The 72,089-nt window shown below is 35.9% G+C and overlaps 4 protein-coding genes, 2 non-coding genes and 1 pseudogene across 6 annotated transcripts; 6 read left to right on the forward strand and 1 right to left on the reverse strand.

The window, feature by feature from the left end:
- Positions 1-7,128: 7,128 nt before the first annotated feature.
- Positions 7,129-7,235, forward strand: LOC131173730 (small nucleolar RNA R71). Its single transcript, XR_009144044.1, has one exon. It is a non-coding gene; the product is annotated as a small nucleolar RNA R71 (small nucleolar RNA).
- Positions 7,236-12,029: 4,794 nt separating this feature from the next.
- LOC131172880 (squalene monooxygenase SE1-like) lies at positions 12,030-22,893 on the forward strand. Its single transcript, XM_058134415.1, has 8 exons — positions 12,030-12,115; positions 12,921-13,115; positions 21,020-21,103; positions 21,247-21,415; positions 21,562-21,780; positions 22,001-22,276; positions 22,437-22,715; positions 22,813-22,893. The coding sequence occupies exons 1-8, from the start codon at positions 12,030-12,032 to the stop codon at positions 22,891-22,893; spliced, it is 1,389 nt and encodes a 462-aa protein (XP_057990398.1).
- Positions 22,894-27,125: 4,232 nt separating this feature from the next.
- Positions 27,126-29,783, forward strand: LOC131173135 (squalene monooxygenase SE1-like). The gene is made up of 8 exons (XM_058134987.1): positions 27,126-27,356; positions 27,565-27,676; positions 27,811-27,985; positions 28,130-28,298; positions 28,426-28,644; positions 28,847-29,122; positions 29,283-29,579; positions 29,685-29,783. Exons 1-8 carry the CDS (start codon positions 27,126-27,128, stop codon positions 29,781-29,783), a joined length of 1,578 nt encoding a protein of 525 aa, XP_057990970.1.
- A 3,780-nt stretch (positions 29,784-33,563) lies between these two features.
- Positions 33,564-36,116, forward strand: LOC131168982 (squalene monooxygenase SE1-like). The gene is made up of 8 exons (XM_058134995.1): positions 33,564-33,800; positions 33,914-34,025; positions 34,152-34,326; positions 34,470-34,638; positions 34,785-35,003; positions 35,224-35,499; positions 35,660-35,938; positions 36,036-36,116. The coding sequence occupies exons 1-8, from the start codon at positions 33,570-33,572 to the stop codon at positions 36,114-36,116; spliced, it is 1,542 nt and encodes a 513-aa protein (XP_057990978.1). The 5' UTR covers positions 33,564-33,569.
- A 4,227-nt stretch (positions 36,117-40,343) lies between these two features.
- On the forward strand, positions 40,344-58,623 carry LOC131173351 (squalene monooxygenase SE1-like). The gene is made up of 8 exons (XM_058135639.1): positions 40,344-40,574; positions 40,726-40,837; positions 40,972-41,146; positions 41,291-41,451; positions 41,585-41,805; positions 42,008-42,283; positions 58,123-58,419; positions 58,525-58,623. Exons 1-8 carry the CDS (start codon positions 40,344-40,346, stop codon positions 58,621-58,623), a joined length of 1,572 nt encoding a protein of 523 aa, XP_057991622.1.
- LOC131173575 (small nucleolar RNA R71) lies at positions 44,706-44,813 on the reverse strand. Its single transcript, XR_009143891.1, has one exon. It is a non-coding gene; the product is annotated as a small nucleolar RNA R71 (small nucleolar RNA).
- A 3,764-nt stretch (positions 58,624-62,387) lies between the features above and the next one.
- Positions 62,388-66,214, forward strand: LOC131173140 (squalene monooxygenase SE1-like; annotated as a pseudogene).
- The last annotated feature ends 5,875 nt before the right edge of the window (positions 66,215-72,089 follow it).

Genomic DNA, 72,089 nt, shown 5'->3' on the forward strand with positions numbered 1-72,089 from the left:
CATGCACCACAAGAGAAACAAATCCCCAGCACCCACAATACTGTTACTGTGTCCCCTTCCTAAAACAGTGTAAGTAATGAACCTATGGAGGTATTTTGATACATGGTCAACTATCCTAGAGGCTTTTGCAGTCCTCTGTGTATAATAACCCCCAAAAGGTGCAATATCCTTCCAGAATTGAACAGGGTCATAAACAGTTTGCTGCCACTCAATGTTTTTATATCCTGAATCCTGAAAACCAAAAATTGCATTCATAGCAGCCATGTCTAATTCCCTATCAATTCCAGCACATCGAAAATATATCATATCTTTATGTTCAGGCACTGTTGGTTTGAAACTCAACCTTAGGGAACTCAAAAATTCGAGGGTTAGATCCTTGTACACTGGTTCCCTAATTTTAGCAAAGTCAGTCCAGCTAACAGCATTCAAATAGGCAAATACAGAGTCATAAATGCCTAATTCTTTCAAAATCTGCTCATCCATATACTTGTTTGCCAAAATAGTTTTAGAAACTAATTTCTCATAGGCCTTTTTCATATCCATATCCCTAAAAGCCCAAGGTAATGGAGAAATTACCTCCTCTATAGTATCTGCAGATGACGCAGGTGCTGGAGTTTGCAAGGAAGACTGAGATACTGGTGTTTGGGTCACTGGTGCTGGAGTTTGTGAGGAAGACCTGGTCCTTTTGCTAACTGGTTCAGAGGACGGCTGAGGTGGAGAATTCAGGTCGAAAGGAACAGAGGGTACTCGTTTCCGTTTTCCGACAGGGGTTTTCTTAAGTTTACTTGCAGCTTTTTTTGTTTTGCCTTGGGTTCTCGTTTGAGTAGGCACAGGTTCAGGCGCTGGTTCTGGGGAATGGGTGTCGGGAATTGGTGTTTCATTTTATGGCTTGGATTGCGGCGAGAGGGGAGTCGGCGGAATGAAAGGTGGTATTTGGCTTGGGGGTGGTGGCGGTGACTGAGGTGGTGGCGATTGAGGTAATGGCGGCGTTTGTGGTGGCGGTGACTGAGGGAGCGGCGGACTGGGGCTGGGGTTAGGGTTTGTGGGTAATGAGGATGGAATACCCATTTTTGATTTGACAGAATGTCGAAGTCCACTGAGTTTGGGTTTGTGGGAAGACCACATTTTAGTTCTTATCATTTTAATGAAAAGGAAGAAACCTTTCGGCTTCCTGTAAAAATTGCCGAAAGAAATGGCGTGAGAAAGGAGTCGATGAGGTTATCGGGAGTGTGGGTGAAGCTTTTGGAAAATTGGCGGAAGTGCTGGGCCTTTTAAAATGTGGGGTAGACATGTGGTATTCTGGGCCATGCTTAGGGTTAGGCATAAGGTTCAGCAGAATTTGCTTAAGACTCTGCTTGACAAGCAATGTCATCAGCAAGTTTCGGCAGGTTTTGGGAAAAATCGTGGTTTTGCTTACCAAAATCAGTCCAAGAGCTATGGAATGCTATTGTGACCCTCAGCAATTACCAAATACACACAAACACCATAAAATTGAGGGATTTAAGTTCATAATCTCTTAAAACTCATCAAACACCATATATTTTCATTTACCTCATGCAAGCATTTTTTTCAATTTAGGCATCTATTTTAACTACCTTTGTACACATTTAATGAAATGGTCTCCTTTCTTTACTTATACCAAAAGCACATTTTCAGCAGCATTTTGGACAAGTTCCAATCAATCAAGAATTGCAGAAAAGATGTAGAAATTGACCTTTTTAACAAAGATGAACAAAGAGCGTATACAAGAACCAAAATCTGCGAATTCAAAATTAGCAGCAATTCCAAACAAAAGCATGCAAATTCCTATCAGACTATAAAATTATATATTCACTAAAAGGTGAAACTTAACAAACATTATTTTTGCACTTCAATAAAGCTCTCATCACCTAAATATCAAAATTGATCCTCATGCAAGTTGTATTTCACAGAATTTACACAAAACACAAAATCAAACATGTGCTATCAAGTAGATTGCAATATCAGCAATTTAGCACAAGTTTAAAGGTGTTACTGTTCACAGGCACTGCATAAAGTGCAGAATTTTGCTTATACTTGCTTCCCTTCAATTCTTTGTTTTTGCCACAAGTGGAAACTTGCCCCATCTTCATGAATGACCTACAAAAGATAAACAAATGTCACTTTTGAGATTAATGGGGTGAAAACTGAAATGAAATTAAATGGAAATTAATTACTATAAAAGGATACGCTTGGGTTGCCTCCCAAGAAGCGCTTGTTTAAGGTCTTAAGCTTGACCTTCCACTCCAATTCTCCTAAGTATCCCTGACTAGAGAACCAAGCCATGAAACCTCTATAAACTTTTGCGTGGGTTCTCCAACAATATAGTGTTTTAATCTCTGCCCATTAACTTTGAAAGTCCCTGAGGTCTCATTGCCTAACTCAACAGCTCCATAGGGGTATACTTTTATAACAGTGTAGGGCCCTGACCATCTTGACTTCAATTTTCCTGGAAATAACCTTAACCTAGAGTTATATAGGAGAACAACATCACCTTCTTGAAATTCTTTCCTCCTAATATGCTTATCATGCCATCTCTTAGTTCTTTCCTTGTAAAGCTTGGCATTTTCATAAGCATCCAATCTAAGCTCCTCAAGTTCATTTAGTTGCAGCATTCTTTTTTCTCCTGCAGTTTTTAAGTCAAAGTTCAGTGTCCTTATGGCCCAATATGCTCTATGCTCCAACTCCAAAGGTAAATGACAAGCTTTCCCATAAACCAATCTAAATGGGGTAGTTCCGATAGGGGTTTTAAAAGCTGTTCTATAGGCCCAAAGAGCATCATCTAACTTTAGTGACCAATCTTTCCTTGAACAATTCACTGTTTTCTCAAGAATTCTTTTCAGCTCTCTATTGGAGATCTCCACTTGACCACTAGTTTGTGGATGGTAGGGTGTTGCAACCTTATGCTTCACTCCATATTTTTGCAATAATCTTTCAAATTGATGGTTGCAAAAATGAGAACCTCCATCACTTATAATGGCACGTGGAGTTCCAAATCTTGTAAAAATAAACTTTTTAAGGAATTTAATCACAACTCTTACATCATTAGTTGGAGATGGTATAGCTTCAACCCATTTGCTCACATAATCTACTCCAACTAAAATGTATTTGTGTCCCAAGGACGATGGAAAAGGTCCCATGAAATCAATGCCCCACACATCAAATAATTCCACTTCCAATATATTTTGGAGGGGCATTTCATCTCTCTTTGAGATATTACCCATCCTTTGACACCTATCACATGCATTTACAAACTTCCTCACATCCTTAAACATGTGTGGCCAAAAGAACCCTGCTTGAAGAACTTTTTCTGCAGTCTTTGTCACACTCATATGACCCCCATAAAGTGAAGAATGGCAATCTTTGATAACATTCCCTATCTCCTCATCAGCTAAACATCTTCTAATCAGCCCATCTCCACATCTCTTGAACAAAAATGGTTCCTCCCAATCATAATCCTTCACATCAAAAAGAAATTTCTTCTTTTCTTTGCCATGTTAAATCAGTGGAAGGATTCCACACACTAGATAGTTCACAAAATCTGCATACCAAGGTGTTTTTGCATTCATGATTACTAACAGTTGCTCATCAGGAAAATAATCATCTATTGGGGGCTCTTTTCCCAAATTGTCTCCTTGTTCTTGCCTCAATCTAGATAGATGATCCGCTACCACATTTTCTACTCCTTTCTTATCTTTAATTTCCAAGTCAAACTCTTGAAGGAGTAACACCCACCTTATCAATCTAGGTTTAGCCTCTTTTTTCTGAAGGAGATACTTGATAGCTGCATGATCTGTGTATACTATGACCTTAGATCCCACAAGATAGGACCTGAATTTGTCTACTGCAAATACTACTGCCAAAAACTCTTTCTCTGTAGTAGAGTAATTTATTTGAGCATCATCTAAGGTCCTACTTGCATAGTATATTGCATACACTTTCTTATCTTTCCTTTGTCCCAAAACAGCCCCAATGGCATAATCACTAGCATCGCACATTAACTCAAAAGGTAATGACCAATCGGGTGGCTGCATAATAGGAGCAGATATCAAAGCTTCCTTTATCCTGCAAAAAGCATTCATACAATTAGTATCAAAATTAAATTCCACATCTTTACTCAATAAATTGGTAAGAGGTTTAGAAATCTTAGAGAAATCCTTGATAAATCTCCTATAAAATCCAGCATGCCCCAAGAAACTCCTCACTCCCTTCACAGATGTTGGGGGTGGCATTTTCTCAATAATTTCTACCTTTGCTTTGTCCACCTCAATACCCCTGTTTGACACAAGATGTCCCAAAACAATTCCTTCTTGCACCATAAAATGGCACTTTTCCCAATTCAAAACTAAATTGAACTCTTCACATCTCTGCAAAACCTTAGACAAATTAGATAAGCATTCATCAAAAGATTTACCATACGTAAAAATCATCCATGAACACTTCCATAATATCCTCAATCATGTCGGAAAATATGGACATCATACATCGTTGAAATGTAGGGGCATTACATAGTCCAAATGGCATCCTTTGGTATGCAAAGGTACCATAAGGACATGTGAAGGTAGTTTTATCTGATCATGCAGGTGAATAGGGATCTGAAAGAACCGAATAGCCATCCAAATAGCAAAAATAAGAATGATGAGCTAGTCTCTCAAGCATTTGATCTATAAATGGTAATGGAAAATGGTCCTTTCTAGTTGCCTTATTCAATTTTCTATAGTCTATACACATTCTCCATCGATTCTGATTCTTGTAGGTATTAGTTCATCATTTTCATTTTCACTACTGTGATGCCCCTTTTCTTAGGTACAACATGAATCGACTTACCCAATTCTTTGTAAACAGGGTAAATGATACCTGCATCAAGCAATTTCAAGATCTCCTTTTTCACAACCTCTTTCATGTTTGGATTCAATCTCCTTTGTGATTCTCGAGAGGCTTTATGGTCATTTTCCAACAAAATTCTATGCATGCACACAGAAGGATGTATTCCTTTAATATCATCAATGGTATAACCAATTATCCTTCTATGCTTCCTAAGAACTCTCAATAATTTTTCAACTTCACAATCAGTCAATTTAGCACTAACAATCACAGGATATGTAGAATTTTGACCTAGAAAAGCATACCTGAGATTTGTTGGAAGAGGTTTCAACTCTACCTTTGGTGTTTCACTTTTCTCAAGCTTTGATGATGAAGTTGTTTCTTGCTTCAAGTCCCCAATTTTTTCAATATCAACCATAGGCAATGGTGGATTTCCTTCCAAAATTGTAGCATATTCTGCAGCTTCCTCAATCTCATCCCCTTTTTGATGTTATGAACCAAACAAGCTTCTAAGGGATCTTTAGGATGTTGCTTTTAAGCACTTCTCTAACCTCTTCATCTATCACATCAACTCTCAAGCATGAGTTTGAATCATCTTTCTTTTCATTGCTTGAAACAAATTAAATTCAACTTTCTCTTCCCAACTTCTAATGTAAGTCTCCCATTTTTACATCAATCACACCTCAGAAAGAGTAGCAAGGAAAGGTCTACCAAGAATAATAGGAATGTGTACATCCTCCTCCATCTCCAATACCACAAAATCCACTGGTATGAAAAATTTTCTAACTTTCAGAGGAACATTCTCAACTACCCCAATTGGAAATTTAATAGACCTATCTGCTAATCAGTAGTGATATGGTAGTAGACTTCATTTCTCCAATCTTCATTTTCTCATAGATAGACAATGGCATCAGACTAACACTGGCTCCAAGATCGCATAAAGCCTTATCTATACCGATATCCCCAATGTGACATGGTATGGAGAAACTTCCAGATCCTTCGTTTGGGTGGAAGCTTATTTTGCAAAATAGCACTGCTTTCTTCCGTGAGAGCTATAGTCTCAAATTCCTCCAATTTCTTCTTGTTAGATAAAATTTCCTTCAAAAATTTGGCATATGAAGGCATTTGTGCTAAGGCATCAGTGAAAGGAATAGTCACATGCAAAGACTTCAATACCTCCAAAAACTTCCCACATTGTTTATCCAATTTCGCTTCAAAACCTTTGTGGGAATGGTAAGGGTGGCATGTAGGCTTTAGGTGCAACATATTTAGGTTCTTCCTCTTTGCTCTCCCTCTCCTTACTTCCTTTTTCTTCCACTGAATTTTCTTTCTCAGCTTCAATTCTAACTTCAACTTCAGTTTGTTCATCTCCTTCTCTGCTTTTCTTTTCTTCAACTTCCTCTTCAATCTTTTTATCTCCATTCTTCAATATTTTTCCACTTCTCAATGTAATAGCCTTGCAATGCTCCCTTGAATTTTCTGGTTGGCTAGGAAGCTTCCCAAATGCTTTGTTACTTGAAGAGCTAGCTTGTTGAGCTATTTGATTCTCTAACATCTTGTTGTGTGTTGCCATTTGATCCACTTTAGATGCTAATTGAGAAATCATTTCTTGTTGACTTTGATGGCTCACAAGTAGAGTTTCAATTATAGATTCCAATCTAGTCTGTCTTGTCTAGTTGTGCTTGTTGTGGTAGAGGTGGAGCAGTGCATTTTGAGGTTTAGAAATTCCAGGAGGGGGGCCTCTATTCTGCTGAAAATTCTGATTTTGTTGATATCCAGAAGGTTGCTGAAAATTCTGATTTTGCCCTCGTCTACCTCCCCAAGAGAAATTGGGGTGGTTTCTTCATGCTGGATCATAAGTCGCAGAAAATGGGTTACCACCTGCCTTTGATTGTAGTTCCCACATAATCCACTTGCTCACTTGAAAATCTTGATTAAGTGCAGAAAAATCTGTGCACAATTGACATTTGCGGCTCCAACTTCTCTTGAATTACTAGAACCTCCTATGAAGAATCTACTTTCATGCTCAGCTTGTCCATCTTCCTTGTCAAAGCATCAAACTTAGCATTAATCATATTCATGGCATCAAGCTCAAACATACCAGCTGGTTTCTTGATCTCATTCCTCTCACAACTCCATTGGTAGTTGTTATAAGCAATTTTATCAAGAGCGGAAAAGCTTCATCTTGATTTCTCCATAAGGTCACCTCCATAAGATGCATCAATTGTACTTCTAATAGCTGGTGAAACTCCATTGTAAAAGTGTTGAACAAGCATCCACTTAGGAATCCCATGATGTGGACATCTCCTTTGCAAATCCTTGTACCTCTCCCATGCTTCATACAAGCTCTCATCATCTCTAGGTTTAAAAGAAGTCAGCTCATTTCTCAGCTTAGCTGTCTTGCTTGGTGGAAAATATTGAGCCAAAAATGCTTGAGAAAGTTCATCCCATGTTGTGATAGAACCCGGTGGCAAAGAATGTAACCACTCTCTAGCTCGGTCCTTCAGAGAAAAAGGAAATAATCTGAGTCGAATTGCATCATCAGAAACTCCATTTATCTTCAACATATCACTGATCTCAAGAAAGTGTGCTAGATGCACATGTGGACTTTCACTTGGATTTCCTCCAAATTGTGCTTGTTGTACCATTTGACAGAGTGCAGGCTTCAGTTCAAAATTATTGGCTTCTACTCTTGGTCTTGTGATACTTGGCATGAAATCTCCAATGTTAGGATAGGCATGATCCTTCACAGAGCGGTTGTTATTGTTATTGTTGTTGTTGTTAGCCATTTCTTCTTGTAATTCCTCTTGCTCTTGTGCTCTTTCTTGTTGTTGTTGAGCCTTAATTTCAGCTTTTCTCCTCTTAGATTCTGCTCTTAAAGCTTTTGCTGTCTTCTCTATTTCTGGGTCAAAGAATAAATTGATTTCTTCACTTTTTGTCCTTCTCATAAAATAAAGCACCTGAAAAACAAAAATAAACAAATTCTCAAAGTAAAATGGTAAAAAGAAATAAAATAAAATGCCCAAATTAACCAAACAAACAATTGTTTAATATCAAACAAAAAATCAAATCCCCGGCAATGGCGCCAAAAACTTGATGTGACTTATCCGCAAGTATACGGGTCGTCTCAAGTAATAAAGTGATGAATCAAGTATCGTTCCCACGAGGATTTGCTGTTTGATTACTAAACTATGAATGAAGCGATTATTTGGGCTAATGATTAATGAATAAATGGTAAATGTAAATGAGCAAGGTAAATTGATTAATCCAATTGAAATGGGTAAAGAGCAAACAAATAAATTCTAATTCTAGTTCGCAATTAAACTAAAATTAACAATGGGTAATTTAAGCAAAAGTCTAATTATGGTAAAAGTGATTCCAGAGTTGGGGGTTTATGCATAAATTAGTTGGGATTTGTCTTGGGCATTCCAATTTTTAGGGAAAAATAGAGTTTGAAGGAAATTGATTCTAAATCCCTTTGATATCTTTTTCAAGCAAATCAAAGTGTATTCTAAAATAACCAAACCTACTTTCGTATGTATTTGATTACTTTAAAACCCATTAAGTTTTGTAACCAATAATTAATTCCTCTTAAAGTCCTAGTTTATTTCTAAATCTAGGTGATTTTAAGTTCCAATCCATGATTACCCATCAATGACTTTCACCTTTCGGTCCTTCAATCAAAGATTAACACAATACCCAATGGGTACCAACATTAGGCAAGTAAATCAAGCACACAAGGAAGGAATCAAAACTCATATTCATATAAAATAAGGAAATACCTAGTCCAAATCCACAAATTAATCTAAGACATATTTCCCAACTCTGAAATCTAAAGAAATTACTCACTCATGATGCTATTTACAAGAAATATTGATGGAAGAATATAGAAAAACATGATAAAAGGACTGAAATGGGAAAACCTAGGTGGAAGAACCAAGGTCTCTGGTTTCTGGAGCTCCAAACTCGTGCAGCAGCTCCTCTTCCTAGAGAGAATGGCGTCTTCTCTCCCTCTTTCTATATAATTTTCTTTCCTTTTTGTTTTTCCTCCCCTTCCTCTTGTGGCAAAAATAAGGAAATGATGAATTTATATGGTCCCTAAAAGTTGCCCTAAAAGTAAATAAAAGACAAGGAGTGGATAGGAAATGAGGTGTAAAATTATCCATGTAACACCCCAAAATTTTATTAATTATGAGTATTTTGATATTTTAATTTTATTTAAATTTTAGGAATTTTTTTGAGATTTTTCGGATTTTAAAAATCGGGTTCGATTTTCCGAAAATATAAACTTTGATGATTTTTTAAAAATTAATTTAAAGACCACGTGGCAAAACTAAAAATATATTTGGAGTCTACGTATTTTTCTGAGTTTTATGGAATTTTTTCGGAATTTTTAGACCTCGTTTTCGGTCCCGAGGCAGAGTAAAAATTCAAAATTTTGTATTTCGAATCGAACCGGCCGAATCGAACCGGACCGGATCGGACCGGTCGAATCGGACCGGCCATTTTCCTTCTTCCTTTTTCTTCTCCCGCGCGCGTCGTCCCTCTCTCTTTTCTCTCGCTTTCTCTCCGCTCTAGCCGCCACCGCACCGCAGCCTCACCCACAATGGCCACACGCCCGAATGGCCGGAAAATCACGCTTGAAATGCCCCCCTGCGCGCGCCGCGCCGCTTCGACTTCCCCGGCCAAATCCGGCCGATCCGGCCACCAATTGGACCGGGTCTTGTGTCCAAAATCATCTACTCGGCGAGAGCTTTCCATAGACACCAAGAACGCCGAAATCCATCGAGCGGATTGTCCGATTTTAGCTCGGGAAGATTTTAGCCCATTTCAACTTTCGGGCTAGATTTCTCGAAAACCGTGAATCCCACGAGAAAACCGAGGCCACCAGCACGCTCCATTCGTCGAGAGCTTCGCAACGACATAAATTTCGAATTTTTCCGACACCGTTTTTCGGTGGGTCCCACGGAACTTCGCAGTGTATTTTCAAGCATTAAATGAGCTTAGAAAATTCTGAAAAACTTATGTACTAACCCCCGTGTTATGGGCTTCGTGTAGGTATTCTCGATTCGCGGAAATTCGACAGTTGATCGAGTCTTCTGCAAATTTCGGGCCAGACAGACCCGTTACCGGAAAAGTCTCCGAATTGGGCCGAGGTTTTGGCTAGCCCCCCATTGTCAGACGCCCCGAGTGCGTTCCCGAAGTCGGAATCGGCAAAGGTAAACCCGAACCTTGTTTTTACGTAATTTTCTAGTGCTTAAATAGGATTAAAAATCCATAAAATATTCGTGGTAGCTTAGAAAATTACGATTCTTTTTGCAATAGCTTAGTAATATTGCTAAGGACCGCGGGGCAAAGTTTTATAATTTTTAGAGCTTGTTTGGGCAGTTTTTGCAAAAATGATCAATAATAAGGACTAAATTGAAATTTTGCGTATTGTGATGGATGATTGATTTGATGGGCCCAGGAGGGGCTGTGTGATATGATTGAACTGTTGATGTATGGATTGCAGTATAGAAGTGCGTTTTTAGCCCTTTGCAGTTGGGTAGGTCCTAGGTATAGGGAGACTCACGGATTTTCTTCACGACTTAGGACGTACTTGATATTTTTCTTTGTTTGTATTGAGTCAAATTTATTAAATAGATGTAATGTAATTGTCAGGTGAGCCGGGACAGCCTTCTTCCTCCGCCCAGCCGCCACAGTAATTTGTCGTCAAGTTTGTGAGTAAAATATTAATTTGAATCGTAATTTCGATATTATTATATGTTCGAGATGCCCATGCATCACTTATATGCATATATTTATGTAGTTAAACTCTAGGCACGATTTATGTTGCATTCATAGCATTAATGTGCCATGAGTGTTGTTGTGGTAATTTGGAGCAGCGGTGTGCGTGCGTTGGCGTGCGTGTGATGTGGTGTGGACTATGGATAGGACGGGTAGTCACGGCTTGAGTTCTTCGGCGGGACCCGTTCCTTCGAGGGGTAGTCACGGCTTGAGTTCTTCTGGGACCCTCGATTTGGTTTATTAAGCGAAAGTCCGCTTGAGTTCTTCACGCACGAGTTAGATTTAAGAGAGTCAGATAGGGATCGGCTCCCAATATATTATGATTGATGCTACAGGTGCGTGAGTGCTCCAAATTACCTTTTGATGCTATGATGTGAATATGATGTTGATGTTGCATTTCACTCTACAGGTGCATTAGTTCTGAGATAGTTATAGAGATTATGGTTAAAATTGATATTTTACTCTCGAGTCGAACACTCACTCTGTTCAAAAATTTTTACAGCCGCAGGAGGATATTTTATTCAGGTTAACTCGCTTTTATACTTCGCAGTTGTTTATCGATATTTGTGTAATTTTATTTACTCCTAGAATTTCGCATGTGTTAGCGTGAATTATTTGAATTTGGTCCGTAATATTATTATCATGTTGGACTGTAAACTTAATATTTTAAGTCTGTTTTGATGGATTGGATGAGGAGCCGAGCTCCCATTTATTATTATGTTGATGAGTATGTGGAGGGTGAGCCGAGCTCCCAATGGATTGTTTATTGTGTTTACAGTCGGGTGAGTCAAAACTCCCATTGGTAAGTCCATTTTATGGCGGACTGTCCGCTTGTTTTCTTGAAAATTGGGCCCAAATGGGCCTCGGCATTGGGTAAATGAACAGTTAGGCTTACTACGGCCTCGGGGCTTTAGGTCGCCTGTGTCCTAGTGCCGGTCCGCCCATAGGTTGGGTCGTGACAAATGTGGTATCGAGCTTAGGCTCAGTTCTTAGGGAATGTTGTCTAAAGTGTTGGGAAGAGTCTACTAGGAGTCACATGCGGAAATATAGGGTCCACATTCGTCTTGCATTGTCATCTTTGCTTCTAGTTTCGCTCCATATGTTATGTATAAATATGAGTCTATAGAGTCATGTAATGTGCGATTTTGAATTTTGTGGGCTATTGTTGCTGAATTTCGGAAAATGCGTAGAAGCGTGAGAGCCGCCATCGCACGAGCGGATGTGCTGACGAGGTGTCGACAAGATGAGGCGCCGCCCCAGGAGGCGGGGTAGGAGGCCTAGAGCCGCTCAAGTAGAAGAGCAGCTACCCACGTCGAGAACGATCTTTCATGGCACAGGTCCTATGGACCCCATGGCGCTACTCTAGTCTGCAGAGAACCATCGACATGATGGCGCGAGATATGGTCCACCCTCCACAGCAGCGATCCACCGCACTAAGAGAGGAATCTTACAAAGCAGATCATAAATTTCAAGAAGTTAGTGCACGGTACCTATGGCGTGTCGACGATGCATATCGGTTTTGGATTCTGCAGACAGCGAGAAGTCTGATTGGCCTGATAGAAGATTGATAGAGTGTATGCGGACGTCATGGGGCCCATGCCTAGGCAATGGATGAATGACTACGTGTTACCGGATGGAGGGTTTGACATGGGCTCGGTTGTGGAACTTTTATCAATCGGTTTGTGCGTAAAGCTTGAGATCGTCGAAGCGGTGGGCCTTTGAGGCATTAAGACAGAATGGCGGTGCAGTAGATGAATATGCTCTGCAATTTACGGAATTGAGCAGATATGCCCCTACAAAGCATATCTCTGAGACTATGAAGGTGAAAAGATTTCTATAGGGGCTTGACAGGAGATATGCAAACCTGGCCATGATGTCTGATCAGTCTTTTGATGTGGTGGTTGATCGAGCTAGACAGATTGAGATCAGTTATGCTGTAGATGACAGTGGAAGAGCAAAGAAAAACAGAGCAGAGGGTTCCTCAGGTGTCCCTTCCATGGGTACTCCGGATAGTGGTGGCCCGAGTAATTACAGAGGAAAGAGTAGGAACAAGAAAAGTGGTTTTAGACACAAACCACGAGGATTGCACTGTGGTACGGATCCAAAGATTGGTCATAGTTCTGGTACACAGCCTGGTCCTGCTCAGATCCTCCTTGGCACCTTGTGCACAGTGTGGAAGAGGACATTCAGGACCTTGTTTGATGGGATCAGGAGTATGCTTCAGGTGTGGCCAACCAGGTCACTTTGCTAGAGACTGCCCCGTTTTCAGTGAGCCACAGATGGGGTCACAGGTTCATTGCGAATGTTCCTCGGCGATTGTATCCGGCGCTTCCAACATGGCAGTGGGCCGATGCAACAGGCCGAGGACAAGGGGGACGTGGATTTGGAGGCGGTCGAGAGGTAGAAGCCGATCGTGGTTACGCCACTCGGGTAGGGGTCAAGCTCGGGTGTTCACTGACCCACCAGATGCTCAAGCTTCAAATGCGGTTGTGGCGTGTATTCTTCCAGTCATTCTTATGAGGCTCGTGTTTTGATAGATCCGGGTGCTACGCACTCATTTGTCTCCCCTGTGTTTGCCATGAGGTTGGGTAGAAACCCTACAACTTTAGAGTGCCCTTTGTCGGTAGCTACCCCACTTAGTGATAACATAGATGTAGATATGGTTTTTTCGGGTAGCCCAGTGGTAGTGGATGGAAAGATCCTCCCAGCAGACTTGGTTCCTCTACCAGTAATGGATTTCGATGTAATCCTGGGGATGGATTGGTTGGCAACTCATTTTGCCACCTTAGACTGCAGGAACAAAAAGGTGTATTTCCACATACCTGGTGTGGAAGAGTTTAGCTTTGATGGTGACAGGAGCGTGGCTCCGTATAATTTGGTGTCAGCAATTAGTGCTAGAAAAATGTTGAGGCGTGGATGCCAAGGGTATTTGGCATTGGTGAGAGATACATCTGTAGAAGATGTCAGCATGGAAAATGTTCCTGTTGTCAGAGAATTCATGGATGTCTTCCCTGAAGAGCTTCCAGGGTTGCCACCAGAAAGGGGAATAGAGTTCTGCATTGATGTTATTCCGGGTACAAACCCCATATCGATGCCACCTTACAGGATGGCACCAGCAGAATTGAAAGAGCTGAAGGAGCAACTACAGGAGCTTTTGGACAAGGGTTTTATACGTCCGAGCACTTCACCCTGGGGTGCTCCTGTTCTATTTGTGAGAAAGAAGGATGGGTCATTGAGGTTATGTATCGACTACAGACAGCTGAACAAGGTCACTGTGAAGAACAAGTATCCACTTCCTCGGATCGATGATCTGTTTGATCAGCTCCAAGGAGCTAGATTCTTTTCCAAGATAAACCTGCGATCAGGCTACCATCAGTTGAGAATCAGGAATGAGGACGTGTCCAAAACGGCTTTCAGGACAAGATATGGTCATTATGAGTTCCTGGTGATGTCTTTTGGACTCACTAATGCACCAAAGACCTTCATGGACTTGATGAGCAGGTGTTCAAGCCATTTTTGGACCGCTTTGTCATCGTATTCATAGATGACATTCTGGTATACTCTCGGACCGAGGAAGAACACGTGTGGCACTTGAGGATGGTGTTGCGCATTGAGGAGCACGGATATACGCCAAATTTTCGAAATGTGAATTTTGGCTAGAAAGCATCTCATTCTTGGGACACGTGGTTTCTAGAGACGGTATTCAAGTGGATCCCAAGAAAGTTGAAGCTGTAACTGATTGGCTTAGGCCTACAACAGTCACTGAGGTGCGAAGTTTTCTGGGTTTAGCTGGCTACTATAGACGTTTTATACAAGATTTCTCCAGGATAGCGGCTCCCTTAACTAAGTTGACTAGGAAGAATGTTCCATTCATTTGGACAGATGACTGTGAGGTGAGTTTCCAGAAGCTCAAGGAGTGTCTAACCACTGCTCCTGTGTTGACACTACCTGTGAATGGTGAAGGATACACCGTGTATTGTGACGCCTCCAGAGTTGGCCTAGGGTGTGTTTTGATGCAGAATGGAAAGGTAGTGGCCTATGCTTCAAGGCAGCTGAAGAGGCATGAGCAGAACTACCCCACACATGATTTGGAAATGGCGGCTGTAATCTTTGCACTGAAAATCTGGAGACACTACCTGTATGACGAAGTGTGCGAGATATACACCGACCACAAGAGTTTAAAGTACATCTTCCAACAGAGGGACTTGAACTTGAGACAGAGGAGATGGATGGAGCTTCTGAAAGACTATGATTGCACCATCCAGTACCACCCTGGGAAGGCCAATGTTGTAGCAGATGCCTTGAGCAGAAAATCTTCTGGCAGTTTGGCGCACATTTCAGTAGAGAAGAGACCATTGATTTAGGAGGTACATGAGTTGATGGATCAAGGTTTAATCCTAGATCTTTCAGATGAGGGGGTATTGTTGGCTCACTTTTCAGTGAGGCCAGACTTGAGGGACAGAGTTAGAGTTTCCCAGCACAGAGACCAACAATTGATGAAGATCATAGAAAGAGTAAAGAAAGGTGAAGGTGGTGAGTTTGGATTTGCCAATGATGGTGCCCTAGTACAAGGTTCTAGGATATGTGTGCCCGATGTGGACAACCTCAGGAATGAAATCATGCGAGAGGCACACTATACACTGTACAGTGTCCACCCAGGTTCCACCAAGATGTACCATGATGTGAAAGATAGCTATTGGTGGAATGGCATGAAGAGAGACATTGCAGACTTTGTGTCCAAGTGCTTGACTTGTCAGAAGGTGAAGTTTGAACACCAGAGACCGTCAGGGAAGCTGCAAGAGCTCCCTATCCCAGAATGGAAGTGGGAAATGATCACTATGGATTTTGTGACTGGGTTGCCTCGTACCACGCGAGGATATGATTCGATATGGGTAATTGTAGACCGCTTGACCAAATCAGCTCACTTCTTACCTGTGAAGACTACATATTCTGTGGCACAGTATGCCCGGCTCTACATTCGAGAAATAGTCAGATTGCATGGAGTTCCGGCTTCCATAATATCTGACAGAGGGCCCCAGTTCACTTCTCGATTTTGGAGAAAGTTGCAGGAAGCACTTGGCACACAGTTGAACTTCAGTACGGCTTTCCACCCTCGCATGCATGGACAAATTGAAAGGACAATCCAAACACTGGAAGACATGCTTCGCATGAGTGTCTTGGATTTTGGAGGTCAATGGGATGAGCAGCTAGCTTTGGTGGAGTTTGCCTATAACAACAGTTATCACTCCAGCATAGGGATGGCACCCTATGAGGCACTATATGGAAGAAAGTGTAGGTCTCCTCTGTGTTGGACAGAAATGGGGGAAGCAAGGGTGCATGATGTAGACCTAGTGCAGTACACTTCAGAGGTAGTTCCTTTAATCAGGAACGATCGAGGACAACTTTCAAGAGATGTAAGAGTTATGCAGACCCCAGACGGAGGGATGTGGAGTTTGCAGTGGGCGACTATGTATTCCTGAAGGTATCTCCAATGAAGGGAGTCATGAGATTCGGAAAGAAGGGCAAGTTGGCACCTCGGTATATCGGACCTTTTGAGGTTACTGATAGAGTTGGAGCAGTTGCCTACCGGTTGGAGCTACCACCCAACCTTTCTCACGTTCACCCCGTGTTTCACATCTCCATGCTCAGGAAATACATTCCTGATCCTTCTCATGTACTGCAGCCGGATGTGATAGAGCTAAAAGAAAATTTGACATTTGAGGAGCAGCCTGTAGCCATAGTGGACTACCAAGTGAGACAGCTAAGATCCAAACAGATCCCTATGGTTAAGGTTTTGTGGAGGAGTCAGTCAGTGGAAGAGTGCACCTGGGAGTCAGAACGGGACATGCGTAGCAAGTACCCCTATTTGTTCAATGTATAGTCATGTGCTTTATTCTGCCTTGTGTAAAATTCGAGGACGAATTTTCTGTAAGGGGGGAAGAATGTAACACCCCAAAATTTTATTAATTATGAGTATTTTGATATTTTAATTTTATTTAAATTTTAGGAATTTTTTTGAGATTTTTCGGATTTTAAAAATCGGGTTCGATTTTCCGAAAATATAAACTTTGATGATTTTTAAAAATTAATTTAAAGACCACGTGGCAAAACTAAAAATATATTTGGAGTCTACGTATTTTTCTGAGTTTTATGGAATTTTTTTCGGAATTTTTGGACCTCGTTTTCGGTCCCGAGGCAGAGTAAAAATTCAAAATTTTGTATTTCGAATCGAACCGGCCGAATCTTAAATGGAATTTCCTAGTGGGAGTTATGGCCAAATGAACACACGGGTATCAAATGGCATTCTGGGTTCAACTTAACATTTTCCAGATTTCAATTCCTAATTTTGGCTAATATTTTCCCTAGGATGCAATGGTTTCTAGAGCTTGGTCAAAACATAAAAATTGTTGTGCTATGTCTTATAAAACTTTTGGCACTAGTTTCACTCAATTTGCAGCTTTGGAGACCAAGTTATGGCATTTTTGCCAAAATTGGTCAAGCATACCAAAGGAACAGTATTTTGGACAATTTTTGGGTTGGCAGTTTTAGTGACTCAACTTATGCTAACAGTTTGATTTGGTTAAAAGCAAAACTGGGTTAAGTGGTCTTCATGAAAAATGTAGCCCTATGTCTAAACTTTCTATGGTTAAAATTTTAGGTCATTTGGACCAGTATAGAGAGAGTTATGACCAAATGAACACGTACTGTTCATTTGGTCATTTTCTGGGTTTGCAGTTTCAGTGACCCAACTTGTGCTAACAATTTGAATTGGTTAAAGGCAAAACTGGGTTAAGTGGTCTTCATGAAAAGTGTAGCCCTATGTCTAAACTTTCCATGGTTAAAATTTTAGGTCATTTGGACCAGTATAGAGAGAGTTATGACCAAATGAACACGTACTGTTCATTTGGTCATTTTCTGGGTTGGCAGTTTCAGTGACCCAACTTGTGCTAACAATTTGAATTGGTTAAAGGCAAAACTGGGTTAAGTGGTCTTCATGAAAAGTGTAGCCCTATGTCTAAACTTTCCATGGTTAAAATTTTAGGTCATTTGGACCAGTATAGAGAGTTATGACCAAATGAACACGTACTGTTCATTTGGTCATTTTCTGGGTTGCAGGAAATCCGAATTTGGGCAGTATTTAGGTCAAGTTTTGGACAGAATTTGGGCATGGTTTCTTCATGGAAAATGGGCTATTTTGGGTCTAGTTTCACCTCCAATTGGCCTCATACCAATTGGGGTCACACAATTTTATTTATGGCCTAAAATGTACACTGCCCTCAACAAACACAACCTGCAGAAAATTGACACTTCCAAAACTCAATCTCCTCCAACTTCCTTACTTCAATTTGTATGCAATACACTTCTATAAGCAACAATCTCATCCCAATAGATCAATTTCAACATTTTACACAAAGTCCTCAACATTTACACAAACCCTATTTTTCAAAGTTTCAAATTTACACAAACACTACACAATCAAACACCCAAACATTTCAACTAATTACACATTCTCATAGAACCATTTTTCATCACTTAAAAGCAATAAATTTCAAGTTCCATGGCTGCCAAAAATTCAAGGGTTCTTTCCTCTAGATTTTCTTTTTGTTTTAATGGTATTTATGCTTAGCTAAACATGCTTTTCATGTTTAATAAAGAGAAGAAGAGGGATTAGTGCACTAACCTTTTTGGGTGTCTTACCAAACTTCAATTTCTCTTCTTCAAATGGGTATCTAAAGCTTCCTTAGGGTGTAGGGAGTATTTTTTGTAAAGGGAGCTATGAGTTTTGGTGTGTGGAAGCTTGGAAAATCAAGCTTGAAAGCTTGACAAAAATGGTGGAGAGGGAGCACAAGGGTGGACGGCAAGAGAGAGGGAGAGTGGGAAGAAGATGGAGAGAAAAGTAGGTGGGTTTTGTCTCGTGTGCTTTATATATTTATTTTTTTATTGTACTTAATTTTATTTTAAATTTTCATAAGCTTATTTTTCTTTTCTTTAAATGCCATAAGTCTTTTTATTTTCCTTTCTTTTCTTTTCTTTCCTTTTCTTTTCTTGCTCTTTCCATTTTCCAAATTCAAATTCATATAATTAATTTATGTTAATTATTCTATTTCCAAATTTTAATTTGACATTTAAGTCAAAATTTACCTCTAGGGGTAAAATGACTAAAATGCCTTTCATGGTGCTCATCGGATTATTTTTATTTTTTTATACCAATTAATAAATTCTCTAAATTTTATTTTATTTCTCAAAATTTTTCCTATATATTTTTTTTAATATTTATTTCATTAATTTATGCCTCCTCACTATAGTTTAAGTGTAGTTCCAAACATCCTGACTGTCCGAATAGACATTAGTCGTCGGAACAGTAAAATGTATGGACTACCTACGGTGAGGGCGTTACACCTATGAGATTGGAAAACTATTCATTCATTCATTCAATTCCATCATTCCATATAGAGACACTTTGACTATTGATTGTTCTAGAATTCCTTTTGAGCATGACTCTCTCTTTTGATTGGTTGGTTTGGGGATTTTGAATGATAATTGACTTGATGGCTAAGCGGTGAAAGCTTGGATAAGCATTAGAATCTCTGCATTTTGAAGGATGGGTATATGGATTGTTGGTATGGCTAAAGGTGTGTTAAGTTACTTTAATAGGTGATTTTCATAGCTCTTTGGATAAGGCACCCCTAAAAATTTTACATCACATTCTAAAGTTTGCTTGAGGACAAGCAAAAGCTTGAGTTTGGGGGTATTTGATGCATACATTTTGCATAGTCATTTAGGTCTAATTTCATAGCTATTTTATTCTATTATTAGTTATTTTTAGCTAATTTCATTAGTTAATTAGTTAGTTTTCCATAATTGTCGATTTTGGATTAATTTGTAATTTTTACTTTGTTTTGTAGGAAAAATGGTGTTTTTGAAGGACTGAAGAGAAATTTTGCCTTTGAAGAGTGACTTTTACAGCCAAAGATGTCAAAAACAAGTTTTCAAGCTGAAATATGCATTGACCAAATTGTGCATAACTTGCCGCATAAGCTATGCAGATCTGCATAAGGAGAAAAATCATTGTTCTAATACCTGCCGAAATGTGCATAAGGAGACTGCATAGCTTATGCACATTCACGCCTCCCTTATGCACTCTCACGGAATTGTGCATAACCTATGCACCAAGTCATGCAGTTTCGCATAAGTGAACCAGAACCAGCCGAAAACTGCATAAGGGACTGCATAACTTATGCAGTCCACTTATGCAGTCCCATAAAGAGTTCATTAATGAGCTGGCAGAAGATTCCCTCAGATAATTCCTCCTAGAACACACATTTTAGGGCTCCATGTCAGAAAAATGCTATAAATAGTCTCATTCCCATTTTTAGAGGGGGGAGACAAGGAGCAGAAAAGGAAAGGAGAAGGGAGGCAGAATTTGAAGAGTCACTTTCACCTTCCACACCATTTTCAATCAAGATTTGCAGATTTCTTTCTTCCCTTATATTTTTCTACACTTCTAGTGTTTAATTTCTTATTCCTTAGCTTAGGTTAAATCTTTATTTCCATTTAAACTCAATATATCTTGTAAGCATTATGGATAGTGAGTAGTTTCATTTTGATTCTGGAGTAAGGGTTGTAATATTTGAGATATTTTGTGGATTTTGATTGGGTAATCCATATTTTGTGGTCTTGATGAGTTTTATTCATTTCTTGTATGCTTAATGACATGCTTAGTGTAGAATTCCATTAAGTAATGTTCTTAATCCATGGTTGAAGCACCGAAAGGATAAGGCCTTGTGATAGATAATCAAGAAATTGGACTTAATTAACTTAGACTAGAAATAGGCTAAGGATTAAGAGGATTCACAGATTAATTAAAGAAATTAATGGGTCTTAATTAATTCTAAGTCCACGAAAGTAGGATTAGATTGATTAAGGCACTCTTTGTCTCACTCGAAAGGGAATTTAAAGGATTTAAGAATTAATCTCCTTAAAACTCATTAGTTTCACAAGATTGGATAACCAATTTAAAATCCCAAAATAGCTCGAATATGAAATCCCGAACTCTGGAATCGCCTTTTTACCATTGTTAATTTCTAATCGAATTTAATTACTTGCCATTTTGAATATTGCCATATTTGAACTTGCTTATTTCAATTTGATGCAATTTTAGTTTAATTAATACATTGTTGAATAGAATATTAATTTTGCACATTTAGATTTCATACTCCTTTACCCATTAATTCATTACTTTAATTTCAAAAATACTTCGATTTAGTCAACTTTTATATCAAAAATTCAATCATTAACTCAACTCCTCGTGGGAACGATATCTTTACTGTATTACTTGTACGACCCGTGCACTTGCGATTGGGCCACATCAATCATATCCCTTGCAAAGATCAGATCCAGATGTGGCTGGAAGAAGTTTTCACAACGGGCGTTTCATTCAGAAAATGCGTGAAAAAGCTGCAACTTTACCCAAGTAATAATCTTCATTTACCCCGAAGTTACTTCTTTCACTTTGCTATGCCTTTCATGTTCAAAATCTTTTAATTCGTGCTGCATAATTAATAGCATCATTTTATTGCCTTTAATAGTTAATATGTTCCCTGATTTTCTTTGTAGTGTAAGACTGGAGGAAGGGACAGTAACATCCCTACTAGAAGTAAAGGGGACAATCAAGGGCGTGCAATACAAAACTAAAATTGGTCAACAACTTACCGCTTCTGCTCCACTTACAATAGTATGCGATGGTTGTTTTTCAAATTTGCGACGGTCTCTCTGTAATCCTAAGGTAATGATTATGTTTCAACCTGGAAACGAAAACTTCTATGAATCCAGTTGGCTTCTCTATGAACGTCACTGATAGATGCGAAATTGGGTAGCTGTTTTCTTTTTCATGAGTTTGAAGTGAAATTTGGAAACTTTGGGTTTTTACAGGTTGATATCCCCTCCTGTTTTGTGGCATTGATCTTAGAGAATTGCGAGCTTCCATACCCAAATCACGGACATGTTATTCTGGCAGACCCTTCACCAATCTTGTTCTATCGTATTAGTAGCTCTGAAATTCGATGCTTGGTTGACATACCTGGCCAAAATCTACCATCCATTTCAAATGGTGAAATGGCCAAACACTTGAAAACTGTGGTGGCTCCCCAGGTATTCTTAGTTTTCTGGGCATGCTAATTTTTATTTTTATTTTATTTTATTTATTCATTTATTTATTTTTTTTTAATTTTTCTTTTTCGCATTTTGGCTTTGATACTTGTAGTTTGTAGTGCTAAGGGGGATTATAGAAATGACTCGATTTAATAAGCATTGGACCGTCATTTATCTTTGAATCTTTAGACTAATCTAAGAACTTTTATATATGTTTCAGATTCCCCAAGAGCTACGTGATGCATTTGTTTTTGCAATTAACAAAGAAAACATAAGAACGATGCCTAATAGGAGCATGCCTGCTGCTCCTCATCCCACTCCAGGTGCTCTTTTGTTAGGGGATGCATTTAACATGAGACATCCTTTAACAGGAGGAGGAATGACTGTTGCCCTATCTGATATAGTCGTATTAAGGAATCTTCTAAGGCCTTTGCATGATCTGAGCGATGCATTTTCCCTTTGCAAGTATCTTGAATCCTTCTACACACTACGCAAAGTGAGTAAATGATTTTCACTTAGTTGCATATGAGAACTAAATTTATAATTTCTAGATTTAAATTCTTTAGAATCTAGTTTGGATAAACAATATGGTGGTATACTTGCCACAACAATGAAACTAAAATTGGTGCTAACCCTATACATCCATTTCATTTCAGCCTGTGGCATCTACTATAAATACTCTGGCTGGAGCCTTATACAAAGTATTCAGTGCATCAACTGATCCTGCAAGGAATGAAATGCGTCAAGCATGTTTTGACTATTTTAGCCTTGGAGGTGTATTTTCAAATGGACCTATCGCTTTACTCTCTGGACTAAATCCTCGTCCGTTGAATTTGGTTCTCCATTTTTTTGCTGTGGCTATCTTTGGTGTTGGCCGCTTAATAGTTCCATTTCCATCAATTCCACGCTTTTTGATTGGGGCTAGAATGATCTCGGTGTGTATAGCTAACAATAATTTCAATGACTTCATAATTATATTTTAAATGACTTCAAAGATCTTATCTCTATCACATTTCTTTTACTTTTTTGCAGGTTGCATCAAGAATCATTTTTCCCATCATAAAGGCAGAAGGAGTTCGACAAATGTTCTTCCCTATAACCCTAACACATTGAAGATCTCAAGTTGTTTGAGAATAGGAAATGCAAAGATTTAAAATCGGTGAAAGTTGGTGGCAGTTCATTTTTTCTTTAGATAAGTTAACGATTTAGGAGATGAGCTGAGCAGTGTAAATTTTATTTTAGATTCCTAACAAATTATCTTTGGTTAGAAACGAAAGTTTCACATGTAATTTAACCACACTTTTCTTGAAATATTTTTAATTATTTGTGCGTGCTCCTCTATTGTTTCCAAAATTTGGAATGTCACCATGTATTGTGTTGGTTTGTGTTTCCATAAGACAGTGTTCCTTGATCCGTGTTTCACCATGGCACATACAACAAGTATGGGTATGAGATATGCTAATTTTTATAATTCGCGACATAGTAGACGATGGACTTAGTTGATGCACCATATATGCTAAAACATATCACTCAATGCACATGAATCATGTGCGTGTAAAATCACGTAATTCAAATCTACCTAATTTATAAAATTTAAACTACATCACATGCATATAAAATTCAAATAATAAAAGCAAATGGAATTATTAATAACTCAAATTTGCTTTGATTTAAATTTTAATTTATTGTAATAAATCTTATTTCATAGACTAATGATTAGAAAAAAATAATAAGTATCCCATCTTTCATAAAATTTGATAATTTAAGCATTTCGATACATCGACATGTGGCAAGTAGAAAACAAAATCAAGTACTTTAAATTGTCAACAAATCCAGTCAAAACGAGTTGTCGTATAAAAGTATGAACACCGGACTCAAAAATTCCACTTGCCCAATCATCAAACGACTTGTCATTTACAAATCAACGTCAGTTCACTTTAATTGATATTGCCCTCCATGAACGGTATATAGTACCGTGACAACGACAAAATGCTTGGTCATGGTACAGTGACAAAGACAAAATAATAGGATTTTGTTTTTGTTTATATTTTTTTCCCTCTTTTGGGTATTGTTCTATCAATTGTGTCATATTCATGGATTTGTCTTTGCTTGATAAGCTTTTATGGGGTTTTAGCATTTTTTAGTTTGCTGCAAATGCAATATGTTACATTGCTCAAGATTTCTTGATAAAAAATAAGTCAGGAGTTGGTCATTCGAGATCCCACATGGATGGTTATTGACAGCATGTATGTGTGATATAAATCTTAGCAGGCCTTGATTAAATTACTATGATTTTGTCAAATAATGTGTGCTTCTATCCTATGTCTATATTCATTGTAAAGTTGTCAAAAAGAATGGAGAAATTTTTCAAATCAGTCAATTAGGTAAGAAATTTTACAATACCAGGACGAACCAAAAAGCATATTTTCAAAGTTCAGGTTTTCAACCCATTGATTCATGCAATTTTTTTTTAATTTTTCATTTATTGTTATTTTCATATGAAAATTATCAAAGACATTTGTCCAAAAAAAAAAATTATGGAAAAAATATTTTTGGACTCCTTACAATATTCTTATTTTTCTAACTTGAAAATTTTATTTGTATTGCGGAAATAAATTGGGCATTAAAAAATGTGATTTTATTGTATTTTACTTCTAAAGGCAACCAAAAATTATAAAAAAAAAAAAATTATTTTTGAGTTTCTCATAATATTTTTATTTTTCTAACGTAATTCTTTTTATTTATTTGTGAAGCATGAATAATTTGAGCATAAAAAATATTATTGTTTTTCATGCAAAAAAAATTTGATATGAAAAAAATAAAAATATTATTGGAAAAATCAAAAATAAATTTTTTATAATTTTATGATCTATAAAATTATTTTTTCATGATTTTAAAAGTAATACACAATAAAAAAAATAATCTTTTTTAATGCTCAGTTTATTCCTGCATTAAAAATAAAAACTCTCATGAAAGAAAAATTAAGAATATTTTAAAGAGTTGAAAAGTATTTTTTCATAATTTTCTAATTTGTAGAAATATTTTTAATGAATTTTACATAAAAAAAAAACAACAAATGCTAAATAAAATAAAAAAATTGCATGAGGAAGACATATTGTTTTTCGCCAGTCATGTTGGCGAAGATTTTGTAACCCATTGTTCCCCACTTTGAATGGCGAACAATGGGTTGAAAACCCTGCTTTAAAAAGCATCTTTCTCTCCATCGTAGTTTTGCAAACTTTTTTCCCCAATACTCTAGTTTGATAAAAGTCTCTGTGGTTTGCTGGTGCTAGTGGAGGGCTGTTACTTCGGGATCCCACATTGTTGCGGATAGCGCGTGTTCCCTCAGTATCCCAAATCAGTTGCAGACAATGTGCGTATGCCTTCCCTATTGCAAAAAAGAAAATTAAAAAAAAAAAAAGTCAGGAGTTTGAAGGTTGTTTGATAATTTAGGCTGCAGTGTGTCCAATTGTAAATTCCCTGCAAGAAGAGGAATGATTAACAACATAACAAATACAAAGAGATTTTGTATATTGATATAGTATGGATAAAAATCCGATCCAAATGGAAAGTAATCGAGATCTTAAAATCCGGATTAGATTAGAACATGAGGTGTTCGGTTAGGACATAATATGTTCATATAAAACATGAGGTGTTCGGTCAGGACATGAAATGTTCGATTAGAACACAAGGTGCTCGGTCTGGAACTACATTCAGATAAGACAGGGTGTTTGGACAATGAGCAAGAAGTTCGGATGAAATATAGGATGCTCAAACAAAATAGGGTGTTCGGTTAGAAGTTCGATGCATCCTGATAGGATGTGCTAAGTTCCTACCGGGAATCTCGCTACACCGTTAGTCACCGCTGCCATTTTTTCCCCACGCCGTTCATAGAGATTCTATGCCAGCTAGAACCAATAATTCCTCCCCCATCTCCTGTAGACTTCGAAACATCCTTCCCAGCCACCATTCTCTACAATAAATTTAGGCTTTAACAGGTTAAAAATTTAAAAACAAATTATTAATAAGAATTATCCGTAAGCATAAAGTGATACATAAACCCCACAACCTAAAGTTTTTAACAATACTTTCATACTAATTTACAACATTATTATGCATAATGTCGTTATATGCTGTCATGACATCTAAATACATTGTCTTGATGTTATTTATTGCTTTGTACAAAATGATGTTAATTTTACAATACAATTAGACAAAGCATATCAACTTTATGATATATTTCTGCTAGTCCTATATTAGACTCTTCAATTGAAAGTTGAAAGACAAATGGAAAAACCAGTGCTTTGCTTCAACTACATTAGTCATACTCCATTGATTGATTTAATAAGTTCAAACTACATGTTAATTGATTATTATATGAGAGTACAAGCGTGAGTCCTAACTCAGCTAACGTTTCTAGGACATTGATTCATGTTGATTTCATCATTAAATATACATATTGTGTCATAATTTCATGATAGATTAGGTATTGGTAAGAGTTTCTCAAAGTGTAGATATGTTAGTCGCAACGATTCACATTTCCCTCACTGCACACCCAGCTGAGTTCCATATTCTTGCACATCACAGTTGCATAATTTTAAGAAGTGCATGCAGGGATGCAAAAATAATTTCGTGCAAGCATGCCTGTTTAACCTTTGAATGGAAATAGAAGTGCAAACACAGGATGATTTTTCTTTTTCAATTTTATTTTTGAAATAACTAAATATAATTTACTTGTACAACTTATTATTAAAACTCGGATCCCATTTGTATCCAACAAGAAAAGGAAATCCTTTTTCAAGAATTGCATTTCATTTTTATTTATGGATTTAACCATGAATTATTCAAACAACCTATTGTCAGCTAAGTAGATATGGACAGAGAAACACTCTTGAAAATTGACCGGCCTTCCATTTTCATCATCCTATATCTCCAACTCAATAGTTTATTAAATCCAAAGAGATGTGGACAGATTCCATATATAGATTGGAGAGTCAAGTCCAACAAGGGAGTACATTAATAATCTTCTCTTATTTGCTCCTCATATTTTTCTTGATCTTGACAACACTTTTAACGTTACTTGAAAATTTGTATTCATCTGTTCAACTCCCAAATTTTACAAGCTATGTTTGACCACTTCGCCAATTTAATTAGTCCTACTTTTGGAGAGTTTTTTTTATTTTTTGTGCAATCTTTTGACCAACTGAACCTATAAGGGGCACCAACATTTGCTTCATGTACAGCACAGCCTGCAAGTTCAAAACTCAAGCACTCACCACCCGTAAAACAGAGAAAAAGTCCCTTTCTTTTTACGCTTCAACATTGGTTTTGCTCAATCCTTGGCAATGGAATATCAATATATAATTGGAGGAATTCTAGCTTTTATTTTGGGGTTTGTACTGTGGCATAGGTCGACAGGAATGAAGAAAACTAAGGAATCAAGGGAAAATATCAGAGATGAAGTTGTGAAGAGCTCAGAACAAGTGTTATGCCAGTCGGAGAATGCCACGAATACTGATATTATTATAGTTGGAGCAGGTGTTGCTGGGTCAGCTCTTGCTTACACTCTTGGCAAGGTGAATCTAATCTTCTCTCCCTACTTTAGATGGCAATGTATAACAGGATAAAAATTCACAAAATTAGCGACCCATCAGGCAGATATTAACATTTAAACCAAGTTTACAGTAAATAATAATAATAATAATAATAATAATAATAATAATAATAATAATAATAATAATAATAATAATAATAATAATCTCTTTTCCTTCCTTCAATTTGCAGGATGGACGGAGAGTGCATGTGATTGAAAGAGACCTCACTCTGCCTGACAGAATTGTTGGAGAACTTCTGCAACCTGGGGGTTACCTAAAATTAATTGAGTTGGGCCTTGAAGGTGAGTACGATATTATTATTATTATTATAATCTTTTATGGATTGTTGAATCAGTGTGAATTCCATCAATCTTTCCGTCTTGGTCATCTGTCATTCAACTTTTGCTCTAATTCTTAACATGCATGCTTGTTGCAGATTGTGTAGAAGAAATCGATGCTCAACAGGTATTTGGATATGCTCTTTACAAAAATGGGAAAAGTACTAAACTATCATACCCCTTGCAAAACTTCGATCAAGATGTGGCTGGAAGAAGTTTTCACAACGGACGTTTCATTCAAAGAATGCGTGAAAAAGCTGCATCTTTACCTAAGTAATAATCTTCTTTCTCCCCCAGTTACTTCCTTCACTTTGCCATGCCTTTCATGTTCCAAATTATTGAATTCATGCTGCATAATTAAGAACATCACTTTATTACTTTCAACAGCTCATATATGTTCCCTTATTTTCATTGTAGTGTAAGACTGGAGGAAGGGACAGTAACATCCCTACTTGAAGTGGAGGGGACAGTCAAGGGTGTGCAGTACAAAACTAAAATTGGTCAAGAACTTACTACTTATGCTCCGCTCACAATAGTATGCGATGGATGCTTCTCAAATTTGCGACGCTCTCTCTGCAATCCTAAGGTAAAGATTATGTTTCAACTAGGAAACAAAAACTTCTTTCTGAACTTCGTTGATAGATTCCTAAATGTGTAGGCGTTTTCTATTTCATGAGTTTTAAGTGAAATTTGGAAACTTTGTGTTTATACAGGTTGATATCCCCTCTTGTTTTGTGGCATTGATCCTAGAGAATTGTGAACTTCCATACCCAAATCACGGACATGTTATTCTGGCAGACCCTTCACCAATCTTGTTCTATCGTATTAGTAGCTCTGAAATTCGATGCTTGGTTGACATACCTGGCCAAAAACTACCTTCCATTTCAAATGGCGAAATGGCCAACTATTTGAAAACTGTGGTGGCTCCCCAGGTATTCAAAGTTCTCTAGGCATGCTAATGCATTTTTTTTTTCATTTTGGCATTGATACGTATAGATAATAGTGCTAAGGAGCTCATAAAAATAACTCGATTTATGATGCTTTGAACTTTTTAATATGAAATTTGACGTGCATTTGACAAGTCATTTATCTTTTAATCTTTAGGATAATCAAGAGCTTTTATATGTGTTTCAGACTCCCCAAGAGCTACGTGATGCATTTGATTTTGCAATTAACAAAGGAAACATAAGAACAATGCCTAATAGAAGCATGCCTGCTGCTCCTTATCCCACTCCTGGTGCTCTTCTGTTAGGGGATGCATTTAACATGAGACACCCTTTAACAGGAGGAGGAATGACAGTTGCGCTATCTGATATTGTTGTATTGAGGAATCTTCTGAGGCCTTTCCATGATCTAAGCAATGTATATTCCCTTTGCAAGTATCTTGAGTCTTTCTACACTCTACGCAAGGTGATTAAATGATTTTTCACAAGTTACATATGAGCATTGTTTTTATAATTCCTAGACTTAAATTATTTAGGACTAGTTTGGATAAACAATAGGGCAGTACTCTTGGCCACAACGGTGAGATTAAAATTGGTGCTAACCCTTCATATCCACTTCCATTCAGCCTGTGGCATCTACCATAAATACTTTGGCTGGAGCCTTGTACAAGGTTTTTAGTGCATCAACTGATCCTGCAAGAAATGAAATGCGTGAAGCGTGTTTTGACTATTTGACTCTTGGTGGTGTATTTTCGAATGGACCTATTGCTTTACTCTCTGGTCTAAATCCTCGTCCATTGAAATTGGTTCTCCATTTCTTTGCGGTGGCTATCTATGGCATCAGCCGCTTAATAGTTCCATTTCCTTCAATTCCACGCATGTGGATTGGAGCACGCATGTGGATTGGAGCTAGAATGATCTCGGTGTGTATTGCCAATAGTACTTTCGATGATTTCCTATATTTAAAATGACTTCCATTAATATATACTTAAAGTTCTAATTTCTATCATATTCTTTTCTTTCTTTAGGTTGCATTAAGAATCATTTTCCCTATCATAAAGGCAGAAGGAGTTCGACAAATGTTCTTCCCTACAATGCTCACGCATTACAGATCTCAGGTTGTTTGAGAACAAGAAATGCAAAGATTTGAAATCAAATAAAGTTGGTAGCAGTGCATCTTGCTTTTGGAGATAACCTAAGGATTTAGGAGATCAACTACGCTACGTAAATTTTTATATTGGATTCCTAACATATTTTCTTTGGCTGGAGCACATATAAATGTAATTACTTCATATTTTACTAATGAATTTTAGTTTAGTGATTTTATACTCATCTTTAGGACTATCAGATCTCGAGTCCAGTTGCAATCAGAGTCAAATACAAAAGAAAAATCCTCATTTTTTGAAATATTGTAAATTATTTGTGCTTTCAAAATTTATTGGACTGTACTAGTTTATTACGTAATTATTCCATGCATATTTGAATGGATCAACCTACTTGGAACTTGTATACATTTGAATATTATTAGCTTTTTGGACTCGTGATTTAATTTTTTTACATATTTTTCTATTAAAACTTATATATATATATATATATATATATATATAATATAGTGTTATCATAGTATCACAAATATTACGTTTAATTATTTAAATTGAAATATTAATTTTAATGTCATTTAAATTAATTATATAAATAAAAATATTATCAATTTAAGAAATGTTATTTTTTACTCGATCATATTTTTCTGAAAACTATTTGTCATATTATTAGCATATAATATTAGCTTAATTATAAACTTGAATGTAATATAATAAAAAAAAATATATAATAATAAGTTTTAAAAATATAAACAGGTGAAGATGTTTAAAAATTAAAATAAATTAATGATAATTGCAAATATTCTCAATAAATTAAATTCGTTTAAATTCTATTATTTTATCTTTTAAAAAAATAAGTTAGTTTTGAATATGTTTTATTTTATTTTTAATATTTTAAAATAATGTCAATTTACGTAATAAGATTGCATAGCTGGACTAATGCAAAAGAAAATTATTTATAAAATGTATTTTTATTAATTTAGCGCATTACTATAATAAAATTTTCATTTTCATTAAAATGATATATTGAAATTTTTTATTGTCATATTATTTAGTATAAACAACTTTAAAACCTATTTATTTTGTTATTTATTTAATATATTTAACAAGTATTTTATTTTTTAAAATTGTAGATTATATTATATATTTATAAGTACATTATTAATTAAAATGCAAATATAAATTTAATCATGCATTTTTTATTATTTCATAACAATATGAGAATACTTTAAAGTATTCAATTTTTTTTCTTTTTTCCAAATATGTAGCTACAACGTAAGTGGAATCTTCTTTTTTTTCTTTTTCTTTTTTTTTTTTGCAAATTATGAAATAATGATGAATATTAAATGTAAGTATTTTTTTAAATAGGATTCATAATAAAATTTTAATTTATATTAATTAATATTTTAGTAGATAATATAAATTTATAAGGATATTTTAGTCAATTTAAAAGTTTGCCCCCTCATTTGTCCTTTCATTCATATATTTATATATCTATGTATATATTATAGATTAATTGTATTTTTTATTTTCCATGTATTAGTTTCTTATTTTAGTTAATTTCTTTTTATAAAGTTTTATATTTATTTGAAATTAAGTAGAAATAGGACTAAGAATTTTAAATTTATATAAATATTAAAATTAATTTAAACAATAAAAATATATAATATAATTAATTTGAAAAATGAATGGCATTTTTGGCAAATCCTTACACCACTTAGTTTTAAAAACTCCAAACAAGTTTTACATGCCTAAATGTTTGTCTAGGCTTGGAATTTGTACACAATTCAAAATTTAATTTCATCATTAATTGTTACGAGATGTATAATGCGATCAAAACACAACAAGCATGGTCTATTTGACATTGTTGCTATTGCCGCTGTTGAGAAATATTTTTTTTTTAAACATATGAGTTAAAGAGTGCTAAAAATAATCTATTAAATTTGATAAGTTTTAGTAATTATGACACAATAATAACAAAATAGTTGTTTTCAAATTTTTTTTCAACATCTAAAGTAGTTTTTCTTTTTTTTTTCTTAAATTTTTTTCGCTTTAGGTTGCGTTAGGAATCATTTTCCTTATCGTAAAGGCAGAAGACAATTGTTCTTCCCCACAATCCTCGCGAATTCCTAATCTCAAGTTGTTTGAGAACAAGAAATGCAAAGATTTGAAATCAAAGAAAGTTGGTAGCGGTGCATCTTGTTTTTGGAGATAACCTAACGATTTAGGAGATGAACTAAGCCATGTGAATTTCATATTAGATTGCTAACAGATTTTCTTTGGCTAGAACACATGTAAATGTATTTACCCTATATTTTATCAACGAGTTCTATCTCAATGATCTTGTACTCATCTTTAACACTGTGAACTCTTGAGTTCGAGTTGCAGTTGGAGTCAAATGCAAAAGAAGATCCACGTTTTTTGGAATATTATAAATTGTTTGTGCTATGTGAATGGGTCAACCTCTATGAACTTGTATACATTTGAATATAACTCAAATTTTAATTCTTTTAGGGGAGAGAGTCAATCAGACTTCCAACACTTTCCTTATAATTAGACTAATTAAACATGCCCTTACGGATGATAGTAAAATGAGTCAATAGCCCTGATTCTCCAAATTCAACTCAATTCACAATGTTCACTAAACCATTAATTTACATTCATTGTATCAAATACTTGAATACAAAATAAGGTTTGCAAGCCATACACCACTTAGTTTTAGAAACTCCAAATTAGTTTGGATGCCAAAATGTTTGTCTAGACTGGGAATTTGTACACAATTCAAAATTTAATTACATCATTAATTGTTGCAAGGTCTACAATACAACCATAATACAACATTAAGGGCCTGTCTGACATTGCCGCCATAGCTGCTGTTGAGAAAAATATTTTTTAAATATATTAGTTAATGAGTATTAAAAATGATCTAAAATCAAATTATTAGATCACTAAAATAACAAAATAATTTTTTCAAACTATTTTTTTCAACAGCATCTAAAATGATTTTGGCCTCAAATCGCAATGATTTCCTATTATTTAGAAACCACGCCATGAATATTGTTGATATTGACACAATGATTGGCAAGGAATTGGTACTTTATTTCAAAAAAAAAAAAAAAACAAAAAAAAAGAAACTCTTGGGTTCTTTGGGCTGTCTTACGCTAGCATTTCTCTTATGGCACATTCAGCCGAGTTTCATGTTCGTGTACATTACAGATTAATTTCATTGCTAACCTCCTCCAGCTGCATATCTCCAGAACGTTCCACTCTCTCTTTATTCTCTTTATTTCAGCTCTTCCCTCTTTTTTCTGCAATGCGCTCTAGCTTAGTTGTTTTGGGCCTGGATCCATAGCTTCTGGACTCCTTCCTATACTGCTATCAGATATTAACAAAGAAACACTCTTGAAATTGACTGGCCTTCCATTATCATCATCCCATAACTCCAAGTCAAATAGTCAATAGTTTAATATACTTCTTCTGCTAGAGTCCAACAAAGAAGTAGTTTAATAATCTTCACTTATTTTTCTTGATCTTGACAACACTTTTGACCTTACCTGAAATTTTCTATTCATCTGTTCAACTCCCAAATTTTACAAGCTATATTTGACCACTTGACCGATTTAATTAGTCCTACTTTTGGAGAGTTATTTTGTGTACAATCTTTTGACCAACTGAACCTATAAGAGGCGCCAACAATGGCTTCATGTACAACCTAGCCTGCAAGTTGAAGACTCAAGTACTCATCACCACTAAAACAGAGAAAAAGTCCCCTTCTTTTTACATTTCAACGTTGGTTTTGCTCAATCCTTGGCAATGGAATATCAATATGTAATAGGAGGAATTCTAGCTTCTGTTTTGGGGTTTGTACTGTTGAATAGATCAAGAGGAATGAAGAAAACTAAAGAAGCAAAGGAAAATATGAGGGATGAAGTTGTGAAGAGCTCAGAACAAGTGTTATGCCAGTCGGAAAATGCCACTAATGCTGATATTATTATAGTTGGAGCAGGTGTTGCTGGGTCTGCTCTTGCTTACACTCTTGGCAAGGTGAATCTAATCTTCTCCCTCTACTTTAGATGGCAATTTATAATAAGACGAATGCTCACAAAACTAGCTACCCCATCCGGCAGTTTAACCTCTTTTCCTTCCTTCAATTGCAGGATGGACGGAGAGTGCATGTGATTGAAAGGGACCTGACTCTGCCTGACAGAATTGTTGGAGAACTTCTGCAACCTGGGGGTTACCTGAAATTAATTGAGTTGGGCCTTGAAGGTGAATAAGAAATTTCTATAATCTTTTATGGATTGTTGAATCCGTATGAATTCCATCAGTCCTTCTGTCTGAGTCTACTATTATTGAACTTTTTCTCTAATTCTTAACATGTATGCTTGGTTGCAGATTGTGTAGAAGAAATTGATGCTCAACATGTATTTGGATATGCTCTTTACAAAAATGGGAGAAGTACTAAACTATCATATCCCTTGCAAAGATCAGATCCAGATGTGGCTGGAAGAAGTTTTCACAACGGACGTTTCATTCAAAAAATGCGTGAAAAAGCTGCAACTTTACCCAAGTAATAATCTTCATTTACCCCGGAGTTACTTCTTTCACTTTGCTATGCCCTTCATGTTCAAAATCTTTTAATTCGTGCTGCATAATTAATAGCATCATTTTATTGCCTTTAATAGTTAATATGTTCCCTGATTTTCTTTGTAGTGTAAGACTGGAGGAAGGGACAGTAACATCCCTACTAGAAGTAAAGGGGACAATCAAGGGCGTGCAATACAAAACTAAAATTGGTCAACAACTTACCGCTTGTGCTCCACTTACAATAGTATGCGATGGTTGTTTTTCAAATTTGCGACGGTCTCTCTGTAATCCTAAGGTAATGATTATGTTTCAACCTGGAAACGAAAACTTCTATGAATCCAATTGGCTTCTCTATGAACGTCACTGATAGATGCGAAATTGGGTAGCTGTTTTCTTTTTCATGAGTTTGAAGTGAAGTTTGGAAACTTTGGGTTTTTACAGGTTGATATCCCCTCCTGTTTTGTGGCATTGATCTTAGAGAATTGCGAGCTTCCATACCCAAATCACGGACATGTTATTCTGGCAGACCCTTCACCAATCTTGTTCTATCGTATTAGTAGCTCTGAAATTCGATGCTTGGTTGACATACCTGGCCAAAATCTACCATACATTTCAAATGGTGAAATGGCCAAATACTTGAAAACTGTGGTGGCTCCCCAGGTATTCTTAGTTTTCTGGGCATGCTAATTTTTATTTTTATTTTATTTTATTTATTCATTTATTTATTTTTTTTTAATTTTTCTTTTTCGCATTTTGGCTTTGATACTTGTAGTTTGTAGTGCTAAGGGGGATTATAGAAATGACACGATTTAGTAAGCATTGGACCGTCATTTATCTTTGAATCTTTAGACTAATCTAAGAACTTTTATATATGTTTCAGATTCCCCAAGAGCTACGTGATGCATTTGTTTTTGCAATTAACAAAGAAAACATAAGAACTATGCCTAATAGAAGCATGCCTGCTGCTCCTCATCCCACTCCAGGTGCTCTTTTGTTAGGGGATGCATTTAACATGAGACATCCTTTAACAGGAGGAGGAATGACTGTTGCCCTATCTGATATAGTCGTATTAAGGAATCTTCTAAGGCCTTTGCATGATCTGAGCGATGCATTTTCCCTTTGCAAGTATCTTGAATCCTTCTACACACTACGCAAAGTGAGTAAATGATTTTCACTTAGTTGCATATGAGAACTAAATTTATAATTTCTAGATTTAAATTCTTTAGAATCTAGTTTGGATAAACAATATGGTGGTATACTTGCCACAACAATGAAACTAAAATTGGTGCTAACCCTATATATCCATTTCATTTCAGCCTGTGGCATCTACTATAAATACTCTGGCTGGAGCCTTATACAAAGTATTCAGTGCATCAACTGATCCTGCAAGGAATGAAATGCGTCAAGCATGTTTTGACTATTTGAGCCTTGGAGGTGTATTTTCAAATGGACCTATCGCTTTACTCTCTGGACTAAATCCTCGTCCGTTGAATTTGGTTCTCCATTTTTTTGCTGTGGCTATCTTTGGTGTTGGCCGCTTAATAGTTCCATTTCCATCAATTCCACGCTTTTTGATTGGGGCTAGAATGATCTCGGTGCGTATAGCTAACAATAATTTCAATGACTTCATAATTATATTTTAAATGACTTCAAAGTTCTTATCTCTATCACATTTCTTTTACTTGTTTTCAGGTTGCATCAAGAATAATTTTTCCCATCATAAAGGCAGAAGGAGTTCGACAAATGTTCTTCCCTATAACCCTAACACATTGAAGATCTCAAGTTGTTTGAGAATAGGAAATGCAAAGATTTAAAATCGGTGAAAGTTGGTGGCAGTTCATTTTTTCTTTAGATAAGTTAACGATTTAGGAGATGAGCTGAGCAGTGTAAATTTTATTTTAGATTCCTAACAAATTATCTTTGGTTAGAAACGAAAGTTTCACATGTAATTTAACCACACTTTTCTTGAAATATTTTTAATTATTTGTGCGTGCTCCTCTATTGTTTCCAAAATTTGGAATGTCACCATGTATTGTGTTGGTTTGTGTTTCCATAAGACAGTGTTCCTTGATCCGTGTTTCACCATGGCACATACAACAAGTATGGGTATGAGATATGCTAATTTTTATAATTCGCGACATAGTAGACGATGGACTTAGTTGATGCACCATATATGCTAAAACATATCACTCAATGCACATGAATCATGTGCGTGTAAAATCACGTAATTCAAATCTACCTAATTTATAAAATTTAAACTACATCACATGCATATAAAATTCAAATAATAAAAGCAAATGGAATTATTAATAACTCAAATTTGCTTTGATTTAAATTTTAATTTATTGTAATAAATCTTATTTCATAGACTAATGATTAGAAAAAAATAATAAGTATCCCATCTTTCATAAAATTTGATAATTTAAGCATTTCGATACATCGACATGTGGCAAGTAGAAAACAAAATCAAGTACTTTAAATTGTCAACAAATCCAGTCAAAACGAGTTGTCGTATAAAAGTATGAACACCGGACTCAAAAATTCCACTTGCCCAATCATCAAACGACTTGTCATTTACAAATCAACGTCAGTTCACTTTAATTGATATTGCCCTCCATGAACGGCATATCGTACCATGACAACGACAAAATGCTTGGTCATGGTACAGTGACAAAGACAAAATGATAGGATCTTGTTTTTGTTTATATTTTTTTTCCCTCTTTTGGGTATTGTTCTATCAATTGTGTCATATTCATGGATTTGTCTTTGCTTGATAAGCTTTTATGGGGTTTTAGCATTTTTTAGTTTCCTGCAAATGCAATATGTTACATTGCTCAAGATTTCTTGATAAAAAATAAGTAAGGAGTTGGTCATTCGAGATCCCACATGGATGGTTGTTGACAGCATGTATGTGTGATATAAATCTTAGCAGGCTTTGATTAAATTACTATGATTTTGTCAAATAATGTGTGCTTCTGTCCTATGTCTATATTCATTGTAAAGTTGTCAAAAAGAATGGAGAAATTTTTCAAATCAGTCAATTAGGGAAGAAATTTTACAATACCAGGACGAACCAAAAAGCATATTTTCAAAGTTCAGGTTTTCAACCCATTGATTCATGCAATTTTTTTTTTTAATTTTTCATTTATTGTTATTTTCATATGAAAATTATCAAAAACATTTGTCCAAAAAAAAAATTTATGGAAAAAATATTTTTGGACTCCTTACAATATTCTTATTTTTCTAACTTGAAAATTTTATTTGTATTGCGGAAATAAATTGGGCATTAACAAATGTGATTTTATTGTATTTTACTTCTAAAGGCATCCAAAAATTATAAAAAAAAAATTATTTTTGATTTTCTCATAATATTTTTTATTTTTCTAACGTAATTCTTTTTATTTATTTGTGAAGCATGAATAATTTGAGCATAAAAAATATTATTGTTTTTCATGCAAAAAAAATTTGATATGAAAAAAATAAAAATATTATTGGAAAAATCAAAAATAAATTTTTTATAATTTTATGATCTATAAAATTATTTTTTCATGATTTTAAAAGTAATACACAATAAAAAAAAATAATCTTTTTTAATGCTCAGCTTATTCCTGCTTTAAAAATAAAAACTCTCATGCAAGAAAAATTAAGAATTTTTTAAAGAGTTGAAAAGTATTTTGTCATAATTTTCTAATTTGTAGAAATATTTTTAATGAATTTTACATAAAAAACAACAAATGCAAAATAAAATAAAAAAATTGCATGAGGAAGACATATTGTTTTTCGCCAGTCATGTTGGCGAAGATTTTGTAACCCATTGTTCCCCACTTTGAATGGCGAACAAGGGGTTGAAAACCCTGCTTTAAAAAGCATCTTTCTCTCCATGGTAGTTTTGCAAACTTTTTTCCCCAATACTCTAGTTTGATAAAAGTCTCTGTGGTTTGTTGGTGCTAGTGGAGGGCTGTTACTTCGGGATCCCACATTGTTGCGGATAGCTCGTGTTCCCTCAGTATCCCAAATCAGTTGCAGACAATGTGTGTATGCCTTCCCTATTGCAAAAAAGAAAATTAAAAAAAAAAATGTCAGGAGTTTGAAGGTTGTTTGATAATTTAGGCTGCAGTGTGTCCAATTGCAAATTCCCTGCAAGAAGAGGAATGATTAACAACATAACAAAAACAAAGAGATTTTTTATATTGATATAGTATGGATAAAAATCCGATCCAAATGGAAGGTAATCGAGATCTTAAAATCCGGATTAGATTAGAACATGAGGTGTTCGGTTAGGATATAATATGTTCATATAAAACATGAGGTGTTCGGTCAGGACATGAAATGTTCGATTAGAACACAAGGTGCTCGGTCTGGAACTACATTCAGATAAGACAGGGTGTTTGGACAATGAGCAAGAAGTTCGGATGAAATATAGGATGCTCAAACAAAATAGGGTGTTCTGTTAGAAGTTCGATGCATCCTGATAGGATGTGCTAAGTTCCTACCAGGAATCTCGCTACACTGTTAGTCACCGCTGCCATTTTTTCCCCTCGCCGTTCATAGAGATTCTATGCCAGCTAGAACCAATAATTCCTCCCCCATCTCCTGTAGACTTCGAAACATCCTTCCCAGCCACCATTCTCTACAATAAATTTAGGCTTTAACAGGTTAAAAATTTAAAAAGAAATTATTAATAAGAATTATCCGTAAGCATAAAGTGATACATAAACCCCACAACCTAAAGTTTTTAACAATACTTTCATACTAATTTACAACATTATTATGCATAATGTCGTTATATGCTGTCGTGACATCTAAATACATTGTCTTGATGTTATTTATTGCTTTGTACAAAATGATGTTAATTTTACGATACAATTAGACAAAGCATATCAACTTTATGATATATTTCTGCTAGTACTATATTAGACTCTTCAATTGAAAGTTGAAAGACAAATGGAAAAACCAGTGCTTTGCTTCAACTACATTAGTCATACTCCATTGATTGATTTAATAAGTTCAAACTACATGTTAATTGATTATTATATGAGAGTACAAGCGTGAGTCCTAACTCAGCTAACGTTTCTAGGACATTGATTCATGTTGATTTCATCATTAAATATACATATTGTGTCATAATTTCATGATAGATTAGGTATTGGTAAGAGTTTCTCAAAGTGTAGATATGTTAGTCGCAACGTTCACATTTCCCTCACTGCACACCCAGCTGAGTTCCATATTCTTGCACATCACAGTTGCATAATTTTAAGAAGTGCATGCAGGGATGCAAAAATAATTTCGTGCAAGCATGCCTTTTTAACCTTTGAATGGAAATAGAAGTGCAAACACAGGATGATTTTTCTTTTTCAATTTTATTTTTGAAATAACTAAATATAATTTACTTGTACAAATTATTATTAAAACTCGGATCCCATTTGTATCCAACAAGAAAAGGAAATCCTTTTTCAAGAATTGCATTTCATTTTTATCTATGGATTTAACCGTGAATTATTCAAACAACCTATTGTCAGCTAAGTAGATATGGACAGAGAAACACTCTTGAAAATTGACTGGCCTTCTATTTTCATCATCCTATATCTCCAACTCAATAGTTTATTAAATCCAAAGAGATGTGGAAAGATTCCATATATAGATTGGAGAGTCAAGTCCAACAAGGGAGTACATTAATAATCTTCTCTTATTTGCTCCTCATATTTTTCTTGATCTTGACAACACTTTTAACGTTACTTGAAAATTTGTATTCATCTGTTCAACTCCCAAATTTTACAAGCTATGTTTGACCACTTCGCCAATTTAATTAGTCCTACTTTTGGAGAGTTTTTTTATTTTTTGTGCAATCTTTTGACCAACTGAACCTATAAGGGGCACCAACATTTGCTTCGTGTACAGCACAGCCTGCAAGTTCAAAACTCAAGCACTCACCACCCGTAAAACAGAGAAAAAGTCCCTTTCTTTTTACACTTCAACATTGGTTTTGCTCAATCCTTGGCAATGGAATATCAATATATAATTGGAGGAATTCTAGCTTTTATTTTGGGGTTTGTACTGTGGCATAGGTCGACAGGAATGAAGAAAACTAAGGAATCAAGGGAAAATGTCAGAGATGAAGTTGTGAAGAGCTCAGAACAAGTGTTATGCCAGTCGGAGAATGCCACGAATACTGATATTATTATAGTTGGAGCAGGTGTTGCTGGGTCAGCTCTTGCTTACACTCTTGGCAAGGTGAATCTAATCTTCTCTCCCTACTTTAGATGGCAATGTATAACAGGATAAAAATTCACAAAATTAGCGACCCATCAGGCAGATATTAACATTTAAACCAAGTTTACGGTAAATAATAATAATAATCTCTTTTCCTTCCTTCAATTTGCAGGATGGACGGAGAGTGCATGTGATTGAAAGAGACCTCACTCTGCCTGACAGAATTGTTGGAGAACTTCTGCAACCTGGGGGTTACCTAAAATTAATTGAGTTGGGCCTTGAAGGTGAGTACGATATTATTATTATTATTATAATCTTTTATGGATTGTTGAATCAGTGTGAATTCCATCAATCTTTCCGTCTTGGTCATCTGTCATTCAACTTTTGCTCTAATTCTTAACATGCATGCTTGTTGCAGATTGTGTAGAAGAAATCGATGCTCAACAGGTATTTGGATATGCTCTTTACAAAAATGGGAAAAGTACTAAACTATCATACCCCTTGCAAAACTTCGATCAAGATGTGGCTGGAAGAAGTTTTCACAACGGACGTTTCATTCAAAGAATGCGTGAAAAAGCTGCATCTTTACCTAAGTAATAATCTTCTTTCTCCCCCAGTTACTTCCTTCACTTTGCCATGCCTTTCATGTTCCAAATTATTGAATTCATGCTGCATAATTAAGAACATCACTTTATTACTTTCAACAGCTCATATATGTTCCCTTATTTTCATTGTAGTGTAAGACTGGAGGAAGGGACAGTAACATCCCTACTTGAAGTGGAGGGGACAGTCAAGGGTGTGCAGTACAAAACTAAAATTGGTCAAGAACTAACTACTTATGCTCCGCTCACAATAGTATGCGATGGATGCTTCTCAAATTTGCGACGCTCTCTCTGCAATCCTAAGTTAAAGATTATGTTTCAACTAGGAAAGAAAAACTTCTTTCTGAACTTCGTTGATAGATTCCTAAATGTGTAGGTGTTTTCTATTTCATGAGTTTTAAGTGAAATTTGGAAACTTTGTGTTTATACAGGTTGATATCCCCTCTTGTTTTGTGGCATTGATCCTAGAGAATTGTGAACTTCCATACCCAAATCACGGACATGTTATTCTGGCAGACCCTTCACCAATCTTGTTCTATCGTATTAGTAGCTCTGAAATTCGATGCTTGGTTGACATACCTGGCCAAAAACTACCTTCCATTTCAAATGGCGAAATGGCCAACTATTTGAAAACTGTGGTAGCTCCCCAGGTATTCAAAGTTCTCTAGGCATGCTAATGCATTTTTTTTTTCATTTTGGCATTGATACGTATAGATAATAGTGCTAAGGAGCTCATAAAAATAACTCGATTTATGATGCTTTGAACTTTTTAATATGAAATTTGACGTGCATTTGACAAGTCATTTATCTTTTAATCTTTAGGATAATCAAGAGCTTTTATATGTGTTTCAGACTCCCCAAGAGCTACATGATGCATTTGATTTTGCAATTAACAAAGGAAACATAAGAACAATGCCTAATAGAAGCATGCCTGCTGCTCCTTATCCCACTCCTGGTGCTCTTCTGTTAGGGGATGCATTTAACATGAGACACCCTTTAACAGGAGGAGGAATGACAGTTGCGCTATCTGATATTGTTGTATTGAGGAATCTTCTGAGGCCTTTCCATGATCTAAGCAATGTATATTCCCTTTGCAAGTATCTTGAGTCTTTCTACACTCTACGCAAGGTGATTAAATGATTTTTCACAAGTTACATATGAGCATTGTTTTTATAATTTCTAGACTTAAATTATTTAGGATCTAGTTTGGGTAAATGATGCATACATTTTGCATAGTCATTTAGGTCTAATTTTATAACCATTTTTATTTGATTATTAGTCATTTTTAGCTAATTTCATTAGTTAATTAGTTAGTTTTTCATAGTTGTCAATTTTGCATTAATTTGTAATTTTTACTTTGTTTTGTAGGAAAAATGGTGTTTTTGAAGGACTGAAGAGAATTTTGCCATTGAGGAGTGTCTTCTACAGCCAAAGATGTCAAAAATAGGTTTTCAAGCTGAAATATGCATTGACCAAACTGTGCATAACTTGCCGCATAAGCTATGCAGATCTGCATAAGGAGAAAGATCACTGTTCCAGAACCAGCCGAAATGTGCATAAGGAGACTGCATAGCTTATGCACATTCTCGCCTCCCTTATGCACCTTCACGGAATTGTGCATAACCTATGCACCAAGTCATGCAGTTTCGCATAAGTGACTCGTAACCAGTTAAATCAGATAAGGGACTGCATAACTTATGCAGTCCACTTATGCAGTCCCATAAAGAGTTCATTAATGAGCTGGCAGGAGATTCCCTCAAATAATTCCTCCTAGAACATACCATTTTAGGGCTCCATGTCAGAAAAATGCTATATATAGTCCCATTTTCCCATTTTTAGAGAGGAGACAAGGAGCAGAAAAGGAAAGGAGGGGCTGAGCAGAATTTGAAGAGTCACCTTCACTTTCCACACCATTTTCAACCAAGATTTGCAGATTTCTTTCTTTCCTTACATTTTTCTACATTTCTAGTGTTTAATTTCTTACTTCTTAGCTTAGATTAAAGCTTTATTTCCATTTAAACTCATCATATCTTGTAAGCATTATGGATAGTGAGTAGTTTACTTTTGATTCTGGAGTAAGGGTTGTAATATTTGAGATATTTTGTGGATTTTGATTGGGTAATCCATATTTTGTGGTCTTAATGAGTTTTATTCATTTCTTGTATGCTTAATGACATGCTTAGTGTAGGATCCCATTAAGTGATGTTCTTAATCTATGGTTGAAGCACCGAAAGGAGAAGGCCTTGTGATAGATAATCAAGAAATTGGACTTAATTAACTTAGACCTAGAAATAGGCTAAGGATTAAGAGGATTCACAGATTAATTAAAGAACTTAATGGGTCTTAATTAATTCTAACTCCACGAATTAAGACACTCTTTGTCTCACTCGAAAGGGAATTCAAAGGATTTAAGAATTAATCTCCTTAAAACCCATAAGTTTCATAAAATTGGATAACCGATTTAAATCCCAAAATAGCTCGAATATGAAATCCCGAACTCCGGAATCGCCTTTTTACCATTGTTAATTTTCAATTGAATTTAATTGCTTGCCATTTTCAATATTGCCATATTTGAACTTGCTTATTTCAATTTGATGCAATTTTTGTTTAATGCAATACATTGTTGAATAGAATATTGATTTTGCACATATAGATTTCACGCTCCATTACCCATCAATTCATTACTTTAATTTCATAAATACTTCGATTTAGTCAACTTTTATATCAAAAATTCAATCATTAACACGACTCCTCGTGGGATCGATATCTTTTCTATACTACTTGTACGACCCGTGCACTTGCGGTAGGGACGCATCAAGTTTTTGGCGCCGTTGCCGGGGAGTTGTTTGTTTAAGATTGAATTCTTGATTATTTTAGTTGTTTTTAGTTTTATCTTTGTTATCTTTTCATTTTGTGTTTGTTTGTTCTTTTTCAGGTACTTTTAATCTTTTATGAGAAGAGCTAGAAGCACAAGTGACACATCCTTACTGTTTAATCCTGAAATTGAAAAGTTTTGTAAGGCCAACAAGAAAGAAACCAGAAGAAGGAAAGAAGCATTGAGAGAAACTGAATTAGAAGCAGACATGGCTGATGAGAGGATTAGAATTGGTGTTGGTAATGCTGGAAATGATCAAAACAACGAAAATGCAGCCCAAGGTGAAGAAGTTGTTAATGCTAATCTGCCTAGGGGAAGTATGATGGATCATGCTTTTCCACGTTTTGATGACTTAAGAGAGAGCATAGCAAGACCAAGGATTGATGCAAATAGTTACAAGATGGATTTTGGAGTTCTTCAAATGATTCAAAATTCTCAATTTGGAGGTCATCCTTCAGAAAATCCACACACACATCTAAAGAAGTTTGCTATGATTTGTGACATGCAAAAACAACCTGGAGTGTCTGATGATGCAGCAAGATTGAAGCTATTCCCATTCTCTTTGAAAGATAGAGCATTGGATTGGCTTGATTCTTTACCTCACAACTCCATCACAAATTGGGAGCAACTCACTGATGCATTTCTTGCATAATATTTTCCACCTGGAAAAACTCAAGAGTTGAGGAATCAAATGACAGCTTTCAGACCAAGAGAAGATGAAACTCTCTATGAGTCATGGATGAGATGGAAGGAATTAGAGAGATTATGCCCACATCATGCCATTCCAAAATGGATGATAAATCAGAATTTTTACACAAATGTCACTCCTGCAATCAGAGGGATTATTGATGCTCAAACAGGAGGAGAATTTATTATTAAGCATGAAGATGAAGCTTATGAGCTATTGGAGAAAATCGCAAAGAATACTCATCTTTGGAGTAGTCCAAGAGGACCAGCTCCAACTCAAAAGAGGCAAGCTGCTGGAATGTATGATCTTGATCCGTTTAACATGATTAATGCAAAGTTTGATGCACTTACAAATGTCCTTGCGAAGAAGATGGAAGATTTGAGTATGTTGGTTAGTTCATCATCATCAGCTGGAAGTTCACAACAAGTGGCTTATGCAGAGGAAACTACCAGCTGTGGAGTAGATTATGGAGAATAAGCAGCATATGTTGGTAATTATGGAAACAAGCAAATGGGGAATCCTTACTCTCAAACTTACAATCCAAATTGGAGGAATCATCCCAACTTTTCATGGGGAAATCAGCAAAATCAAGTTCAAAATCAGAATTTTCAACCACAACAGCAAAGTCAAGTTCCATATCAGCAAAATAGGCAACCATTGCCTAATTTTCAGCAGAAAAATATGAACCCTCCACCAAAACAGCAAGAACGAAATTCCACCACTAAAGCTTTATTACAACAGATTCTTGCTAACCAAAATAAGCATGATGAGGAGATGAGAGAGATGAAAGCAAGGCTGGAATAGATGCAAACACATAATGTAATCTTTGGAAAACCAGATTGCACAACAAGCATCTTCCTCAAGTGCCAAGTCTTTTGGAAAACTTCCAAGTCAACCAGAAAACCCAAGAGAGCAATGTCAAGCTATTACTTTAAGAAGTGGAAAAGTTATAAATAATGAGAAGAGTGAAAATTATGAGAAGAGAGAAAATGAGAAAAAAACTGATGAGAGTGAAAAACAAGAGAGTGCAGAAAAATGTAAAGAGGAAATTGAAGAGAAGGAAGAGAAATATATACCTCCTGAACCCTACAAGCCACAGCTTCCCTTTCCACAAAAATTTCACAAAGCCAAGCTTGATAGGCAATTTGGGAAGTTCTTAGAGGTTTTGAAGAAACTTTACATAAATGTGCCTTTTGTTGATGCTCTTTCACAAATGCCCTCTTATGCAAAATTCTTGAAAGAAATTCTCTCAAACAAGAGGAAACTTGAAGATGATGAAACTGTAGCTTTGACAGAAGAATGTAGTGCTATCCTCCAAAGGAAACTTCCTTCAAAGCTTAAGGATCCAGGGAGTTTTTCAATTCCATGCCACATTGGAGAGTCTTGTTCTACAAAAGCCTTATGTGATTTAGGGGCTAGTGTTAGCCTTATGCCCCTTTCCATTTTTGAGAAGCTCAACATGGGAGATCTTAAACCAACCCACATTTCTCTTCAGTTAGCTGACAGGTCAATTAAGTATCTTGAAGGGATTTTGGAGAATGTGCCTCTGAAGGTTGGGAAGTTCTACATACCTGTTGACTTTGTCATCTTGGACATGGAGGAAGATTTTAATATTCCAATTATCTTGGGAAGGCCTTTCCTGGCTACAACAGGAGCATTGATTGATGTCAAGGGAGAAAAGCTGACTCTTAGGGTTGGTGAAGAGCAATTGGTTTTCAACATTAATAACACTATGAAAAAGCATCATTCTGAAGCTGATACTTGCTTGAGAGTTGATATCATTGATGAGCTGGTTGAAGAACACTTCAGAAAGAAATATCCAGAAGATCCACTTGAAAATTGTTTGGTTCATGGAGGAGGCATAGATATGACAACCCTCTTGTAGCTGCATATGCTCAACACTTAGAGGGAAGTCCACCATTCACTTCTGCTCCAGTTTTTCAACTCACACAAAAGGAAAAAGTCGAATTTAAGCAACCATCATTCAAGGAAGAAGATGCACCTAAGGTAGAACTTAAGCAACTTCCTTCTCAGCTCAGGTATGAATTTCTTGGCACTAATAACACTTATCCAGTAATTGTAAATGCAAACTTGAGTACTTTAGAGGCTGATAAGTTGTTAAGAGTATTGAGACAATTTAGAAAAGTCTTGGGATACACCATAGATGACATTAAGGGAATAAGCCCACACTTTTGCATGCATAGAATCAGTTTGGAAGAAAATTGTAAGCCATCTATTGAACATCAGAGGAGGTTGAACCCAAATATGAAAGAAGTTGTTAAAAAGGAAATTTTGAAGTTGCTTGATGCAGGGATCATATATCCCATCTCAGACAGTACTTGGGTGAGCCCAGTACATGTTGTCCCAAAAAAGGGTGGAATGACAGTGGTCAAAAATGAAAATAATGAATTAATTCCCACCAGAACAGTGAATAGTTGGCGGATGTGCATAGATTACAGAAAATTAAATGTTGCCACTAGAAAAGATCATTTTCCACTTCCCTTCATTAATCAGATGTTGGAAAGACTAGCTAGGCATTCTTACTTTTGCTATTTAGATGGATATTCAGGTTTTTTTCAAATCCCTATCCATCCAAATGATCAAGAGAAAACCACTTTTACTTGTCCATATGGAACCTTTGCTTATAGGAGGATGCCATTTGGGTTGTGTAATGCACCAGCCACTTTTCAAAGGTGCATGATGGCAATCTTCTCAGATTTCATTGAAGACATAATGGAGGTTTTTATGGACGATTTTTCTGTTTATGGATCTTCATTTTATATATGTAACACCCTAGGCAAATCCCACATCGACAAAACACGGGAGAGATGCTGGGTTCATAAGATGGAGGTTCCTAACCCCTATTGACGCGTTTTAAAACCGTGAGGGCTTCGGCCCAGAGCGGACAATATCACTAGTGGGCCGGGCCATTACATTTGTGGTATCAGAGCGGCTCCGTGTGCAACCTTGAACGATGGTGGGGCAAACCTCAGCGAGGACGCAGAGTCCCATAAGGGGGGTGGATTGTAACACCCTAGGCAAATCCCACATCGACAAAACACGGGAGAGATGCTGGGTTCATAAGATGGAGGTTCCTAACCCCTATTGACGCGTTTTAAAATCTTGAGGGCTTCGGCCCAGAGCGGACAATATCACTAGTGGGCCGGGCCGTTACATTTGGTATCAGAGCTGGACTCCCTCTAGTACGGTGTGTGGTGCGAGGACGCACCAGGCGGAAGCTGGTGGGCTTGTCACGACCCAGGGATGGGGTTGGGACGTGCTTGTTCAACGAGCTACGCACTGGGGTGGAAACTTCGTGTCCCACATCGGAAACGGGAAGAAAAGATTTGGGCCATATATGTCACACCTCGGCTTAGGGGGCCCCAGCTCAAGCCCCTCTATGGGTGGCCTTCTTGCCGCATTTCTAGAGGCGGACGCTTTGTGGAATTAAATCCCTCGCCTGCAGAGTTAGGATTCGAACCCTTATCACGGGTTTGCAGCCTCTCACCAATTGAGCTGCACTCAATTGGTGAGAGGCTGCAAACCCGTGAATGAGAAGGGTTCAATCCTAGCTCGCAGGCAGGGATTTAATTCCACAAAGCGGACAGTACCTTGTGAGTCGCAGGTCCGGCCTCTAGAAGGGTACGCTGGCAAGAAGGCCACCCATAGAGGGGCTTGAGCTGGGGCCCCCTAAGCCGGGGTGTGACAATATCTCAATTGGTGAGAGGCGAAGCAAACCCGTGAGTGATAAGGGTTCGAATCCTAGCTCTGCAGGGCGAAGGGATTTAATTCCACAAAGCGGACAGTACCTTGTGAGTCGCAGGTCCGACCTCTAGAAGGGTACGCTGGCAAGAAGGCCACCCATAGAGGGGCTTGAGCTGGGGCCCCCTAAGCCGGGGTGTGACAATATATGTGGAAGCCTTCCTCACCTGGTCAGCGCGCTTTTGGGAATGAAACCTCCCAAGGGACAAATCCGTGAGGCCCATGGGCCAAAGCGGACAATACTAACTGGAGAAGGATCGGGCTGTTACAATATATGCTTGGCTAACCTTTCTAAAGTTTTGTAGCGATGTGCAGATACTGACCTTGTGTTAAACTGGGAAAAGTGTCATTTCATGGTTCAGGAAGGGATAGTGCTTGGACATTTGGTGTCTAACAGAGGAATAGAGGTTGATAAGGCCAAAGTTGAAGTGATAGAGAAGATGGCTCCTCCTACCAATGTCAAAGGAATTCGAAGTTTCCTAGGACACGCCGGGTTTTACAGACGCTTTATCAAGGAGTTTTCTAAAATAGCCAAACCTTTGTCTAATTTGTTAAGTAATGATACACCATTTATATTTGACCAAGAGTGTTTGGATGCCTTTTGCAGGTTGAAGCAAGCTCTTATCACTGCACCAATCATGCAACCACCTGATTGGAGCCTACCTTTTGAAATTATGTGTGATGCTAGCAACTATGCAATTGGGCCTATTCTTTGTCAAAGAAAGGACAAAAAGGCTTATGCTATTTATTATGCTAGTAGAACACTGGATGAGGCTCAAACAAATTATGCAACAACTGAAAAGGAATTTTTAGCAATTGTCTTTTCATTGGAAAAATTCAGACCTTACATTATTGACTCAAAGGTGGTTATATTTTCAGATCATGCAGCCATCAGGTATTTGCTCCGTAAAAAAGAGGCTAAGCCTAGGCTCATTAGGTGGATTCTGATGTTACAAGAGTTTGATTTGGAGATTAGAGATAAGAAGGGAGCTGAAAATGTAGTTGCTGATAATCTTAGTAGGTTGAAATTGGATGGTGAAGAATTTGATGAAATCCCTATTGATGAGTTTTTCTTGGACGAACAACTTTTCTCTCTTGTTGCTAAACTACCTTGGTATGCAGACTTTGTGAATTATCTATCTTGTGGAGTTTTACCTCTAGGTATGACATGGCAACAAAAGAAAAAGTTTTTGCATGAGGTGAAATTTTATAGATGGGACGATCCTTTACTCTTCAGGAGATGTTGTGATGGTTTAATAAGGAGGTGTATTCCTGAAGAGGAGACACAGAGTATTATGCATCATTGCCATGCTTCTGATTATGGAGGACATTTTGGAATCTCTAAAACAGCTAGTAAAATTTTGCAAGCTGGTTTCTTTTGGCCAAATCTTTTTAAGGATGTGAGGAAATTTGTGTTAGAATGTGATAAATGTCAAAGAAGTGGAAACTTGGCAAAAAGAGATCAAATGCCCCTAAATGGTATTCTTGAAGTAGAATTATTTGATGTCTGGGGAATAGATTTTATGGGGCCATTCCCTCCTTCATATGGTAATAGATACATCTTAGTTGGGGTTGACTATGTGTCAAAGCGGGTGGAAGCTATTGCAACTCCAACTAATGATGCTAGAGTGGTAGTGAAATTTTTGAAGAAATTTGTCTTGAGCAGATTTGGAGCTCCTAGAGCTGTAATTAGTGATGGTGGTTCCCATTTTTGTAATAAGCAATTTGAGAGCTTAATGAGGAAGTATGGTGTAGTGCACAAGATAGCTACACCATACCACCCTCAAACTTCAGGACAAGTTGAAATTTCTAACAGAGAGCTCAAGCATATTTTGGAGAAAACAGTGAACAATTCTCGGAAAGATTGGTCTATCAAACTAAATGATGCTTTATGGGCATATAGAACTGCCTATAAAACTCCTTTAGGAACTACTCCCTTTAGGTTAGTGTATGGTAAGTCTTGTCATTTACCTGTGGAGCTAGAACATAGAGCATATTGGGCCATTCAGATCTTGAATTTTGATCTTAAGCAAGCTGGTGAGAAAAGGTTGTTACAACTTAATGAGCTTGAGGAATTGAGGATGGATGCTTATGAAAGTGCCCGTATTTACAAAGAAAGAACTAAAGTTTGGCATGATAAGCATCTGAGGAAAAAGGAATTCAAAGAAGGTGATTCAGTTTTGTTGTTCAACTCAAGATTGAAATTGTTCCCTAGAAAACTTAAGTCAAGGTGGACTGGTCCATATAAAGTTTCTAAGGTTTTCCCTTATGGAGCAATTAAAATTTGGAGTGAAAAATCTGGGAATTTTAAGGTCAATGGGCATAGATTGAAACATTACATAACTAGAGAACCAATAATAGGAGCAAGCTGTTACAAGCTCTCCAATCCCTCACCTCTTTTCAGTGAAATTCATAAAGAGTCCAGCTAAGGACTATAAATTAGCCCTCTTGGGAGGCATCCCAAGTCCTTTTATTTTGCTTTTGCTAATTTTCTTTCATTTTCATTGATTTAGTTTTTATCTTAAATCTCCCCAAATTCAATTTTTGACATTGTTAAATCTTGTCCCTTGTAGATGTAATTCCATGAAGAAAGGCTGATGAACTGTTGGGGAAGTAATTCTTAACTTGAAAATTTTGTCCTTCAAAAGAAATGATTTGGTTTTTGCTGCATAAATGCAATCTGGTTTATGCAGAGGAAAAATACATTCTGCAGCAAAAAGGGTGTCTGCAGCAAATGGCTTGTGTTTTTGGTGAGGTTGGGTGTGTAACTTTTTAATACTTGTGCTTATAATGTTAATATAGTGGTAAGTGAGTCATTTTTGCAGTTTTGAGCTTCTTTGGGTTGTAGAATTCAAGGTAGAAATGCTGCATTTTCTTGGCAAAACTTGGAGAGTTCATTTCTCATTTGTGGTTAGATGCAACTTTATGCAAATTTTATGGAGTTTTATGTGCTAAATGTTGATTTGCAGAATTTGAGTTAAAATGGCATAGTTCTCAAAAGTCTTTTATGTAGGATCAATGTCTACATGCTTGTGTGATGTCTTTTTGATACACTTTGTATATATTGATGTGTTTTTGGTGAAAATTTCTCATGGTTTATGCTTCATGGAATTATATTTCTTCATTCTAGGGTATTTTTCACACTTGCAAATCATGTTCCATTGCAATCTTAATCTTGTTGAAATGTGCATAAGCAACTGCATAGCTTATGCAATCCTGCATAACCACAATTCTTGCCATTTTTCACCTTTATTGCAAGTGCATAAGGAAAGAGCATAGCTTATGCAACTCTGCATAGCCTAAATTTGTCAAATTTCACATCTTTAGAAACTTGCATAAGCAGCGTGCATGACCTATGCACATTTGCATAACTTCAAATTCTTCATTTTCTCTCTCTGCCGAAGTTTGCATAAGGGGAGTGCATAACTTATGCACTTCCGCATGACCAAAAACTCTGACTCTCAAAAACTGCCGAGGGGTGCATAAGCAGAGTGCATAGCTTATGCACTTCTGCATGACCAGAATTCAGAAAATTCCACACTTGCCGAAGAGTGCATGAGCAGAGTGCATGACCTATGCACTTCTGCATGACCTGATTCTCTGAAAAACCAATTCTGCCGAGAGATGCATAAGGGGAGTGCATGACTTATGCACTCCCGCATGACTTCACTCCTCAAAATTTCAAAAGTCACCGAAACATACATAAGGAAGGTGCATGACTTATGCACAACTGCATGACCACCAACCCAAGATTTCAATACCTGCCGAACAGTGCATAAGGACAGTGCATGACCTATGCACTTGTGCATAAGCCATTTCTCTGAAGTTTAAATCATTCTGAAACATGTATAAAAGAGTGCACAGGTTATGCCTAAATCATTTTCCCCTTATGCAGTCTCTTACAAACCCGATTCAAATTCATTTTCGGCAAACAAAATTCCCACCTCCACTTCCCGACTCTTCTCCCCACGACCGTCCTTCAACCTCCATTCCTTCCGGCATTCTCACCGTCTCTCTCCCGTCTTCTCCACTAGCACTTTCATCACGTAAACCCTAAATTTCCCCCTACATTTTCATTTCCGCCCTTATCTCTCCATCCTCTCCATCGGCAATGGAGTCCCCTCCCCATTCCCGTCCAGCTTCCCCTCTCCAGATTTCACCATTGTCAACAATACCCCCTAACCCTAATTCCCCTCCACAACCGACACCCCCACCACCTCCCCCAACCACATACAAATGTAAAATCCGTTCCAAATCTGTGCGACCCATGTCGTCTGCCCCTCCTCTGTCCAAACGCAAAGACCCACCCACCCCATTGTCGGAACCGCCACCCAAAAAGCCAAAAGCTCCAGCCTCTACACCCTCTTCCACCAAAAAGACAACTTCGGCAGCCTCACATGTATCAAAGCTACCCTGGCCTCTTCCTGATACAATTCAAAAAGCAGCTTTTAAGCGACTCAAGGATAGAAGGGTACAACCCACTAGGTATATATCTGCTGATTCTCTACAATCCCTTGGTTTATTTGACAATGTAGTTGCATATCTTGATGGTATGGGTTGGATGGAATTTGTGCATAAACAGGAGATAGTTTATCCAACTCTAGTTTTGGAGTTTATTTCTTCATTCTCTGCTACCCTTAAATTGCATGATGTAGACCATAAACCAATTATGAAATTTAGATGCTTGGGGCAAAATAGAGAGCTGTCATTGGACCAATTTCATAGCATTTTTGGTTTTGCAATTGATGGGTTATTTAGAGTACCACATACTGGAGTAGAGGTAGCCAACAAGGGCATTTGGAATGCTGCCCAATTTTGGAGAATCATCACAAACCAACCTCAAACTTTCTCTGCTGGAAGATCAAAAACATCCCAAATACTTGACCCTGCACTTAGGTTTATTCATAGGCTGATTGCTAGCACCATATTGGGCAGATGGACTAGACTAGTCTTTGTGGGAAAATCTGAACTATTTATGTTATGGTGTGCATTTCACAAAGTTAAGGTTTCTCCTGGTTATTTCTTTTGTGAACATGTGCTGCATATTGCCACCAAATCCATAGGTGACATTGTTTTGGGTGGGCTCATCACTGTCATAGCCAAGCATTTTGGTTTTAATCCTGCAGAGCACTCAATACCAGCACTTGTGGACACTTTATATTTTGATACTGCACACTTAACCAAAACAGGGTTCAATTTGTCATATTTTGATACTGCCCACCCTGCAGCAGAAACTGAGCCTATTGCACAACCAGAAACCCAACCTTTCCCATCAGTCCCACAGCACCCTACTACACCTACCCCACCCCCTCAGCCTGCTCAGGACATCCCAGCTGCCTCTGCTCAGCCCATACCTCCTACAGCTGAACCTTCCTCATCCACAGCCCCTCCTGCATTCAACACTAAAGCCTTATTCACCTACCTTGACAGGCTTAGTGATGATATCTACTTTGTGGATAGGAAGCTTGACACTGGTCTTGATACACTCAAGGATCGTCATGATCACCTATTTGACCTTGTCATGGAAACCAAGGATAAGCAGAAAGAATTGAAGGAAATGGTGAAGCAACTCATGATCTTTTTGGGCATGCCACCCCCACCTCCATCACCTCCTCCAGCACCATCATTTCGACAATGCAGTGATACCACTGCCCTTAGCAACATCCTTGGACAAAGGCAAAACAATAGACATAGATTAGCTTCTGTTTTACTTTTGTTCAATCTTGTAGGACCTTTTCTTTGTAAATATGTTCAAACATTTATAGTTTGTTTTGGATTATGTTTATTTATTCTGAATTAGTTTGTTTTAAATTCTGTTTTTCTTGAAATTTTATTGAATTGCTATTACATTAGTCCTCTTTAATTTTCATTGCACTTATTGCCCTTTTGTACATATTTGCCCATACTCTGTATATATTTCAATACTTCTACTGCTGGTTATACATTTCCCTTGCCAATTCCCATGCAGCAGCTTTTGTATACACTGCACAGGCTATGAATTTCCTCATGCCACTGTTTTGCATAGCCTGTGCAACCCTTTCTGCTACTTATGCAGACCTTTGCATGTGTTGTATTCCCTTATGCAAGCATCCCGCATACCCTATGCAGCCTATATTGCCTCTTATGCAGACCCGCACGGCTTATGCATCCTACTTATGCACATGTTCTGGACAGCACTTAACTCTGCATAACCTGTGCAGCTTCTTATGCATCCCTTTATCTTGAATTCTCATCTGTTCCATACCAGGTAACTCTTTCTTTTTGCTCTTAATCTTTACAATTCCTGGTAACTACTATTTGCTTTGACTTTTGATAATACATTGCATGAGACATTGAGGACAATGTCCAATTTTGAGTTTAGGGGTGTACATTCTGATTTTTTGCTTGATTTTTGTTTCATTTTTCACATTTTGAGTATAGGAACATCTCATCCCATTTCATTTTCATATATTGTAAATATTTTTACATATATTTCCACACATACATATACATAACACATTTACACACACATTATACATCATTTAGAAATTGTACACATTGCATACAAATAGACTCCCTCCATTTAGTTAATGCATTACTCATTTTAGGAATCATGCATCATGCATTAAAATCTTTTGCCAAATCCCTTGAGTATTGAAAAGTTGCCTATGAGAGTGATTTGACTTACCTTTAGTTGGGTTTGTGGATTGAAAGTTTCCTAAGAGGTGCAAAGTTTTGAAGTGTTATCCCTTGCCTATATCTTCTTAGCCAAAAAGCCACCCAATTAGTCATTTGGAGAAGGAAGTGTTTAGAGGGAGTTATTGGATATAAGGTAGTCAAATGATGTCTCACCAATCCTAGAACAAATTTTCTAAACCTTTCAAGGCGAAATACCAGCTTATACTTGAAAAGAGAGATGATTAGGCATTCTTTGATTTAAACCTTCTCATTTTAAACCTTTGGCCTTTTTCCTAATTAAAATTAACCCTTGCAAACCCCTTTGAACCTTTTTATTCCTAATTTTTCTTGAAACCCTTATTGCTACCTAGCCAATGAACCAAACACTCCAACCCTTTTCATGAGAATAATATTGAATATTAGGTACACTTTCTAAAAAAATAATAATAAAAGAGAAAAAAATATATACAATAAAAGGGAGAAGAAATGCTTGCCATCTTGTAAAAAGTGCTAGTATATGTGCTTTTCACCATTGTCATTCAAAATGAAAGAAATCCACTCAAAGTATTAAAAGGAATGAGTTTGGGGGTGGCAAATTCTAGGGACAAGCATCAAAAGAAAATGAAAGATACAAGTTTAAAGTATCAAAATGTTCCTCCATTTTTATATGTTTTGTAAACTATGCTAGCACTTGACAATTCTCATTATGTATTTCTCTCCTCCATATATATATATAAAAAAAAGTATAATAAAATAAGAAATGTACCTTATGTTGTCAAGATTGAAAATATTCTCATGCTTTGAATCCTTTTTACCCATTTTTCTTCTTAGCCTCTTTTTGAATCCCATGGCCCCATTACATCCCTAAAAAGACCTTTGATCTCTTGATAGTACTTGCTACATTAGTGGAGATAGGAGTAGGGAATTTGCCTATGGGATTAGAAAACTATTCATTCATTTATTCAATTCCATCATTTTATATAGAGACACTTTGGTTATTGATTGTCCATGAATTCCTTTTGAGCATGACTCTCTCTCTTTTGATTGGTTGGTTTGGGGATTTTGAATGATAATTGACTTGATGGCTAAGCGGTGAAAGCTTGGATAAGCATTAGATTCTTTGCATTTTGAATGATGGGTATATGGATTGTTGGTATGGCTAAAGGTGTGTTTAGCTACTTTAATAGGTAATTTTCATAGCTCTTTGGATAAGGCACCCCTAAAATTTTTGCACCACATTTTAAAGTTTGCTTGAGGACAGGCAAAAGCTTGAGTTTGGGGGTATTTGATGCATACATTTTTCATAGTCATTTAGGTCTAATTTTATAACCATTTTTATTTGATTATTAGTCATTTTTAGCTAATTTCATTAGTTAATTAGTTAGTTTTTCATAGTTGTCAATTTTGCATTAATTTGTAATTTTTACTTTGTTTTGTAGGAAAAATGGTGTTTTTGAAGGACTGAAGAGAATTTTGCCATTGAGGAGTGTCTTCTACAGCCAAAGATGTCAAAAATAGGTTTTCAAGCTGAAATATGCATTGACCAAACTGTGCATAACTAGCCGCATAAGCTATGCAGATTTGCATAAGGAGAAAGATCATCTGTTCAGAACCAACTGAAATGTGCATAAGGAGACTGCATAGCTTATGCACATTCTCGCCTCCCTTATGCACCTTCACGGAATTGTGCATAACCTATGCACCAAGTCATGCAGTTTCGCATAAGTGACTCAGAACCAGCCGAAAACTGCATAAGGGACTGCATAACTTATGCAGTCCACTTATGCAGTCCCATAAAGAGTTCATTAATGAGCTGGCAGGAGATTCCCTCAAATAATTCCTCCTAGAACATACCATTTTAGGGCTCCATGTCAGAAAAATGCTATATATAGTCCCATTTTCCCATTTTTAGAGAGGAGACAAGGAGCAGAAAAGGAAAGGAGGGGCTGAGCAGAATTTGAAGAGTCACCTTCACCTTCCACACCATTTTCAACCAAGATTTGCAGATTTCTTTCTTTCCTTACATTTTTCTACATTTCTAGTGTTTAATTTCTTACTTCTTAGCTTAGATTAAAGCTTTATTTCCATTTAAACTCATCATATCTTGTAAGCATTATGGATAGTGAGTAGTTTACTTTTGATTCTGGAGTAAGGGTTGTAATATTTGAGATATTTTGTGGATTTTGACTGGGTAATCCATATTTTGTGGTCTTAATGAGTTTTATTCATTTCTTGTATGCTTAATGACATGCTTAGTGTAGGATCCCATTAAGTGATGTTCTTAATCCATGGTTGAAGCACCGAAAGGAGAAGGCCTTGTGATAGATAATCAAGAAATTAGACTTAATTAACTTAGACCTAGAAATAGGCTAAGGATTAAGAGGATTCACAGATTAATTAAAGAACTTAATGGGTCTTAATTAATTCTAACTCCACGAAAGTAGGATTAGTTTGATTAAGGCACTCTTTGTCTCACTCGAAAGGGAATTCAAATGATTTAAAAATTAATCTCCTTAAAACCCATAAGTTTCATAAAATTGGATAACCGATTTAAATCCCAAAATAGCTAGAATATGAAATCCCGAACTCCGGAATCGCCTTTTTACCATTGTTAATTTTCAATTGAATTTAATTGCTTGCCATTTTCAATATTGCCATATTTGAACTTGCTTATTTCAATTTGATGCAATTTTATTTTAATGCAATACATTGTTGAATAGAATATTGATTTTGCACATATAGATTTCACGCTCCATTACCCATCAATTCATTACTTTAATTTCATAAATACTTCGATTTAGTCAACTTTTATATCAAAAATTCAATCATTAACACGACTCCTCGTGGGATCGATATCTTTTCTATACTACTTGTACGACCCGTGCACTTGCGGTAGGGACGCATCAGTAAACAATAGGGTAGTACTCTTGGCCACAACGATGAGATTAAAATTGGTGCTAACCCTTCATATCCACTTCCATTCAGCCTGTGGCATCTACCATAAATACTTTGGCTGGAGCCTTGTACAAGGTTTTTAGTGCATCAACTGATCCTGCAAGAAATGAAATGCGTGAAGCATGTTTTGACTATTTGACTCTTGGTGGTGTATTTTCGAATGGACCTATTGCTTTACTCTCTGGTCTAAATCCTCGTCCATTGAAATTGGTTCTCCATTTCTTTGCGGTGGCTATCTATGGCATCAGCCGCTTAATAGTTCCATTTCCTTCAATTCCACGCATGTGGATTGGAGCACGCATGTGGATTGGAGCTAGAATGATCTCGGTGTGTATTGCCAATAGTACTTTCGATGATTTCCTATATTTAAAATGACTTCCATTAATATATACTTAAAGTTCTAATTTCTATCATATTCTTTTCTTTCTTTAGGTTGCATTAAGAATCATTTTCCCTATCATAAAGGCAGAAGGAGTTCAACAAATGTTCTTCCCTACAATGCTCACGCATTACAGATGTCAGGTTGTTTGAGAACAAGAAATGCAAAGATTTGAAATCAAAGAAAGTTGGTAGCAGTGCATCTTGCTTTTGGAGATAACCTAAGGATTTAGGAGATCAACTACGCTACGTAAATTTTTATATTAGATTCCTAACATATTTTCTTTGGCTGGAGCACATATAAATGTAATTACTTCATATTTTACTAATGAATTTTAGTTTAGTGATTTTATACTCATCTTTAGGACTATCAGATCTCGAGTCCAGTTGCAATTAGAGTCAAATACAAAAGAAAAATCCTCATTTTTTGAAATATTGTAAATTATTTGTGCTTTCAAAATTTATTGGACTGTACTAGTTTATTACGTAATTATTCCATGCATATTTGAATGGATCAACCTACTTGGAACTTGTATACATTTGAATATTATTAGCTTTTTGGACTCGTGATTTAATTTTTTTACATATTTTTCTATTAAAATTTATATATATATATATATATATATATTATAGTGTTATCATAGTATCACAAATATTACGTTTAATTATTTAAATTGAAATATTAATTTTAATGTCATTTTAATTAATTATATAAATAAAAATATTATCAATTTAAGAAATATTATTTTTTACTCGATCATATTTTTCTGAAAACTATTTGTCATATTATTAGCATATAATATTAGCTTAATTATAAACTTGAATGTAATATAATAAAAAAATATATAATAATAAGTTTTAAAAATATAAATAGGTGAAGATGTTTAAAAATTAAAATAAATTAATGATAAATGCAAATATTTTCAATAAATTAAATTCGTTCAAATTCTATTATTTTATCTTTTAAAAAAAATAAGTTAGTTTTGAATATGTTTTATTTTATTTTTAATATTTTAAAATAATGTTAATTTACGTAATGAGATTGCATAGCTGGATTAATGCAAAAGAAAATTATTTATAAAATGTATTTTTGTTAATTTAGCGCATTACTATAATAAAATTTTCATTTTCATTAAAATGATATCTTGAAATTTTATATTGTCGTATTGTTTAGTATAAATAACTTTAAAACCTATTTAATATGTTATTTATTTAATATATTTAACAAGTATTTTATTTTTTAAAATTATAGATTATATTATATATTTATAAGTACATTATTAATTAAAATGCAAATATAAATTTAATCATGCATTTTTTTATTATTTCATAACAATATAAGAATACTTTAAAGTATTCAATTTTTTTTCTTTTTTCCAAATATGTAGCTACAACGTAAGTGGAATCTTCTTTTTTTTCTTTTTTTTTTTTTGCAAATTCTGAAATAATGATGAATATTAAATGTAAGTATTTTTTTTTAATAGGATCCATAATAAAATTTTAATTTATATTAATTAATATTTTAGTAGATAATATAAATTTATAAGGATATTTTAGTCAATTTAAAAGTTCTCCCCCTCATTTGTCCTTTCATTCATATATTTATATATCTATGTATATATTAAAGATTAATTGTATTTTTTATTTTTCATGTATTAGTTTCTTATTTTAGTTAATTTCTTTTTATAAAGTTTTATATTTATTTGAAATTAAGTAGAAATAGGACTAAGAATTTTAAATTTATACAAATATTAAAATTAATTTAAATAATAAAAATATATAATATAATTAATTTGAAAAAAGAATGGCATTTTTGGCAAATCCTTACACCACTTAGTTTTAAAAACTCCAAACAAGTTTTACATGCCTAAATGTTTGTCTAGGCTTGGAATTTGTACACAATTCAAAATTTAATTTCATCATTAAGTGTTACAAGATGTATAATGCGATCAAAACACAACAAGCGTGGTCTATTTGACATTGTTGCTATTGCCGCTGTTGAGAAATATTTTTTTTTAGAAATATGAGTTAAAGAGTACTAAAAATAATCTATTAAATTTGATAAGTTTTAGTAATTATGACACAATAATAACAAAATATTTGTTTTCAAATTTTTTTTCAACATCTAAAGTAGCTTTTCTTTTTTCTTTTCTTAAATTTTTTTCGCTTTAGGTTGCGTTAGGAATCATTTTCCTTATCGTAAAGGCAGAAGACAAATGTTCTTCCCCACAATCCTCACGCATTGCTAATCTCAAGTTGTTTGAGAACAAGAAATGCAAAGATTTGAAATCAAAGAAAGTTGGTAGCGGTGCATCTTGTTTTTGGAGATAACCTAACGATTTAGGAGATGAACTAAGCCATGTGAATTTCATATTAGATTGCTAACAGATTTTCTTTGGCTAGAACACATGTAAATGTATTTACCCTATATTTTATGAACGAGTTTTAGTTCAATGATTTTGTACTCATCTTTGACACTGTGAACTCTTGAGTTTGAGTTGCAGTTGGAGTCAAATGCAAAAGAAAATCGACGTTTTTTGAAATATTATAAATTGTTTGTGCTATGTGAATGGGTCAACCTCTATGAACTTGTATACATTTGAATATAACTCAAATTTTAATTCTTTTAGGGGAGAGAGTCAATCAAACTTCCAACACTTTCCTTATAATTAGACTAATTAAACATGCCCTTACGGATGATAGTAAAACGAGTCAATAGCCCTTATTCTCCAAATTCAACTCAATTCACAATGTTCACTAAACCATTAATTTACATTCATTGTATCAAATACTTGAATACAAAATAAGGTTTGCAAGCCATACACCACTTAGTTTTAGAAACTCCAAATTTGTTTGCATGCCAAAATGTTTGTCTAGACTGGGAATTTGTACACAATTCAAAATTTAATTACATCATTAATTGTTGCAAGGTCTACAATACAACCATAATACAACATTAAGGGCCTGTCTGACATTGCCGCCATAGCTGCTGTTGAGAAAAATATTTTTTAAATATATTAGTTAAAGAGTATTAAAAATGATCTAAAATCAAATTATTAGATCACTAAAATAACAAAATAATTTTTTCAAACTATTTTTTTCAACAGCATCTAAAATGATTTTGGCCTCAAATCGCAATGATTTCCTATTATTTAGAAACCACGCCATGAATATTGTTGATATTGACATAATGATTGGCAAGGAATGGGTACTTTATTTTAAAAAAAAAAAAAAAAAAAAGAAACTCTTGGTTTCTTTGGGCTGTCTTACGCTAGCATTTCTCTTATGGCACATTCAGCCGAGTTTCATGTTCGTGTACATTACAGATTAATTTCATTGCTAACCTCCTCCAGCTGCATATCTCCAGAACGTTCCACTCTCTCTTTATTCTCTTTATTTCAGCTCTTCCCTCTTTTTTCTGCAATGCGCTCTAGCTTAGCTGTTTTGGGCCTGGATCCATAGCTTCTGGACTCCTTCCTATACTGCTATCAGATATTAACAAAGAAACACTCTTGAAATTGACTGGCCTTCCATTATCATCATCCCATAACTCCAAGTCAAATAGTCAATAGTTTAATATACTTCTTCTGCTAGAGTCCAACAAAGAAGTAGTTTAATAATCTTCACTTATTTTTCTTGATCTTGACAACACTTTTGACCTTACCTGAAAATTTCTATTCATCTGTTCAACTCCCAAATTTTACAAGCTATATTTGACCACTTGACCGATTTAATTAGTCCTACTTTTGGAGAGTTATTTTGTGTACAATCTTTTGACTAACTGAACCTATAAGAGGCGCCAACAATGGCTTCATGTACAACCTAGCCTGCAAGTTGAAGACTCAAGTACTCATCACCACTAAAACAGAGAAAAAGTCCCCTTCTTTTTACATTTCAACGTTGGTTTTGCTCAATCCTTGGCAATGGAATATCAATATGTAATAGGAGGAATTCTAGCTTCTGTTTTGGGGTTTGTACTGTTGAATAGATCAAGAGGAATGAAGAAAACTAAAGAAGCAAAGGAAAATATGAGGGATGAAGTTGTGAAGAGCTCAGAACAAGTGTTATGCCAGTCGGAAAATGCCACTAATGCTGATATTATCATAGTTGGAGCAGGTGTTGCTGGGTCTGCTCTTGCTTACACTCTTGGCAAGGTGAATCTAATCTTCTCCCTCTACTTTAGATGGCAATATATAATAAGACGAATGCTCACAAAACTAGCTACCCCATCGGGCAGTTTAACCTCTTTTCCTTCCTTCAATTGCAGGATGGACGGAGAGTGCATGTGATTGAAAGGGACCTGACTCTGCCTGACAGAATTGTTGGAGAACTTCTGCAACCTGGGGGTTACCTGAAATTAATTGAGTTGGGCCTTGAAGGTGAATAAGAAATTTCTATAATCCTTTATGGATTGTTGAATCTGTATGAATTCCATCAGTCCTTCTGTCTGAGTCTACTATTATTGAACTTTTTCTCTAATTCTTAACATGTATGCTTAGTTGCAGATTGTGTAGAAGAAATTGATGCTCAACATGTATTTGGATATGCTCTTTACAAAAATGGGAGAAGTACTAAACTATCATATCCCTTGAAAAGATCAGATCCAGATGTGGCTGGAAGAAGTTTTCACAACGGACGTTTCATTCAAAAAATGCGTGAAAAAGCTGAAACTTTACCCAAGTAATAATCTTCATTTACCCCGAAGTTACTTCTTTCACTTTGCTATGCCTTTCATGTTCAAAATCTTTTAATTCGTGCTGCATAATTAATAGCATCATTTTATTGCCTTTAATAGTTAATATGTTCCCTGATTTTCTTTGTAGTGTAAGACTGGAGGAAGGACAGTAACATCCCTACTAGAAGTAAAGGAGACGATCAAGGGCGTGCAATACAAAACTAAAATTGGTCAACAACTTACCGCTTGTGCTCCACTTACAATAGTATGCGATGGTTGTTTTTCAAATTTGTGACGGTCTCTCTGTAATCCTAAGGTAATGATTATGTTTCAACCTGGAAACGAAAGCTTCTATGAATCCAGTTGGCTTCTCTATGAACGTCACTGATAGATGCGAAATTGGGTAGCTGTTTTCTTTTTCATGAGTTTGAAGTGAAGTTTGGAAACTTTGGGTTTTTACAGGTTGATATCCCCTCCTGTTTTGTGGCGTTGATCTTAGAGAATTGCGAGCTTCCATACCCAAATCACGGACATGTTATTCTGGCAGACCCTTCACCAATCTTGTTCTATCGTATTAGTAGCTCTGAAATTCGATGCTTGGTTGACATACCTGGCCAAAATCTACCATCCATTCCAAATGGTGAAATGGCCAAATACTTGAAAACTGTGGTGGCTCCCCTGGTATTCTTAGTTTTCTGGGCATGCTAATTTTTATTTTTATTTTATTTTATTTATTCATTTATTTATTTATTTTTAATTTTTCTTTTTCGCATTTTGGCTTTGATACTTGTAGTTTGTAGTGCTAAGGGGGATTATAGAAATGACTCGATTTAATAAGCATTGGACCGTCATTTATCTTTGAATCTTTAGACTAATCTAAGAACTTTTATATATGTTTCAGATTCTCCAAGAGCTACGTGATGCATTTGTTTTTGCAATTAACAAAGAAAACATAAGAACGATGCCTAATAGAAGCATGCCTGCTGCTCCTCATCCCACTCCAGGTGCTCTTTTGTTAGGGGATGCATTTAACATGAGACATCCTTTAACAGGAGGAGGAATGACTGTTGCCCTATCTGACATAGTCGTATTAAGGAATCTTCTAAGGCCTTTGCATGATCTGAGCGATGCATTTTCCCTTTGCAAGTATCTTGAATCCTTCTACACACTACGCAAAGTGAGTAAATGATTTTCACTTAGTTGCATATGAGAACTAAATTTATAATTTCTAGATTTAAATTATTTAGAATCTAGTTTGGATAAACAATATGGTGGTATACTTGCCACAACAATGAAACTAAAATTGGTGCTAACCCTATATATCCATTTCATTTCAGCCTGTGGCATCTACTATAAATACTCTGGCTGGAGCCTTATACAAAGTATTCAGTGCATCAACTGATCCTGCAAGGAATGAAATGCGTCAAGCATGTTTTGACTATTTGAGCCTTGGAGGTGTATTTTCAAATGGACCTATCGCTTTACTCTCTGGACTAAATCCTCGTCCGTTGAATTTGGTTCTCCATTTTTTTGCTGTGGCTATCTTTGGTGTTGGCCGCTTAATAGTTCCATTTCCATCAATTCCACGCTTTTTGATTGGGGCTAGAATGATCTCGGTGCGTATAGCTAACAATAATTTCAATGACTTCATAATTATATTTTAAATGACTTCAAAGTTCTTATCTCTATCTCATTTCTTTTACTTTTTTTCAGGTTGCATCAAGAATCATTTTTCCCATCATAAAGGCAGAAGGAGTTCGACAAATGTTCTTCCCTATAACCCTAACACATTGAAGATCTCAAGTTGTTTGAGAATAGGAAATGCAAAGATTTAAAATTGGTGAAAGTTGGTGGCAGTTCATTTTTTCTTTAGATAAGTTAACGATTTAGGAGATGAGCTAAGCAGTGTAAATTTTATTTTAGATTCCTAACAAATTATCTTTGGTTAGAAACGAAAGTTTCACATGTAATTTAACCACACTTTTCTTGAAATATTTTTAATTATTTGTGCGTGCTCCTCTGTTGTTTCCAAAATTTGGAATGTCACCATGTATTGTGTTGGTTTGTGTTTCCATAAGACAGTGTTCCTTGATCCGTGTTTCACCATGGCACATACAACAAGTATGGGTATGAGATATGCTAATTTTTATAATTCGCGACAAAGCAGACGATGGACTTAGTTGATGCACCATATATGCTAAAACATATCACTCAATGCACATGAATCATGTGCGTGTAAAATCATGTAATTCAAATCTACCTAATTTATAAAATTTAAACTACATCACATGCATATAAAATTCAAATAATAAAAGCAAATGGAATTATTAATAACTCAAATTTGCTTTGATTTAAATTTTAATTTATTGTAATAAATCTTATTTCATAGACTAATGATTAGAAAAAAAAAATAATAAGTATCCCATCTTTTATAAAATTTGATAATTTAAGCATTTCGATACATCGACATGTGGTAAGTAGAAAACAAAATGAAGTACTTTAAATTGTCGACAAATCCAGTCAAAACGAGTTGTCGTATAAAAGTATGAACACCGGACTCAAAAATTCCACTTGCCCAATCATCAAACGACTTGTCATTTACAAATCAACGTCAGTTCACTTTAATTGATATTGCCCTCCATGAACGGCATATCGTACCGTGACAAAGACAAAATGCTTGGTCATGGTACAGTGACAAAGACAAAATGATAGGATCTTGTTTTTGTTTATATTTTTTTTCCCTCTTTTGGGTATTGTTCTATCAATTGTGTCATATTCATGGATTTGTCTTTGCTTGATAAGCTTTTATGGGGTTTTAGCATTTTTTAGTTTGCTGCAAATGCAATATGTTACAATGCTCAAGATTTCTTGATAAAAAATAAGTTAGGAGTTGGTCATTCGAGATCCCACATGGATGGTTGTTGACAGCATGTATGTGTGATATAAATCTTAGCAGGCTTTGATTAAATTACTATGATTTTGTCAAATAATGTGTGCTTCTATCCTATGTCTATATTCATTGTAAAGTTGTCAAAAAGAATGGAGAAATTTCTCAAATCAGTCAATTAGGGAAGAAATTTTACAATACCAGGACGAACCAAAAAGGTTTTCAACCCATTGATTCATGCAATTTTTTTTTAATTTTTCATTTATTGTTATTTTCATATGAAAATTATCAAAAACATTTGTCCAAAAAAAAATTATGGAAAAAATATTTTTGGACTCCTTACAATATTCTTATTTTTCTAACTTGAAAATTTTATTTGTATTGCGGAAATAAATTGGGCATTAAAAAATGTGATTTTATTGTATTTTGCTTCCAAAGGCATCCAAAAATTATAAAAAAAAATTATTATTTTTGAGTTTCTCATAATATTTTTATTTTTCTAACGTAATTCTTTTTATTTATTTGTGAAGCATGAATAATTTGAGCATACAAAATATTATTGTTTTTCATGCAAAAAAAATTTGATATGAAAAAAATAAAAATATTATTGGAAAAATCAAAAATAAATTTTTTATAATTTTATGATCTATAAAATTATTTTTTCATGATTTTAAAAGTAATACAAAATAAAAAAAAATAATCTTTTTTAATGCTCAGTTTATTCCTGCATTAAAAATAAAAACTCTCATGAAAGAAAAATTAAGAATATTTTAAAGAGTTGAAAAGTATTTTTTCATAATTTTCTAATTTGTAGAAATATTTTTAATGAATTTTACATAAAAAACAACAAATGCAAGATAAAATAAAAAATTTGCATGAGGAAGACATATTGTTTTTCGCCAGTCATGTTGGCGAAGATTTTGTAACCCATTGTTCCCCACTTTGAATGGCGAACAATGGGTTGAAAACCCTGCTTTAAAAAGCATCTTTCTCTCCATGGTAGTTTTGCAAACTTTTTTCCCCAATACTCTAGTTTGATAAAAGTCTCTGTGGTTTGTTGGTGCTAGTGGAGGGTCATTGCCGGGATCCCACATTGTTGCGGATAGCGCGTGTTCCTCAGATCCCAAATCGATTCTGAGACAATGTGTGTATGCCTTCCCTATTGCAAAAAAGAAAATTAAAAAAAAAAAAAGTCAGGAGTTTGAAGGTTGTTTGATAATTTAGGCTGCAGTGTGTCCAATTGCAAATTCCCTGCAAGAAGAGGAATGATTAACAACATAACAAATACAAAGAGATTTTGTATATTGATATAGTATGGATAAAAATCCGATCCAAATGGAAAGTAATCGAGATCTTAAAATCCGAATTAGATTAGAACATGAGGTGTTCGGTTAGGACATAATATGTTCATATAAAACATGAGGTGTTCGGTCAGGACATGAAATGTTCGATTAGAACACAAGGTGCTTGGTCTGGAACTACATTCAGATAAGACAGGGTGTTTGGACAATGAGCAAGAAGTTCGGATGAAATATGGGATGCTCAAACAAAATAGGGTGTTCGGTTAGAAGTTCGATGCACCCTGATAGGATGTGCTAAGTTCCTACCGGGAATCTCGCTACACTGTTAGTCACTGATGTGACTAAAATCCGCAAGTATACGGGTCGTCTCAAGTAATAAAGTGATGAATCTAGTATCGTTCCCACGAGGATTTGCTGTTTGATTACTAAACTATGAATGAAGCGATTATTTGGGCTAATGATTAATGAATAAATGGTAAATGTAAATGAGCAAGGTAAATTGATTAATCTAATTGAAATGGTTAAAGAGCAAACAACTAAATTCTAATTCTAGTTCGCAATTAAACTAAAATTAACAATGGGTAATTTAAACGAAAGTCTAGTTATGGTAAAAGTGATTCCAGAGTTGGGGGTTTATGGATAAATTAATTGGGATTTGTCTTGGGCATTCCAATTTTTAGGGAAAAATAGAGTTTGAAGGAAATTGATTCTAAATCCCTTTGATATCTTTTTCAAGCAAATCAAAGTGTATTCTAAAATAACCAAACCTACTTTCGTATGTATTTGATTACTTTAAAACCCATTAAGTTTTGTAACCAATAATTAATCCTCTTAAAGTCCTAGTTTATTTCCAAATCTAAGTGATTTTAAGTTCCAATCCATTATTACCTATCAATGACTTTCACCTTTCGGTCCTTCAATCAAAGATTAACATAATACCCAATGGGTACCAACATTAGGCAAGTAAATCAAGCACACAAGGAATGAATCAAAACCCATATTCATATAAAATAAGGAAATACCCAGTCCAAATCCACAAATTAATCTAAGACATATTTCCCAACTCTGAAATCTAAAGAGTTTACTCACTCATGATGGTATTTACAAGAAATATTGATGGAAGAGTAAAGAAAAACATGATAAAAGGACTGAAATAGAAAAACCCAGGTGGAAGAACCAAGGTCTCTGGTTTCTGGAGCTCCAAAACTCGTGCAGCAGCTCCTCCTCCAAGAGAAAATGGCGCCTCCTCTCTCTTTCTATTAAATTTTCTTTCCTTTTTGTTTTTCTTCCCCTTTTCTCTTGTGGCAAAAATAAGGAAATGATGAATTTATATGGTCCCTAAAAGTTGCCCTAAAAGTAAATAAAAGACAAGGAGTGGATAGGAAATGAGGTGTAAAATTATCCAAGTCAGCAGCACTATTCACGTTCTGGGCATTCTGCTTAGGGTTCGGCTTAACCCTAAGCAGCTTCTTAGCAGATTTTAGCCTCTGGTCACACTGTCTGCTTAAGGTTAAGCAGACCTTCAGCAATTCTCGATAGACTTTGAGTAAAATAGACTTTTCTGCTCATGCTTGACTTGTGCTGCACCTTAAGTACTGCCGCTTTACCTTAAGCATGACCTTAAGCAAAGTCTCAAGCAAATTTCGACTAGTTTGCTCTTTCAAGGCTTGATTTCTTCAACTTTCTTCCATGCTTAAAGAACTTCAAATCTCTTCAAATTATTTCCTATTGCACTCATTGATCTTCGATTTTGCCACAAAAATCCTATCAAAACAACAAAAATTACGAAAATTAAATATAAAGTATCTAAAATTAACAAATAAGATAAAATAAAGCTAAAAACATAAAATATACTAAAATATGAGGGCAAAATGGATGCAAAACTACCCTAAAATGCCTATATGAATTGAGTATAATAAATTCCCCCAAACTCAAACCTTTGCTTGTCTTCAAGCAATTTAAAAACAATTAATGCAATTTGGGGTACCTTACCTTAAATTTATGAAAATTACTTATCCAAACTCTCAAGCTTACCTTTGGCCACCAACAAACCATATACCCACTTTCAAGATGCAAAGAATTCAATCCTTCCCAAAGTTATCACCTGTAACAGCCCAATCCTTCTCCAGTTAGTATTGTCCGCTTTGGCCTATGGGCCTCACGGATTTGTCCCTTGGGAGGTTTCATTCCCAAAAGCGCGCTTTTGGGAATGAAACCTCCCAAGGGACAAATCCGTGAGGCCCATAGGCCAAAGCAGACAATACTAACTGGAGAAGGATTGGGTCATATAATTTTATCGTAGTGGACTCCTCTAGTACGGTGTGTGGTGCGAGGACGCACTGTGCGTAAGCCGTGGGCTTGTCATGACCCAGGGATGGGGTTGGGACATGCTTGTTCAACCAGCTATGCACTGGGGTGGAAACTTCGTGTCCCACATCGGAAACGGGAAGAAAAGATTTGGGCCATATATGTGGAAGCCTTCCTCACCTGGTCAGCGCGCTTTTGGGAATGAAACCTCCCAAGAGACAAATCCGTGAGGCCCATAGGCCAAAGCGGACAATACTAACTGGAGAAGGATTGGGCTGTTACAATTCTTCCCCTCGAAATTTATCTAATGTGAAGAGCTGAGGGAACTGCTGCCTCATCGTCTCCTCGCTCTCCCATGTCGCTTCTTCCGTGTTGTGGTGTCTCCACAAGACTTTCACTAGTGGGATCCTCTTATTTCTGAGTTCTTTCACTTCCCGTGCCAAGATTCTAACTGGTTCTTCTTCATATGTCAAATCAGGTTGCACAATTATCTCCTCTGCTGAAATGACATGTGAAGGATCTGATCTGTATCTCCTGAGCATCGACACATGGAATACACTGTGGATCTTGTCCAGCTCAGGTGGTAAAGCTAGCCTGGCCCACTAGTGATATTGTCTGCTCTAGGCCGAAGCCCTCACGGTTTTAAAACGCGTCAATAGGGGTTAGGAACCTCCATCTTATGAACCCAGCATCTCTCCCGTGTTTTGTCGATGTGGGATTTGCCTAGGGTGTTACAATCCACCCCCCTTATGGGACTCAGCGTCCTCGCTGAGGTTTGCCCCACCATCGTTCAAGGTTGCACGCGGAGCAGCTCTGATACCACAAATGTAAGGGCCCGGCCCACTAGTGATATTGTTCGCTCTAGGCCGAAGCCCTCACGGTTTTAAAACGCGTCAATAGGGGTTAGGAACCTCCATCTTATGAACCCAGCATCTCTCCCGTGTTTTGTCGATGTGGGATTTGCCTAGGGTGTTACATCACCGCTTAGCCTTGGGTCAATTATCCATATCATCAAGCCCAAACCAATCAATCACAAAGAATAATCATGCCTAAGTAAACTATAGGGTAATCCATAAACTAAAGTGTCTCAAATAATGATGGAAGTAAATGAATGTATTAGTGATATCACAATCCCATAGGCAATTCTCCTATTCCAATCTCCATTAATGTAACAAAACACCATCAAAAGATCAAAAGGACTTTCAAGGGTTGTAATGGGGCTAAAGGGGGTGATAATGTGGCTAACAAGGAAAGGATAAAGGTAACAAAATATGAGAATAATCAAATTATTAAAAGTTCAAGATACACAAAAAATTATTATTATTATTATTATTATTTTAAATCAATTGGGAGAAGGAACTTTACAATTATTCACCAATGCTAGCATATAACTTTGAAGCTTTTAGAGGGACTACATAAATAACATTGACTTAGAACTATAATTGTCCCTTTCAATTCACCCCCAAACTCATTTCTTTGTGTACTTGGGTGGTGAATTACTTTACATACCATAATTGAATTTGCTAGCTTTTTTTTTTTTTTTTTTTTTTTTGAATCAACACTCCCAACTAATTATTATTATTATTTTTTTTAAGTGTATCTATCATTCAAAGAATTATTCTCATGGAGGGTAGGTAAGTGTTTGGGTTTATGGCTAGGCATTAATGTGGGTTCCAAAGAAATAAGAGGGATAAATGTAGGCTCAAATTGGTTTCAAAGGAAATTTTGAAGTGAGGTTGGCTAAGGCTAAATTATGGGTTTAAAATTCAAAGAATGCCTAGATCATTTCTTTTTCAAGTGCATGCTATGATTTCGCCTTAAAAGGTTTAGAAAGATTGTTCTAGGATTGGTGAGACATCAATTAGCTACTTCTCACCCTAGAGTTTTCTCTAAGCACTCAAAGTCAATGCAATTGATTGGGTGGCCCTTGGCTAAGAAGATATAAACTCAAGCAAGAATCTAATAACTTTGCACCTATCCAGAACTTTCAATCCATCAAACCCTTCTAAAAGTAAGCTTAATTGCTCTTCAAAGCAACTCTCAATCCTCTAAGGACAAGGTAAAATTTTATTTTTATGATATGCATGATCCTAAAATGAATGCATAAATCAAATTAAAACTAAGTGTAATATATATGAAAACTATATGCAAATGTATGTGTATGAGTATAGACATGTGTGTGGTATATGTATAAGTGTATGAATTATCTATTTATGAATGAATGAAATGCAATAAATGAATGAAAGAAAATTTTAAAAATTTTGCAAAAATTTTGCCCTCACCCCCAAACTCAAATGAAACATTGTCCTCAATGTTTAAAATGAATGCAAAGATGGGCAAAATTGTTTGAACTAATCAATTAATGAAATATATACAATTGGGGATTAAATCAATATAAGCTCAAGTATTTCAAAATTAGCTCAAAATGATATTAACAATGAAGCTTTAG

Source organism: Hevea brasiliensis, chromosome 14 (genome assembly GCF_030052815.1).
Source record: "Hevea brasiliensis isolate MT/VB/25A 57/8 chromosome 14, ASM3005281v1, whole genome shotgun sequence".
Taxonomy (NCBI): domain Eukaryota; kingdom Viridiplantae; phylum Streptophyta; class Magnoliopsida; order Malpighiales; family Euphorbiaceae; genus Hevea; species Hevea brasiliensis.

Bases quoted from the DNA above. Each gene is read 5' to 3' on its own strand.
- LOC131172880 (XM_058134415.1), top strand. From the start codon at position 12,030: ATGGTCCACCCTCCACAGCAGCGATCCACCGCACTAAGAGAGGAATCT. The intron at 12,116-12,920 runs GTACCTATGGCG...ATGGGGTCACAG, and splicing joins TTTCAAGAAGTTAGTGCACG to GTTCATTGCGAATGTTCCTC. The intron at 22,277-22,436 runs GTGAGTAAATGA...ATTTCATTTCAG, and splicing joins CCTTCTACACACTACGCAAA to CCTGTGGCATCTACTATAAA.
- LOC131173135 (XM_058134987.1), top strand. From the start codon at position 27,126: ATGGAATATCAATATATAATTGGAGGAATTCTAGCTTTTATTTTGGGG. The intron at 28,299-28,425 runs GTAAAGATTATG...GTGTTTATACAG, and splicing joins GCTCTCTCTGCAATCCTAAG to GTTGATATCCCCTCTTGTTT. The intron at 28,645-28,846 runs GTATTCAAAGTT...TATGTGTTTCAG, and splicing joins AAACTGTGGTGGCTCCCCAG to ACTCCCCAAGAGCTACGTGA.
- LOC131168982 (XM_058134995.1), top strand. From the start codon at position 33,570: ATGGAATATCAATATGTAATAGGAGGAATTCTAGCTTCTGTTTTGGGG. The intron at 34,026-34,151 runs GTGAATAAGAAA...GCTTGGTTGCAG, and splicing joins AATTGAGTTGGGCCTTGAAG to ATTGTGTAGAAGAAATTGAT. The intron at 34,639-34,784 runs GTAATGATTATG...GGGTTTTTACAG, and splicing joins GGTCTCTCTGTAATCCTAAG to GTTGATATCCCCTCCTGTTT.
- LOC131173351 (XM_058135639.1), top strand. From the start codon at position 40,344: ATGGAATATCAATATATAATTGGAGGAATTCTAGCTTTTATTTTGGGG. The intron at 40,575-40,725 runs GTGAATCTAATC...TTCAATTTGCAG, and splicing joins TTGCTTACACTCTTGGCAAG to GATGGACGGAGAGTGCATGT. The intron at 58,420-58,524 runs GTGTGTATTGCC...TTCTTTCTTTAG, and splicing joins TTGGAGCTAGAATGATCTCG to GTTGCATTAAGAATCATTTT.